Source organism: Vitis riparia, chromosome 17, assembly GCF_004353265.1.
Source record: "Vitis riparia cultivar Riparia Gloire de Montpellier isolate 1030 chromosome 17, EGFV_Vit.rip_1.0, whole genome shotgun sequence".
Lineage (NCBI taxonomy): Eukaryota > Viridiplantae > Streptophyta > Magnoliopsida > Vitales > Vitaceae > Vitis > Vitis riparia.
In genome coordinates this window covers 8,385,426-8,457,514 of record NC_048447.1, presented here as the reverse complement: position 1 = coordinate 8,457,514, position 72,089 = coordinate 8,385,426, and the positions used below count along the sequence as shown (strand labels likewise).

Sequence of the window (72,089 nt, the reverse complement as noted above, 5' to 3'; positions counted from 1 at the left end):
GGAAGGGACTACCAGAGAGTAAGGCTAGCTGGGAGCTAGTAGATGTACTATGGCAATTCTAGGAGCAAATTGAGCAGTTTCGGGCAAAAGGTATGACAAGGACGTTTGCGGCTTAGGTGGGGAAGAGTGTCACAAGATGCTTCAAATGAGCCTCCCCATGGGCTTATATAGAGCATAGGAAGCTTCTGGAGACTCCTACACTTAGCCATTAGTGGGAGGAGTGTGGAAAGTTCTAGAGATGCCTAGAGAAGTCCACACATCTCTACATTATGGTGGAAGGCATGAGAGGAGTCTAGGGCTTTTAGAGAATTCTAGAGATCTCTTGTACATAGAGTTGTGTAGGGTATTCTAGAATCTTCTTGATTTGTAAAGAACCCTCCAAGGTTCCAGAGAGTTTTATTGGTGCCTATAAATAGGTGAGAGCCTCATTTGGCCAAGGCACCAAGCAAATAAGTTCCCAAAGCACTTGTAAAGGCTTCCTTGAGTAATAAATGCTTCCATTCTTTAAGAGTTGCCTACTACGCCCTCTACACCTTTTGAGTCGTGAGCATCTTAGCCTAGCGAACTAAACATTGTGGAGTCAGGATGACTTAGCAAGATCAAATGTCTTGACTTGTCTAAGTGCCACACGAGCTTAGGAAAATACTAAGTCCGTGACATTAAGCCCCTTAATGGAGAGAATGAGTAGGCTAGTTTATGCGTGCGTACCTGTGTTCATGCTTTTGGAGGGTTTTTATAGTGCTAAAGAGAATGCTACTGTAGTGCTGATTAAGCACTTTGACTTTCTTTGCAATGATGATTGTCTTGCAGGCGATAGGACAATCATCACAGTTTTGGGTAGCTGGCAGGTGCTATCGGCTGACGTGCCATGATCCTTGACCATGTAGCCGCCTGTCTCTTCAACCTATTAATGGTCTAGGGTTATGTGAGACAATTAATTGACATGGACTTGAGGGCTAGAAGAGGTCTCATCAACCATTCCCATGTTAGGCGTGAATGATTATGCATGTCAGTGGGTCTTGAAGGCTTGATTGAACAGTTCTATCTATTCGAGAAGTTCGGTCTCACTTGGTCGTCTGGCCTTGTAGGGAAAATGGGCCTCTTTCTGCCCGGTGCTAGATGGAGTTGGTCATGGTCCGGATGGGATGCCCTAGACAGATTGCATGCCTGTGTTGGCCGGTTAAGGTGTCCGGATTGGAAAAGGGACACGTGGAGGGGAGCCCCCACAATAAATGCTATTTGAAATCAATATTAAGGCCATATATAGTTTGTGGGAATAGGGAATGAGAAATAATATTTTATTTTCATTCATATTTATGAAAAAATATGAAGGAATTTGGTAATTTCAAATTTTATGCATGCTTAAATGTTCTTATGAATATAAAGTTGAATCATTTTTTGCTTGCATTTTAATGTTTGATAACAATAAAAGAAATAAATTAACAACGATACCATGAGACAAAATTTAAAATAATTTTTTATTTTCATTTAAATAAACATCTTTCAAGAGTTTTTTTTCTATAAATAATAAGACTAAGACAAATAATATTTACTCCATAAATAGAAAGTAATCATGAATAGTCATGTAAACAAAATGAAAATAATAATTTTAACATATTTTATATCATTCTCTACCCTAAGGGGTTAAAATATCTCGTGTTGAAGATCAATTGAACTCCTATTGATGAAAAAGATTTCATTTTTATTAGAATATTTTTTTCTATTCTCATTATCATTTAAATTCTTCAAATATAAGAACTGATGAGAAAAAGAATAAGATGTTCATCCTCATGTACCAAATATGACAAATCCAAATACACAACAATTGACCATGTGGTCTATTAGTTCTAAAGGCCATTAGGTTGTCCAATATTTAGAGGGCATAGAGATCCTAGTTGACTTGTTTTATTGGAACCCCAAAATTCTCCTTTAAATGTTCATACTATGTTTGAATTTAAGAAAATTTGAGAGAAAATATAAGAAAAAAAAGTAGGGATCCAGAAAAGGTGGAAAGAAAGCAAAAGTAAACAAAAAAAGATTTAAAGTCAATAAATTATTTTATATATTACTTTAAACACATTTAACTAATTTTAATTATTTGATATAAAGATTAAATAATTTGAAAAAGTATAAATTTTTAATTAATTTTAATTATATTCATTTTCTTTTATATTTTATTGGAACAAATAACATGAAAAATCATTTTTCTTAATTTTTTTCTTTTATTAATGCTTTTCAAGAACCAAACATAATCTTAGATTTTGTTTCAAGTACCTCAAGTTCTTCACGTATAATTAGGGACTAAGCTTAATTTGGCTAACAAAAGGAGCTTTAGAATCATATTTCTTTTAAAATGTCTTTATTTTTCATTAGGAATTATATGGTTAAAAATAGATATTCTTGATCTTTGTAAAAATTGTCTTAGAGAAAGTATATAATCATGCATTAATATTTGTAACAGGGTCTGATTTTTTACGAGGGAGCTGCGTACAATAATGATCCTTGACCTAATAACTTGTGAGGCCCGAAATTCTTCTCGTTTGTCCTTGGCTCCACTCTCCATGCAGCATAGTCCTTTAAAAGCTCATTTTTTTTTTAATGTTTTTTAAGCTTCTACCAAAACTATGTATAAAAAACTAACCTAAGAGGGTATACATATGAACCAATATTTTGGTGAAGGGGCCTCAACTCAAACCATGTTATGTATAAATTACAAAAATAAATAAATTTAAGCATTTAGGGTTTTAACACAATAATTATTTAAATTTACTTGTAAGTTTGTTTAATAGCATGTTTCACGTTGATAAGTTATGTCTTTTGACCCACATTTGATGTTAAATTATCTTTAAGTTATCAAAAAAAAATTCATAAATTCATCATTTATAAATAATTTTGTAAAATAACTTTTCTTTCAAACATTCTATATAAAGGTGGAATTAGAGATTAGTTGTGGCATGAAAAGAGATAAGTTTCTTTTAAGTTAAAAATTAAGTGTATAATAATTTTAGGAAATGTTTATAACTTTTATAATATTTTAAAAAAGTTATCAATTGAAAATTAAAAATATTAAAAATGTTTCTTATAATTATTGTCAAACACACTATCAATAAAAAAAACTTATATTAACTTCAGAATTAAAATTTTAGTTGGAAAGTTATGATTTAAGACAAATTGAGTAAATTGAGCATATTTTTATAAGTGTTTAATCAAAGTACTTGATCTTAGAAACAAAATTTTGTTTCTACCCCCTCTAAGCCCTTGAGTGGAGAGAACAAAAGGCACAAAAAATAACAAATTAATTAGAAAAATAAGTAAAAAAGCATATGAGTAATAGATTTATGTAGTTATTGCCCATCATGTATCCACCAACCTTACCCGGAATGTGGACCCCCACAAATAAAATCCGTAGCTAGACAGAGAGCCAGCTAAGAGAGCACAATAGGGCTGAGTGATATAAAGTGCCTGGCAGGACAGAGAGTGCTTGGTCCCTTCCCCTCCCCTCCCCTCCCCTCCCCTCCCCCTACTCTTTCCCTCTTCTACCCTTCTCTCTTGCTCAGTCTTTGAGGAGAGAGAGAGAGAGAGATGGGAACCATGAATTCAGTGTCCAGTATCTACTGTCCTTCCTCATTGCATATTTCATTTTAGAAACAAAAGTGTAGGGGTTGTGCAGAAAGATCCCGGAAGCGAGAGAGACCCCATATAGCTTAGCTGGGAATGCTGATCAAGCAATGCAACTGATCCCCAAAAAGCTAGTGAGGGTTTGCTTTATTATATTGGCTGACATAGTGATAGCAGAGTGAAAATCGACCAAGATTCGGAAAGTTCAAAAAAGGGGTTTGTGTAAATTTGACAAGGAGGAGAAAAATTGGTTGAAAGAGAGAGGTTGTTAAAAGTTATGCGTGTGGGTACTTGATCATTCCCAAACAACTCATTAAATACCAATGTTTAATATTGAGTTTTATTGCCATAGAAGTGAGGCCTTAAGAAATCTCTCAGCTAGTTGACCAATTTATTTTTATTGCATAATATATCCAAAATTTTTTCAAGTAAATTCAGATTTAATCAATCTCAAACAATTTTTTTTTTTTTGACAAAAACCAATTATGGACATGCAAGTTTTTGCATGCCTCTCACTCCATTGTGTGACTCAATTTTATTATTTGGTGGAAAAATATTTTTTTTAAAATTGATTGTTATTTGTTTTTGGAATTCTTTATTTTATTTTTTAAAAGAAAAAGTACAATAAAAAAGAAAACCTTATATATGTGACTCTATAAAGGCTATAAAGGGAAAGAAATGATTCTTTGAACTATGGCATATTTCGATAACAAATCAAAATGAATTTAGTTGACTAACTTAGAAACATGACAAAATTAACAAAAAAAAATTTACAACCCCCAAATATTCTAATTTATAGGAAAAATAACAATTTGATTTAATCACACAAGGATAATTTTTAAAACAAGTCAAATAGCCCTTGGCTACAAAATGGGGTTAGTATAGTAGGTGTAAAAAAAAAAGATTTTTTTCTTCTTAGTAATTAGTTTTCAACGAATCAGGATCCTAAAATTAAATTTAAGAAGTTTTGATTAAGGAAAAAAAAATTTAAAGTGGTCAACAAATAGTTTAATTTTACAAAATGAATTTAGGTGTCCAAAATAGAGTAAAAATGAAACTATTAAAAGATTGACTTCATTAGAAAATGGTTTTGGACTCAAATAGAATTCTATCAACATATTTAGGAAGCCTATAACATCAAACAATTATAAGAAAAATTTTAGAAAGACTAAAATAACTCGAATCAAATTTTTTTATTACAAGGTTCAATACTTTTAACAAAATGACATCAAAGTGAATAATCTTAATCAAATAAATAAGACCAAAGGAAATAAAAATCAAATAAATGATCTCTTAGCTACCTATCATATATTATCAAATGCCTCAATCAAGTGAGAATAATTCCAATGAAAATAACCTTAATCACAATTCTAATATACATCAATCAACATGAGATCCATCAATCATTCATCAACTTTTCTTGTTTAATAATAATCCTTTATTGTAATGATGAATTATATTTACATCAGGGAGATGAGTGAAAATAATAGATAAGAATGGTGAGGAAGGTGTTTAATGAAATTTTAAAATAATGGTGACTAAATATAATTAATACTAACTTGAGAGAGGTGAATGAGATTTATCCTTTTATAATTTCACATTTACCCAAAGTGAATGAAAGTGATATTGTGCTTAATATTGTTTTTTCTAATAAAAAATAATTAGTCACCAACTTATGCCAAAATTCTTTTACAATGAACTATAATTTTTTAGTCATCACTTCAATTTGGGCGAATCTCATATTTGTTGAAGTTTATGATTTGTTTATTTTCATACTTATATAACAGACCTAGATAATGAAAATAGCAAACAAACGGAGGACATGCACGTGCGTACACTAAACGAGGCAGGACCCGAACTTCATGGCGTGAAGATGGATCGGCTGTCCTCAAGGCTGACAAATTTGGAAGTCTTCCAGGAAAATATGGTATAATCTAATATGCCAGTTCATCTTATACCCATTGACACAGAGAGTTCAGAGACGTAAGACAGAAACACACCAGAACACAGCACGACTTTTTCTGGCTGCAATTTGCCTATCAATTATTGGAATATGAGGACACTGTCAAATTATGCACCACACGGAACTAAAATTTGAACTTCAAGCCTTGTCCATTTTTGTATTCAGTTTAGTTCACACCAGAGATGGGTGGGTAGATAATTTACGCTAAAGCATTTTCATTGATGTTTATCGTTTTGAGTGAATTTGTGACTTTGGTAAAAGGTTTTGCACAAGCTGATCAACTTTAGTGGGATTTGCCACGTGTGGGCATGGATACGTGTTTCAGTAGCTATCTGCTGCATATAAACCAAGGAATCCCAGAACTTGCGATAGAACGCAGGCATTGAGGTACACACAAGAAGAAAATGGGAAGCTTTCTAGGTCTTCTGTACAAGGAAAACGACTCGTTCTTTCTGCTTCTTCTTCCCCTTTTCATCTTCATACACTTCCTCATTAAATGGCTATATCCTACTACTCCTGCAGTCACCACAAAAAAGTTACTTCCTTCCCCACCAAAGCTCCCAATCGTTGGAAACCTCCACCAACTAGGCTCGCTTCCTCACCGTTCTCTCTGGGCCTTGGCTCAGCGCCATGGCCCCCTTATGCTGCTCCACTTTGGCAGGGTTCCAGTGGTCATCGTCTCAGCTGTAGACGCTGCAAGAGAGATCATGAAGACCAATGATGCCATCTTCTCAAATAGGCCTAAATCAAACATCTCGGCAAGGCTTCTCTATGATTACAAGGACGTTTCCACGGCCCCCTATGGAGAGTACTGGAGACAGATGAGGAGTATCTGTGTACTCCACCTTCTCAGCACCAGAAGGGTTCAGTCCTTCCGAGGTGTCCGAGAAGAAGAGACAGCCCTTCTGATGGAGAAGATCTCTTCCTCTTCTTCCTCCTCCATCCCAATTGATTTGAGCCAAATGTTTCTGTCCCTAACAAATGATCTCATATGCAGAGTTGCCCTAGGAAGAAAATACAGTGGAGATGAAAATGGAAGAAAAGATAGAGAACTGCTGAAGGAGTTTGGGGCGTTGCTGGGTTGCTTCAATGTTGGCGACTACATCCCATGGCTGTCGTGGGTGAACTTCATCAATGGTTTGGATGCAAAAGTGGAGAAAGTGGCCAAAGAGTTTGATAGATTTCTTGATGAAGTGGTGAAAGAGCACGTGGAGAGAAGGAAAAGAGGTGTAGATGAGGAAGTGAAGGATTTTGTGGACGTTTTGCTTGGCATTCAGGAAGATAATGTCACAGGCGTTGCCATAACTGGAGTTTGCATCAAAGCTCTTACTCTGGTGAGTATGACTAATTAACCATCGTGGACAAGCAACATTTGTGCATGTGTTGCTTTTATTATTATTATTATTATTATTATTATTATTTCTGTATATGTGTTGGTATTTGTAGGAAAAATTTTAAAATATTTTCCTATTTTTCTTCGGTTGCAAAAACATTCATCTACTTTTGATAACACCCATTTGCCAAGATGATGCACCATTATAATAGTACAATGTGACAAGGAATTTGTACAGGTGGTAAATACACCAAAATTTAAGATCAACAAAAATTTTCCAGAATTATCAAATTGACTTGATATTCATTATTCACCCATTTCAGAATTCATAATACCTATCAGGGTACTTTCGTCGAAAAACTGCAGCTACTTAATGCATTCTCCTTTCTTGTAGGACATGTTTGCTGCTGGAAGTGATACTACATACACGGTCCTAGAGTGGGCAATGACACAGCTCTTGAGGCACCCACAAGTCATGAGGCAACTTCAGAATGAGGTCCGAGGAATTGCTCAAGGCAAACTCCTCATAACTGAAGATGACTTAGACAAAATGGAATATTTGAAGGCAGTGATCAAAGAGACTCTCAGACTACACCCTCCAATCCCACTACTAGTTCCCAGAGAATCCACCCGGGACGCCAAAATAATGGGCTACGACATTGCAGCACGGACACAAGTCATTACCAATGTATGGGCAATTGGGAGAGATCCACTGCTGTGGGATGAGGCGGAGAAGTTTCGGCCAGAAAGGTTCTTGAACTCTTCTATAGATTTCAGGGGGCAAGACTTTGAGTTGATCCCATTTGGAGCTGGCCGGAGAGGTTGCCCGGGAACTCTGTTTGCGGCAATGGCAATTGAGGTTGTGTTAGCAAATCTTGTTCATCGGTTTGATTGGGAAGTGGGTGGTGGAAGTCGAAGGGAGGATTTAGATATGACTGAATGCACTGGTCTGACCATTCATAGAAAAGTTCCACTACTTGCGGTTGCAACTCCATGGCCTCGCTGAGTGTGTGGATACCTTTCATTTTGCTGTATTATCGTCCTATTTGAGATAAATAATAATAATAATAATAGAGAATGAAGGTCCATCACTCACCCATGAATTAATTCATCACAGTTTTCTCTTTATATTATCCTAGGTGGTTAATGGTATAGAGCTACGAGGCCTTATCCATTGGAATATCTGGTGTAGAAAAACACTGAAAACAAGAGAAAACTCCAATTCTAATCAATCTTTTGGTACAGGAGGGATGTATATAGTAGATTATGACATGGAACTGCAACCAAAAGTATCTAGCTCTGGCAAGAAAGACTAAAGATTTAGAGACTAAAGATAAAAAGATCTATGAAGTAAGTGAATCGATGGGACTTTATGCCATTTGCGAATCACAAAGGTATGTTATAGAAGAATGTCCTACTGTATGTACTGTCAAGGAAATATTCAATGAGTAGGTAGTTGTTTTTGGCATGATTATAGGATTTAATCAAGGAATGTTCCGTCCTCAGCAAAGATACTTCCCATTTTCAAATATGTATGACCCTAGTTGGTGGGATCATCCTAACTTGTCATCGAACTAACCTACCAATGATTATAACAATATGTTAGAATATTAGCCGAAGGAGAATTACCATAGACAAAATATGCAACCCCAACACTCACAAAATATTCTTCAATTACCATTGGAAGTAATGATGTAGTCATTTATTGGAGAATAAATGAAAACAAAAATGATGGGTTCAAAAGATCTATCAATAATCAAAGGAAGTGAAATGATGAGCAGGGAAAATTTAATGTTTCTACATCTTATTGCATCACTAATATTTAGAAAATGTTGAACAAGGTTAACATACAATCTAATGGTGACAAAGAGAAGTTTTCAGCACAACCATACTAAAATCTTAAATCCCTATGTGAAGCTACCAATTCTACAACCTCCACTAGTGAGCATCAAGAATTAAAATTCTAATTGCTTTGAGAAGTAGTAAACTACTAGCTTGAGACATCAAATAAATCCAAAAGTAGAGGAGATAAAATCCAAAAAACAGAAAAAACCAAAAATACCAAGAAGGAAGAAAAGATATGGATATAAGAAAAAAATGACTGAAGTTTTGGAAAAGCCTAAACTAGCCAAAACAATAGCTCTATTTCCTCAAGCACTAAGAAGAAAGGAATATGGTCAATATGTAGAAGTATTTGACATACTCCGTTAAGTTAAAGTTAACATTCCCCTTCTAGATTTGGTTCACCAAGTACTCATCTACGCAAAATTCTTGAAGAATTTGTGTACAACAAGAAGAAAAATGATTGTTGACAGGAAAACATTCGTAGCAGAGCAAATCAATGTACTTATTCAATGCAAAACCCTAATTAAGTACAAGGATTTTGGTTGTCCCACTATAATGACTTCAGGTGGACAAGTTCTACTACCTTGTTGATTTTATAATGTTAGACATCAAACAACTAAAGAGGAATGCAAATCTAGTTCCAATCATCCTAGGCAAACAGTTTTTAGCAATTGCTAATGCTCTAACAAATTAAAAAAATGGAATAATGAAGCTAACTTTTAGAGACATTACTCTAGAGACTAATGTATTCTAGCTACTAAAAATTCACGTGCTACAAGCATAGGAAGATGAACCAAATGAGATATGTTTGATGGAGACATTGATTTAAAAGCATAAGGAGAGTTTGATAGAACATTAGTCAATCAAGAATTATAAAGGGTTGGGAGACATGTATTCTACCTACCAAACAAAAAATAAAGTGCTAAAATTGTGGAAGGAAAAGGGAGACATTTGCATAGACAAAAAAGTTGAGAAAGAAAAAGCAAAGAAAAGGAAAAAGTTGCTTCCTTAAGGACAATATGTTTATCTAGGGGAAGGAGAGGATTATACAATCATTATAGCTACATCTTTTGATCCAATTCAAGATTAGGAACTTATTCAAGTACTAAAACACTATAGAAAATCAATCGACTGGTCCATTGAAGATTTGACAAGAATTCATATTTCCCAATTAATTGGGTTACTATTGATGGAGGTTGGTGGTAACAAGTATTCTCAATAAAGATACCATGATATCTCATGAGATTGAAATAGTATATCATCTTAGGTGTTCCAAGGGACACGTGATCATGAAATTTATAGCCTCAATAATTCCTTTAGTGGAATTTGACTTATGTTCCTTGGAGTTAAAGTATGTCAATTAATCATATAATAAGTGGATTTGTAACTCAAGGATTGAAAAGGTAATCATGATGGGTTGATAGCATTATCTTGTTATATTATGGACACTAATTCATGAGGAGTTTACATGCAATAAATAATAGATTATGAACCCAAGCTTTGCTCGTTGTAATTTCATAGGATACTGTAATGTAGTTGACTTTCTTTAGTAGAGTGTTGAGCCAGCTTTAAAATTGGATTCTAAGAGACCTAGTATTTTCCTATGGTTCCTAGTAGTCCTCACTTGAACTCTTAGTTCATTGTGGCACACGTTTTAAGGGTATTTTGGATTTATAATTCATAAATGTGCATAAAGGCATTTTGGTAAAAGTGCAAGGGTGCATTAGATCTTATGAATTGACTTTCTAGAATGAGTTAATTAATTAATTAGAGCCCATTAGGACTAATTAATTAATTAGAGCCCATTAGGACTAATTAATTAATTAGGACCTAAGTGGGTTGGATTAGGTGTCCTAAGCCCAATTTGGGCACAAGTCACTTAAGCCTACAATAAAGCCTATATAAAACTCCTTAGAAGTCAGGGCTTTAATCTTGCAATTTAGTTTTTTGAAATTCTAAAAAGAATAACCCCTTTAGAGAGAGAAAGAGAAGTTCACCCTTCTTTTGTGCCAAGATACATGGAGGAAGAGATTGGTGGAAGATCATTAGGTAGACGAGTTCCATGACAACTATCGTAGTTTCAAAGTCTTCATTGGATGGAAATCGATCTAAGAACATTTAGATCATAATTATGAACTTTAATCTTTAGATCTAATATGTTTTATGGTTTTTAAACCTTTATTTTTTGTTAGGTTAGATTTAGAGAAACCTAAGATAGTTTGCATGCACCCTACATAATTTTAGGGCTAGGATCGAAGTAATCTGGAGTTTGTAGTAGGCATAATAGCAATCAAGAATGAAAGAAGAGAAGCACCCACCAAACTTACCATCGGATAAAGGATACATATTGATTATCGTAAACTAAATGCAATAACCAAAACAAATCATTTTTCATTGCCATTTCTTAACCAATTGCAAGATGTCCTTATTTTTATTTCTTGGATGGTTATTTAGAATATTTTTAGAGACCACTTGCACTAGAAGACAAGAAAAAGACAACTTTTGCCTATCCATTTGGTACATTTGCATGTAAAATGTTATTTAGATTATGTAATACGCCTGCCACATTCCAGTGATGCATGATGAGCATATTCTAAGCGTTTTTGGAAAAAGAAATTGCGGTGTTTATGGATGACATAATTGTGTTTAGATCTTCATTTGAAGCATGTTTGGAGAATTTAAAGAAAATATTGAATAAATATATTAAGAAAGGACTAGTGTTAAATTAGGAAAAAGTTTATTTCATGGTAAAAAATGGGATTTTTTTAGGCCATGTGATAAAAAAAAAATGGTATTGAAGTTTATAAAGCTAAAGTTGAGCTAATATTTAAACTGCCAAGACCAACTACAATTAAAGAAGTACACTAATTTATGGCCTATGTTGGGTTTTATAAAATATTTATCAAAGACTTCTCAAGAACTGCTTAGTCCCTTTGCAATCTATGATTAAAGGATGTCGAGTTCATATCGATAGAAAAATGCAAACTAGTGTTTGAAAAGCTAGAAAAGCAAACTTACCTCTACATTAATAGTAATATCCCCAAATTGGAATCTACCATTTGAACTACCATGCGATACTAATGATTATGCAATTTGAGTTGTCCTTGGTTAAAGATAAGAGAGTAAATCGTATGGGATCCACTTTGCTAGCAAGATGCTTAATGATACACAAAGGAACTATTAACCACTAAAAAGGAGTTGGTAACAATAGTGTGTGCACTCGATAAGTTCTGATCTTACCTTATTGGAAGCAAAATAGTGATATTCAAATACCATTCTATGTTGAAGTATCTTTTGGGGAAGAAGAAAGCCAAAACTAAGCTTAATAGTTGGATATTACTCTTATAAGGGTTCCAATTGAAATCAAAGAAAAAAAAAGGAGTAGAAAATGTAGTAGCTAGCCACATATCCGGGATTGTGATTGAAAATAAAGAAAAGATAGATGATGATTTTCTTGATAAAGCTCTGGCCATGACAAGGAAACTATCATGGTATGTAGACATAGTGAATTACCTTAGCTAGTTTTTAGTGGATTGGATTGTTCAAGACAAGAGATTCTTCCTATCTAAAGTAAAGAACTACATGTGGAAGGAACCTTTCTTATTCAAATATTACCCTAATCAAATTATCAGAAGATGTATCCAAAAAGAAAAGACAAAAAATATGTTGAACATGAGCTATGGTGATGCATGTGGAGGACACTTTACCTGTAAGAAAACTACTAAAAAGGTTCTGCATTAAGGTCTCTAATGGAACACTCTTATGAAAGAAGCTTGGGAGTACACTAAGAGATGTGAAAAATGCCAACATTCAAGAACAATTAACAAGAGATAGTCAATGCCATTGCATAACATCTTGGTTATGAAGATATTTAACTGTTGGAGTGTAGATCTTATGGGTCCATTTCCACGTTCATTTAACTTTCATTACATTCTAGTGGGGGTTGATTATGTATTGAAATGATAGAGCCTATTCCAAGAAAAACAAATGACCATAAAGAAGTGTTCAAATTACTAAGGCATAGTATAATCTCTCATTTTGGTGTTCCTAGGTTTTTGATAAGTAATGGGGGGAAATACTTTTCTAATGGGGCCATTGTATCAAAATATGGACTTAGACAAGTAATGAAACCTTTATCGTATTTTTACCTAGATGATGTGAGGAATTTCTATGCTATGTTAACTAGAGATAAGAAGATCAGTAATCATTTAAACTTCACAGTTTTAGGCAAATCACATAATCATTAATGAGGCTTCCTTATCTATTACATTTGGACTTTTTGTTAGCATGCCTACTGTGAAACCAAGGTTTGGTTAATCTTGATTTTGATGATAACAAAACAAGGTTTAGAACTAATGATCATATTTCAAGTGTGATTAGGCAAGACAACTTCCAAAGTGGCAATTCAAAGACAAATCAAGCCAATGAGAAATCATGAAGAAGAAGACCACCTCAAAGAGAAGAGTTTTTCAAGACCAAAGCTTCTTAAGATCTCTTTGTAAGGTTGTTGGTGCACTAGGACTTTCATGCATTTCATTCTTTATTTATGCACCAAAATCATCTAAGAGTAATATTGTTTTAAATATATTAAGAATTGGATGATTTCATGTTTTCAACTAAAACCTTGTGTTAAATGATTTTCAAACTTGTGTTAAAAGGTTTTAAATTGAAAAAGGTTGAGTGTTGAGCCAAAAAAATGGCTCAACCGGTCGAGGACCGGTTGAGGGAGGCCAAAAAGTTTCTCTCTCTCCTAGTGGCCTTCTCTTCCCGGTCAAGGTTGAACCTCAACCGGTTGAGGTCCGGTCGAGGTCCGGTTGAGGTCCGGTTGAGGCCCAAAGGTCACTTTCCCTAACGGCTAGTCAACCGGTCGACCCCTAGCTCAACTGATCGAACCCCCAACGGCTAGTTTGACTTTTTTCTTCTATAAAAAATCTCCAATCTTCATTGTTTCATGAGCTTAACCTTTCCAAATCTTTCTTGATTATATTTGAGCCTTGGAAGAGTATTTTTGAGTGCACCATTATTTCAAAACTTGCATATCTTTAGTGCACCATTCAATCCTAGTTTTTCTTGTATCATTTGAGCTTAAAGTTCTTGTGCTAGGATTTTTGAGAGATCATTCATTTGTAAATCTTTGAGAGGAAGTTTCTCAAGTGTCGGGTATCACTTGAGAGATTGTTCAAGAGTGAGATAACTCTTGAGAAGTGTAAAGGGTGCTTGGAGCCAAAAGTCTAAGAGGATGAATTGGAACCATAATCCAATTGAAAAGAGATTGGAAGCTTGGTTGAAGCTTCAAGATAGTGGAACCCTCACTCGGTTAAGAGGTTGAGGAGAGTGGACGTAGGCAAAGAAGTGCCGAACCACTATAAACTCTCGTGTTTGCACTCTCTCTTCCCTAACTCTTTTAAATTATATGCAATTGTCTTTAGTTTGTTTATTATATACTTGCATATAATTGTCTCTTATTTTTGCATAGTTTAAATTTGTGAAAAAGAGACCATCACCCTATTTACCCCCCCTATAGGGTGATTATCATAGTTTGGATTAGCCTCAAATTTCTAACACCTACTAATAGAGTTTTTTATTTTTTTTTTTATTTTTTAAGTCAACTAATTTTACAACTATGGCAGCTACACCATGTACTGCGGGTATTAGTTCACATATGGTAGTTTGTAGGTTAGAGATTCATCTAGATTGTTGGTTCATTGATTAGGTTTTCAAGACTCAGTTATCTTCTTACTGGCATGTTACATAATGCTAAGATTTACCATTATAGGCTATCTATTATGTGTTCACTGGGCGATTATGGTCACTAGTTCACTTGATTATGGACACCCTGCTATGCTTTATTTATAAAGTAAAGGAAAAGAAAACTAAATCCAACTAGTGATACCCATTGGTACTTCGTAATTTTTTGCAACTTATTTGAAAAAAAGGGGATTCAAATTTTTAGCTAGAGATGAAAAGTTAGGGGATGATTTTCTTATGAACTGGTTGAGTATTGACAAATATCAATATACAAGGAGTCCAGCATGGGGCAGAGTAAAAAGAAACACACTTGATCTATGTTACAACTAGATAGTAAGGGTCGATTTGTGACGACTCTACCACTAGCTAGTGGTCCAATTTCATCTATACCAGATGTTTTAGCTTCTTCTATTCGCGTTGACACACAACCAACATCCCTTACATCTCTTCTAGTACAGTTGTTACCTTTAATCACAACACTAAATTTCACCATAGTCTCATCAACAACCACTTTCTCCTTTGACACTTTGATGCAAACTTCATTATATATGATTCCTTACCAATATGTTATTATGTGGAAGTTAGACTTACCTGTTCTGGCCATGGATCACATTTTTTCTTTAGTACCTCCTACGGATGCTAGACCTTTTAGGGAAACACATTCTAATATTCCTATGACTTTGGTGGCAAGCTTTACTCTGACTGTTTTAGCTTTAACATATTCCATTTTGATAGACTTAGATCCCACCGAGTGTATTCATGTTGCTCTTTTTGTTGAGTCAAACAATACTATACTGGTAGTCATAGTAGTTAGGTGATTGACATAGCTCCTATGGATGTTTCTATGATAGCAGGTGATGTTGATATTGTTGGAATATATATATATATATATATATAATATATATATATATATATATATATATATATAGGTGAATAGAAATTAGAACATATTTATTTTTCTTTTGGAAGACATTTTGTTTATTAATAAACATAATTTGTTTCAAATGATGTGTCTAGTTTTTTAAAGATACAACCTTTTCCAAAGGACATGTCTGGTGTTTTAAGACGCATCTCTTCTAATAGTCACCAACAAAATCAATAAATAAGGGTCCCCCTTATATTTTCAAATTCATTATCTTATTCATCTATTCTTTCAACTTTTTTTCCTTTCTAGTCTCTTAAACTTTCAAGTCCTTCTTAGTTTCAAGTTTAGTCTTTTTTTTTTCTTCTAAGTATTTTTTTGGTATTCAAGAGAGTATAAATCACCTAGTGATTCGTTGTTTCTTATAATTTACAGTGCTACTATCATAAGAAAGTGATCATTATATCCTGGGAGACAATCACCTATGCTATAAGCACCTAAGTAGGGGGGAATTTGTCTTAAAGGATATAGAGTCAAACTCTAGCCTTGATCAACTCCAAAAGACATCTAGTTAATAATTGGGACAATAAACTTGAGAAAAATTTTCTTTAGTAGCTAACTGTATTACAATTGATTTTTAGTGAAGATGACTTTTACATCTTTTATACTTCCTACTATTGCACATAGTGAGAAACTTGAGAAGTTCACTAGGATGAACTTCAAGAGGTGACAAAAAAAAATGTTGTTCTACCTTGTAGCTTTGAATCTTGCTTGAGTCCTATATTAGGATGCCTCTACGTTAAGCGATGTGAAACGGATAAACAAGTGTAGGCAATTGTAGAAGCTTGGAATCATTTTGACTTTTTATGTAACAACTACATCCTCAATAGTTTGGCAACTATACAATGTGTATAATATAATAAGAACTAATAAGGAACTATGGGAGTTCTTGGAGAAAAAATACAAGATAGTGGATGTTGGCTTGAAAACATTTGTTGTCAACAAATTTCTAGAATTCAAAATGATAGACTCTAAGGTAGTTATGAGTTAAGTCTAAGAACTAAAAATCATTCTCCATGAGATACATGCAGAAAAGATGGTGTTGAGCGAGTCTTTCCAAGTTGCAGCTATAATTGAAAACTTACCACCATCTTGAAAAGATTTTAAAAATTACTTGAAGTATAAGCACAAGGAAATGAGACTTAAAGACTTGATTGTGAGATTGAGGATTGAAGAAGACAATTGAGTTTTTGACAATAAGTCAACAAAAGCTTCCTATATAGTCTAATGAAAACTTGGTAGAGCAAAAATCTAGCAAGAAAAGGAAGTACGATAGTGAAAGTCCTAATAAAAAGAATGATAAGTTCAAAAAAATCAATGAAAAATGCTACGTAGTCAACAAACAAGGCCATTGAGCTAAGGATTATCGCTCCAAAGGACATGATAAAAAAAATCAAGTACATATGACCAAAGAAGAGAAATTGGCAACTAATGTGCTAGATCTTATGCTTTTGTTATTGTGTTTGAAGCCAATATGGTGGATAACCAAGGAATGGTGGATAGACATAGGAGCTGCTCCATTTATGTTCAGATAGAAAGATGTTATTTTCTTATGTATAAATAAATGAAAGGGAGCTAGCTATACATAGGTAATTTAGTTGCTTCCAAAATTGAAGGCATAGAAAAGATGATACTAAAGCCAATATCTACAAAAAAAATTAGTGTTTAGCTCATTATTGAGTAAGAATTGGTTTAAAATGGTTTTTGAATCCAATAAGTTTGTACGTGCCAAAAATAGGGTGTATGTGGGCAAAATGTAACTTGAAAATCGACTTTTAAAATGAATGTAATGACTATCGTGCTAGATTTCAAGAATAATAAAACTAGTTCTTTTGTTTATTTGATTGAGTATTTTAATTTGTGGCATGACAAATTAGGACATGTGAATTTTAATTCTTTGTGCAAATTGAGAAATTTAAATTTCTTGTCTAACTTTCACATTGATCCTAATTATAAGTGTGGGACATGTGTAGAGGCTAAGCTAGTTAAAACACATTTTCATTTTATTGAAAGGAACACTAAGCCTTTGGAATTAATTCACAGCAATATATGTGATTTAAAGTTTGTGTAAACTAGAGGAGAGAAAATATTTCATCACTTTCATTGATGATTACACATACAGTTATGTATATTTGCTAAGAAGCAAAGATGAAGCCCTGGGAGTGTTTTAACACTATAAGAATGAGGTTGAAAATCAACTTAGCAAGAAGATAAAGATAATAAGAAGCAATAGAAGTGGAGAATATGAATCACTTTTTGATGAGCTCTATTTAGAACATGGTATTATTCATCAAACCATTGGTCCTTGTTCACCTCAATCAAATGGTATTGTTGAACACAAAAACCAAACATTAAAGGAAATGATGAATGCTATGTTGATAAATTTTGGTTTACCCTAAAATTTTTGGGGAGAAACAATTCTCTTTGCAAACCAAATTCTGAAGAAAATACCGCACAAGAAAAATGATGCAACTCCATATGAATTATGGAAATAACGAAAAACATCCTATAAATATTTGAAAGTGTGGGAGTGTTTAGCTAAAGTATTTGTTTTAACCCTAATATGGTTAAGATAAGGCCTAAAACAATTGACTGTGCTTTTATTGGTTATGTTAGGATATTAAGTTTTGTTTATATGTTGGCAATTTTGTTCCAATTTATGTTTGGCCATATAAGTCTTTTGAGATAGTGACTTGCTTTCCATTGAAGATCAAGGGTTGTTGTTTGTCTAACCGAGAAGTTATAGGTACATTTAAAAAGGTTTGACTTGTGGTATATAAGGCTTATTTGAGGTATAAAAAGTTCGGTATCATTTTTTGGACTTAAAAAATTTTTAAAATGATTTTTCAAAAAGTAGGGGCCGCTCAAGTAGTTAATCCCATTTGAGTAGTTAACCCGCACAAGCTACATGGAATGCTTAAGCAGAGCGCTCAAGCAATCAAGTTCGCTCAAGTAGTCCTGATAGTCTTGCCAAGTTTAGAAATGTTTTTTTTTTTTTAATGAATTTTACTCAAGCTCTACTTTAGAAACTTAAGATACTAAAACTCTTATGGGTTTTTTTTCCTATAAATATCTCTCTTGTAACCTCTTGAGGGTTAGAGATTCGGGCTAAGATATTAGAGATCATAGATATCTAAGAGTTTAAAGACCTCTTATTCTTTAGAGGGACTCATTGAGAGAAAGCCTTTTTGCCACACCATTCCCGATCTCTCATTCAAGGATTTGATTATTTGAATTGTGGTTCAAAGGGACTGAAGGATCTATTAGGGAGCAAGATTTGTTGCGTCGCAGATGTGGATCAAATTGTAAGTACTAAAGAGTAAGTCTTAAGGATAAAATGACCAGGTAAATCTGCAAAACTTGATTTCATCGAATTGTGGATTTAGATTGGTAGGTCTTAGACCTCGTGGCTTTTTATCTCCACAAGTTTGTCGAGGTTTCCACATAACATTTTTGTGTTTCATTGTCTATATATTTTATATTTGATATTCTGTTTGAATTGCCTAACATAGGTCAAATTGATTAATCCTAATATATTGTAGGGCTTTCTTAAAAATACCTATTTATTCTTGCTTATATTCTGGTCGATGACATTGATAATCTTGAATTGATTATTAAGATTGTTGGATGGGTTGTGGTGGTTATACCTATAACCAATTATTGATTAATTTGTTGGGATTATTGTTGAGTTTGTTAGGTTAGTTATTTTGGTGGTTATTATTATTATTATTATCCCTAACATATCTCAACATATATCGTTAATATTTGGATATCAATTAACCATAAAAGTTAGTTTTTTTATTTGGGGCAAAATCTTGAGATAAAGTTTAGACATATTTTACAAATATTGTTTTAAAATTTAAAATCACCCATTCATCCCCTCTCTGGGTGTTCCCTATTAGACTTTCAACTATTATTGAAGTGGTATTTAGAGCAATACCCATTTTTCAGGTTATGCCAATAATAGTAGTGCATATTGGTTCCTTGTATATAAATCAGACATTCCTGATATTCATGAAAATACAATCATTGAGTCAAGAAATGCCTCATTTTTTTAGAACACCTTTCTTGTAAAAGTATACTTAAGAAAAATTCTCATAAATCACTACAAAAAGTTAAGTATAATCGACACTCTTAGATATACTTTTACGATGGATTTAAACTATCGTAAATTTCTAACAAACCTACTCTGTCGCAAATTGAATTGTCCGTTACTTATATGTAACTATTTATTGACAGTAATTGCAACAATAAATACCCATTGAAAAAAATATTATGTGATGGATTTAAGCCATTGCAAATGTTTAGTTAATATACTTTGTCACAAAAGCAATTTATTTGTTAAAAAAAAATGAATTTTCATAAATAAAATTTCAATAAAAATTACTAATCAATTAAATGGTTTTATTATAGTGAATAATAATATCTCACATAATTTGTTCTAAAAGTAATTGTTCTATTATGAATATGAAATATTTTCACCATAGTTATATCATAAATATGATCTAACTAGTGACAAAACAATTTTATGATTATTTTATTAGTTTCATACAATATTTATAGAGAACATATTTTTTTTAATCATGATAGTTTTAACATCTTAATATTTTTTTTACTACTTTTTTCTTGTCCATTTTAGAAAGAAATTAATGAAATATTGTTAACATATATATGATATAAAAAGTAATAATAGAAAATTTGATGTTGTTTTATTAAAGAAATTGATATATGTATGATATAATTTGTGACATCCAATAATAATATTTAAAATTTAAAATGACATTTTATAGAGATTTATCTAATTTTAATGTATTCAACAACATGAAAGAAATGATGATACATGTATAAGTATTTTTTATTTTAAAATGTTGATAATTTTATTTATAAATTATGTTTATTTCTTATTTAATTATTATACAAAATACTCAAGAATTAAAATTAATTAATTTATAATATCTATATATATGTGTGTGTGTGTATTTAAGATTATCTTATATCCGTATAATACTTTGATTATGGATGTTTAATAAACAAATTTATTACTTAAATTAATGAAAATTAATATTAGTTAAAATTAATGACAATAAACATTAATTACAACTGATGAGGGTAGATATGACAGTTTGATAACTTAAAATAAATTTTAATTTAATTTTATCAAACACCTTAATACTTAAAGTAAAAAATAAATAAAATATTTTAAATTAAAAATTTAACTTAAAGTCAATTTAAGTTATTAAGTAATAAGTATTAAATTTTACTAAACATCCTCTTAGTGTCATATTTGATTTTGAAAATTTAGGTTCACATCATCATCATCATCATCATCGTCGTGTTTAAGTAAAAAAATTTAAATTAACAATTTAACTTAAAGTCAGTTTAAGTTATTAAGTAATAAGTATTAAATTTTACTAAACATCCTCTTAGTATCATATTTGATTTTGAAAATTTAGGTTCATCATCATCATCATCATCTATTAAAAACATTTTGGTTATAATAACATACTTGACAACAATTATATACTAACTTTTAGGTGTTTGGTTAAATTATGCAATTTTGTTTTGGGTCCATTATATGGAATTGGATGCCTACATAATTATCCCAAAAATAAATCTAAAAGTTTTCAACCCTTTTCTCTACAATGGGCCAAAAGTAAAGGTCTAGGTTAAAGTCCAATCTCTTTTGGGATTAGGATTGGGGCTGGGTTTTAGGCCAACTTTGGGCTAGTAATTACTATTAATTACTTTGACAAGTAAATAGTCAAGTCAATGAAAAAAATATGTTGCGCATCCATAAGCATTGAAGGGAGGTTGTCAAGTAGATCGTAAAAAAATAAAAAAATAAAAAAATCCTCCTCTACCCTCTCAAGTAAATGGTAATATTTTCATCCTAATAATTTGACATCTATGACATCCTCGTTTTATTGCATTATACAAAATAAAAATAGGATTAATAACATAAAAAATGTAAAACTACAAATTTAAAATAAAAATAAATTATAACATTTAATTTCACTATTTATTTTCGTGTTTTCTTTTTTCCATTTTCAAGTTTATTCTTGTATGTTCTTTTATATTTGATTTATAACATTTTTAGTTAAGAAAATAGATATTGATGGACTTGCAATTAATAGTTCTGTATCCCTTATGATAACTTAGTTATTTTCATTTTTTTTTTCTCTTATTGTAATTTTAGAATAAAAAAAAAAAAATTTCCATTTTTCCTTATGTTGTTTATTTATAGGAGTGGCAATGGGGGGGTTCAAGACGGTTCACCCCCATCCCAACCCCGCCCTGTTTATTCAAAATAATTCTCATCCCCGTTCCATTAAAAAAATTAAATGGAGCAAGGCGGGTATGAGAAATTCTCATACTTGCCTTGTTTAAACTTTTTTTTAAAATTTAAATTCTTTAATTACATTAAAATAAATATATTTTATTACAATTAAATAATTATATTTTTATAACTTATTTTATTGAAAAAAATTATTATTATTATTATTATCTATGTATTAAAAATAGGAAAATAAAAATGAAATTAAATTAATTTTTAAAATTAATTTATATGTAATCTGAGGTGGGGTGGAACGAGACAAAACAATACTCGAATCTGCCTTGAACCCGTCATGGGTTTTAAAAAAAAATCCTAAACCTATCCCATTTATTTAAATTTCAAACTTGTCCGATTAGGTGCGAGTACCTGAAAAAACCCACCTTCTTGTCATTGCTGCCTAAGTTCTAATATTTTAGTTAACTAGCAAAAGTACCTTGTACATACACTTATATATATATATATATATATATATATATATATATATTTAATGTAAAATTTTGGTTTGACCTATATACCTTAAAGATTTTTAGTTTATGCTAAGAATTAAGTAGAAGGCATTCATTAAACCCACCATTAATATTTCAAATAATAATAATAATAATAATAATAATAATAATAATCATAATCATAAAATATATGGAAATTAAAAAATATTTATTAAAAAATTTAAATTATTAATAATGTCTTAATTTATAATTTATTTAATTAGTGAAAAAATTTAGAAAATATAGTTGTATGTATAGAAAAAATAGTAAAGTTATGATTTATAATATATCAGTTTTGATCTATTTTTTTTTAGTGATTAAATCTATTTTTTGAGTTTCAAATGATTTTTAAAAATTAATAATTTCAATATAAAGTGTCACTTAATTAGAAGTTTATTTTTATAGTTAGAAAATTTATAAAAATATAATTATGTGCAAAAAAGAAATAACATAGTGTGGACCCCACATTTCGGCTCATATGTTTCCCACTCGATGGCAAGCTTGATTTTTATTTTGAAAAATGATTTATTGTTTGAAAAAAAAGACTTGGAGTCGCCACTTATTTTTGTTTTATTTTTAAAGGGTAAACAAAATAAGAAAGAAAAACCCTAAGTGTGACTCCTTATTTTAAAAAAGGTGGTCTGTGAAAAACCGGATCGGGTTCAAGGGTCAGGTTACTTATCGGAAAGGTACGGTAAAGACCGCAGCACCCCTCTAAGTCCCTAAAGTCGGGTCTCTACTAATAAAATGAAGCTGACATGACAATCAATGAGAAAATCAATGAATACTCGAATCGATCATGCACATATGAGTATCAGAATATGCATAGAGAATAACCAAAGTGGAAGCGGATGCGTACCTGGGCGATGAGCCACAATGCACTATCAAGAAATATGGTTAGTGCATAGTAATGAACATGAAATATGTCATTCATTTCACCAAACAAGATGAGGAACCAACAATATCACGTATGACACTTCATTCAAAATTCATTCTTATTTTAAAGAAAATTTTATTTGATGTTGGGCCCCACCAAAGCCCAATCTATTTTTGAGTGAATCAATTTCGTAAATTCTATCACCAAGAATTACGAAAAATAAATTCACACTTATTTTTAAAACATTTTGAAAATCAAAGAAAATTCGAAAGTGACTCGCCAAAAGGAAAATCGCGACCAAATGCTATTAAAAATGAGATGTTGGTATCTAAAAACCCTAAGATGGAAAATTTGATAACTTGAAATCATTTAAAAAAAAAAAAAAAAACCAGAAGTTGGAAAATCATTTCAAAACGGGGTTGGAAATTATTACTTTGAAATCAAAGGGAAAGAGTTTGTGGGGGGTGGCACATGGCTCAATAAGTGGCCATGCTAGAGGTGGCCATGCATACCTGCCTCAGAGGTTTGATTGGACGCAGACATCCCACTGCAGTTACTGCATCCTGAAGACACGACAAGTGTCTAAAATCGAGAGGCTCTGCTCCTTTGCTTCCTAACAGGAGCCACATCAGATTGCCTATAGACAACTCCAGGGACCGTATCATAGTCCGCATGATGAAGGAAAGCCAACCCTTCTGCTACTCCAGTAGCAATATTGAGTCTTGTAGGCCAGTCGGGTTCATATTCTGATATCTTTGTTGAATCATGAAGAAGCTGGGCTAAAGTCCCATTGGGTAACATCTAGGGGCATAGTGTTCAGAAGGATTTTAACTGGGCTGTGATTATCTCTGCCTTGGAGAACTTCAACTCCATTAACGAACTGTCATTGATCATCACCAATTATTAGGATCTTAAGAGGTGCACCTCCCATACAGCCACAGCCAATAGCACGTCTGATGCAACACTATAGCTGCTATGTCTTAGATTCGCATCGACAACATCAGTTTTGTTGTCTTTTATTAGGTCTTAGAACAGGTTTGAAGAGACGCTCGCTGAAGCAAAGCCTTCTCCATCTCGGGGTTTAACATTGGGGGGCGTGGAGGTGGATTGCTAGAGCCAAACCCAGGAACTAATGGTGGAGGTCCTGGGATCTGTGTTCCCATTGTACTCTCATGACGGGGAGGCATCCAAGCAAAAGATCCCCTGTCCACTTGCATGGAGCTTCCAGCAGGATTACTGAACTCTGTCCTTAAATGTGAGACTCCAATCCGATTAAAAGATTGCGATGGCAGCTGACTTGGAAGTGGTGGCTGTGCCTGTGTAAAGGAAGGCTCAATGCTAGCATTAGGTTGGGTACCTGAATGAAACACAGGCTGAGAATGATGCAGCTGATTGCCAGATTATTGGAATCCCATACTAGAGCCCATTTGTGACGAATGCTGGTGTTGGAAAGCTGGCATTGATGGAAGTCTAGGATGCGGAGGCAAATGGTGGTTGCAGCGGCATATGTGGAAGGAATCGGCAGCTTGGATTTTATCAAGTTCATAAGGAGTATGAGCAACTTGGAGCTGAATATAAGCTGACTTTAAGGAAGAGATGTTCATAAAAATCTTGGATACCAGGGCTTCTAGTGCTTCTGGAGTCTGATTAGTGGCCTCTTCCATGGGTTGGGGGTGAACCTTCTGGACAATGACATAGTCTCCCTCATTCAGGCTCAGTTCCTTCTCTGATGCTGCACTGAGAGCGTGCATTGCTTCAGCCAAGAAGTACATCGTCTTCTCTGAGTGGCCCTTTGATGGAATGGCAGGAGGAGCAGATTCTTTCCTTTGTTTTTCCGAGACCATCTCAGATTCAGCTTCACCAAGAATAATAGCTATTCTCTAATGATAAGACCTTTCTCCCTCAACCATTATAATAAGCCTCTGGAAACTAAGCCTTTGCTGTTGTGCTTCAACAGCATCCAACGCAGCTGCTGCTTCTTTACCTAAAACTGCCATATTTGCTTTCAATTCCTTCATTTTAACTTATACTGTATTTAGCCTTGCAGCATTTTCTGGATTTGGAGCTTCCCTTAGTCGAGCTTGTCTTCTAGGAACCTCAGCTACCTATGTCTCAGCTTCATGTCTCATTCTGCTATAATGTTGAGCTAGATGACGAGCATCTTCCAATATCTCCACGGCCCAACTTCTTCAAAAATCTGAAATGATTTAAACCCAAAGCCTCATCTTTTGCGCGGACAACATGGATGGCTTCTTGCCTTGAATCATTAGCTTTATGAGGTTTGTTGATACTGCCACTTAAGCTGCTACAAGTACCTTCATCGCTCACGTCACTACTTGTGGTACCTCCACACATGCCACCCCATCCTCCTCTGCCTTGTGAGTTAACATGGAACCTGGAATTACATCATCAATAGCTCAGACACCAGCTGAGACAGGAACAAAATCAGCTTCAAGTGTGCTCTGCTCACCACTAGCTACTGGTTCAAGTGTCAACTTAACAAGGTCTCCAGATGTGTCAACATTTGCTACCTTTGTTCTGAGCATGAACTTCATCTTTTGTTTCTCGATAACACGCTGAAATTGCTTGGTAGGCCTTCATTATGCTGAATTGGTGGGTATGAAAGGTAGAAACAGATGGATATGAAATATAAGAGTTATGAGTGATGGAGGCTAGGGAGATAAATGGATTAGGTTAGTAAGAAAAATAGAGAGATGAGTATGGAAGTGGGTACGACAAAGTGTTGAGTTTGCATGAGATAGATTGTGGGTGATGAGAATGAAAGATGTAGAGAGATAAGGATGGCCATGCACGTAGGGGAATGGGTTTGAAGGGTACTTGGGAAAGAATGGATAAGTGGTGTGGTGTACAAAGAGAAATGGGTCCATTAGTAATGGATACATGTGTGGGGGGCATGAGATATAGGTATGAAAGTGAGAGGAAGATGCCGGCATGAAACGGGTATGGAAAGGGTTAAATGGGTTGAGAAAGAAGTGGTGGCATGCATGGGCATGGAAATGGGTATATGCATGGGTATGATAGCAATGGGTGGGGGAGTGTTGATGAACAGCAAGGGTGCTGTGGTGAAGGTGCCATGATGACCAGGTTCGGTTTTCTGTCTCTCTAAATCATCAATATATCTCTCACTTCTCACCCAATCCCTGTATTTCAAGCTTCAAGGATGAGATTTTCACATCATAGCTCTTCATTTTTAACTCAGCAGCCTTTAACTCTAGATTCAGAGTTGTCATACATTGCTCACATATTCAATCTTTGCTGCCCTCTCGTTTATTTGTTTTTCCTCATTAACCAAACTGTCAGAGAATTCTACCCTCAAAGCATCTTCTCTCAACTGTTAACAAGAAAATTCAAGCCTTCAAGCTGATAATCACGAAGTTGTCCTCCCTTTAACCACCCGGGCTGCTCATCAAGCTTCTTTAAATTTGCTTTACTCTTCTTACGTTGCATGTCCACCATTTTTCCTTGGATAGCAGCTGCAGCTTCATGAGCCTTGTACTCATCAATAGCATCTTGAGCAAATGCAATATCTACATCCTTCTCCCATGTTGCTTCAGGGTATACACCCCAACCAAGTCCAAATCTTAGAGCAGGACCTCTTCTTCCAAATATCTCAATAGACTGCGCATACTACCCCTCGGAAGCAACTAGCTTCATGAAAGTAATTAGCCCAGTTTACAATTCAATTAGTGACCATTTGAGTACCCCATCTTCAAGTACTTTCCCCTCTTCTGCAAAACTGTATCCTTGGAAAGATGGACTTTGTATCTCAGTCTTAGCCAGCTGAATCAAATCATCAAGGGAAATAACCTGGCGACTAGTCCATGAAGGCAACAAGTAGAAGCTAAGGATATTGCATAATCACCATAATGTCTCAAATGACACAGCTCCTTAATGAAAGAGTAACCTGCTGAATGATCAATTCCATATTCTTTGTCATTCACACCATGGGAAGCCCAGAAACGAATTGTTAATTACTTCTAGTCCAAATTGGGAGACAAATTCTGGCAGCCCTAGCAGGAGCCCACCACTTTCAGGCAGGCTGATGGTATCTTTTGGGGTCACTCTATCAGCACGTGGAACCTTCTTAGTCAAGGATGCTACTGCTACTGCCAACTAAGCTTCGCTTCTTGGCTGTGGCTCTGGACTTTTGGCTGAACTTCAAAATGTCACTGACAAGACTGAAACTGCCGAATCACTTAGATGTTCTTGTGATCAGTTCTCCTCTTAGATGACAACCAAACTTTGAGAATATGTATCCCTTGTAAGGATTCACAACCAGCCTTGATTTCTCTCTCTCTCACAGCCAATGTATTGAACGAGATCCAAAAGCAAAAGGCAATCACCACAGAGAAAGAAACAATAGAAACAGAGCATAAAAAAACAAAGTAAAAACATCCTCAAATGAGGCTTCGCTTCATGAGTCATCAGCAAGCCCTCTGATTAAGTGAGAAAAACCACATCAAATATGACTATTGGCATGATTCCTAGGTATTTCGCAATAGAGGCAAGGTGCATTAAGATCAACAATGGCAAACATGAGTTGAAGATTATATATCAACAAGCAACAAGTGGCCTTCATCATCCACCTCAAGCAAACCAACAAATATCTAGATATCAACAAGAAATGCAGAGGGATAGCAAGGATCTGAAATCACTTGTTGCATTTATACCTGAGAGTGCCCTTCTCCAGTAAGGTTTTGTTCAGCTTCAAACGCCTCAAAATCTCTGTCAAAAAGCCATGAAAAACCTCCCTCTGCAGCTCGCTCTCTCAGCCAAAAGATTTCTCCTCCAAAGTCTCTCTGAAAAACCCGCAAAAACCACCCCTCCTCTCTCTAGTTATCCTCTTCTAAGCAAATCCCCCTACCCGAAGCTGCCTCAAAATATCTTTCTGCCTCCTCTGAAAAAGCACCACCCTCACTCTCTGCCTATAACAGATTCTGAACATCCCTTTTCCTCAATCAGGTGTCGCCTCTTGATAGCTCCTATCAAAGCACTAGTGTGATTCTTTAGTAGCTAATCAGGAGGCAACACATGGCCCTGAAATAGTCCTCCACTTGGCAAGAAGTGTGACCTACAGAAAATAAAAAAACGAGCCCCATATGGGGGTCTACAAATATGCCCCTCTTCGGTAGAGCTCACGAGTGTAAGAAATATGAACACTAGAGTGAAAAGCAAGTGTGAATAGTGAGTGGAATGAATTGAACTCTACCGAAGAACAAAGAAGACCCCCATAGGGACACTAGTGAAACGCAAACTCACTCAGGCTAGCAGACGAACACAGAGGCTCTAATCCTAAAAGAGAAAAGCATATCTCAAAGCGCCTCTGAAACTACACTAAAGATCTAGGCTCCCTCTAAGATGTCTCCAAAAGTGACTCGAAAAACCAATGCTGAAGGTGAGTAATGGTCAAACCACCCTGGAGTATGGACAAGAATGCGTCCAAAGGCGACTGCCCTATGTGGACTATGAGATGAATATGTGATAAACACAGGGTAACGAAGCGAGGAAGACCAATGACGAATGCAAAACCATGAAGGTAAGATGTGCAATGCCAATGAATATGAACGTCAGGAGCTGTGACTTTGAATGACAAGACTGACTCTAAACACAAAATCGAGAAAAATAATGGCTCTGGAAGCTAAACCAAAAAAGCTAACTCTAAACACTAAACTTGAAGGCCCATAGGTGAAGACCTACGATGGTGATACAATAAAAATGCCCACAGATCCCAATCTATGGTGGTGAAACTCTCAAAGGTCCACAGATAAAAATCTATGGTGGTGATAATCTCGAAAGCCCATAGATAGACGATCTATGGTGATGAATCTAAAATGCCCATAGATGAAAATCTATGGTGATAAAACTGATCAAAGCCCATTGATTACTACTCAAAAAGTGTTATTTGATAGCTTGTAATAAACTCTGTTAAACACTTTTGAGTAGTAGTTATCACATTTTAACCCAATTAACATATTAAGGACCCTTGCAATCAATTCTAATCAAAATTGTGTTAAGTTTTGGTGTTTTGATAGCTTTTTGATCACCAAAGCAATCTGAGATTGAGGAGAGTTCTTTGGAATCCATGGCAAAGATGTTAGGACAGGGCGTCTGGACACACCATCGGAGGGCGACGAAACGTGGGCTGTAGTAAGGCTCCCTCACTCACTTTAGTCAATGTTTTCCATTCGGACAACATATCCGGATAGTATATGTTATCGTCCGGATAGAGCTGAGCTAGATAGCATTGCGCTGCCTTTCCTCTTAGGGAGTCCGGATAGCATTGCGGCAATGTCCTCTTTGGGAATCCTGATGGAGTTGATCCGGATAGCCTTGCGCACTCCGTGTCATCCGGGAGAGGAGTCCCTACACCTTGCACACGCAGACGGTCCCCCTTGAGCAGCATAGCTCAGTCCACCCGGGGAGGAATTCCGTGCACCGACATTTTACATCCGGATATCTCACATCCGGATGGGAGAGGAGGATGTTTCAACTTCTCCGGTCAGACATATCCGGATCCACTGGTAGCGCCTACCCGGTCAGACATGCACAACTGTAGTGTTCTCCTGAAGCTTCCTGATATTTTCGACCGACGTTTTGAGATATTTTGGGATATTTTGCTTTAGATATTTGTTGTCTAAATCCCCAAAGTCTCCTTGTAATCCACCTATCATAGGATTCCTTAGTCTTTAAGTAATACAAAGGGTGAATAACCTCATATATATAGTTTGTAATTTTCGTTACAAAGCTATTATCGATTATGTGATCTATTATGTAATCAGTAGAAGGAAGAAATATATTGTACAGAGCACTTGCTCTGTTTTCCTTTGATATATTTGTTTTCTCGTTAGTTTTCTTTCTAGCCAAACAAGCTCTGAGGAAGTTTCCTCAGAGAATGAGTGGCTAGACTTTTAGTTCCTTGGAGTTAAGGTAGCCGGGAAAGGTTCCAAGTGCATGAATTAGTATCTTTGTGGTTTCAGTCATTAATGAAGAGAAAGTGTGATCCTTTGATGATTTCTATGTTTTTAGTTAACTTAAAACACTTTCAAGTCACTTGAGCCAACACTTGGTAAGGCAGTGATCTCTGTCCATGGAGATGCACTTGTTTATCTCTTGCGAGCTTTTGGGAAGTGACTTGGAGGTAGGATTTTCTAGAATTGCCAACACTTGGTAAGCTTATGGACTCCAAGGAGACATCCATTAGTTATCTCTTGCGAGCTTGAGAAGGGAAGTCCAAAGTTAAAGATCACTTTGAATGGCAAATGCTAGGTGAGAGGCACGAGCCATTGCAAGTTGCATCAGTGAGAGGGATTTAGTGTTTGAACCCATTAAAGGGATACATCTGTACAACGCCGGTTAGAGAATTGACTATATGTTAATTCTCTAATGCGAGGAAATGAACCAAATGACCGGAGCTCTATTTTTGCATAAGGAACCTCCCTGTGAACCTAAACCTCCAAGGAATGTTTTTCTTCATAAGTAATTTCCATTACTTTCTTTTTAGTTAGCTTTAAACAAAACCTCATTTAAACAAGTTTGTGTTTTATTTCTTAAGCTAACCTTGAAAAGGAAAAAGCACCAATTTACTTTGAATTGGTATCAGTTGAGAGTTGAAAACCCTTCCCAGTGAACGATCCTAGAGCCACTATGCTATATTAGCTAAGCTATCCTAATGCATGGTGATATAGGTTATAAATTTTGTTGATTACTCTCTCAATCAAAGAGCACCAGCTGGACATGAATCAGCTGAGACACCAATTGGGAGTGAATAAAATGGCGCCATTGCCGGGGAAGGTGCCAACTTCAGATTGATATTATTTCAGGGTACTTGTGGTTTTCATCATAGGTTTGGTCAGTTTTCTCTCATTTTACTAACTCTTTTAGTTTTTTCTTTTACTCGTTATTATTTTAGCATAGTTTTTAATTTAGTTTTAGTTAATCGAACTTTTTTTGGTAGTTTTGTTTTTTGTTTTCCTTTGTTTTGTTTTTGTTTTTCTTTCTTTGTTATAGTTGATACTAGTTGTGTATGCCAAAGTGGATACGAGATTGTGGAGGAAGGCTTGTTAAACTTGAAACACCTCATAACAAGGAGTTGGAAGTAATCTTGAACATCATGGAAACTACACCTAAAGATCAGCATAGTCACCATGATCATCAGGACAATCCCAATGAATTCAGATCAATGAGGAACCGTATGCATCCACCTCGTATGAGTGCACCATCATGTATAGTGCCCCCTACAGAGCAGCTAGTGATTAGACCCCATATCGTGCCACTTTTGCCAACTTTCCATGGAATGGAAAGTGAGAATCCCTATGCCCATATCAAGGAATTTGAAGATGTTTGTAATACATTCCGAGAGGGAGGAGCTTCTATCGACCTGATGAGGCTTAAACTATTTCCTTTTACTTTAAAGGATAAGGCCAAGATTTGGCTTAATTCTTTAAGGCCAAGGAGTATCCGTTCTTGGACTGATTTACAAGCTGAATTCCTCAAGAAGTTTTTTCCTACTCACAGAACAAATAGCTTGAAAAGGCAAATTTCAAACTTCTCAGCTAAAGAGAATGAGAAATTCTATGAGTGTTGGGAAAGATACATGGAAGCCATTAATGCTTGTCCTTACCATGGCTTTGATACATGGCTGTTGGTGAGTTATTTTTATGATGGGATGTCTTCCTCAATGAAGCAACTCCTCGAAACAATGTGTGGAGGGGATTTCATGAGTAAGAATCCTGAGGAAGCTATGGATTTCTTGAGTTATGTAGCTGAAGTCTCAAGGGGATGGGATGAACCGCACAAAAGGAGAAGTGGGAAAGATGAAGTCTCAACCAAATGCTCTTCATGCTAAGGCTGGGATGTACACCTTGAATGAAGATGTTGAAATGAAAGCAAAATTTGCAGTTATGACAAGAAGAGTGGAAGAGCTAGAACTGAAAAAGATGAATGAAGTGCAAGTTGTTGCTGAAACACCAGTGCAAGTAAAGCCATGTTCTATTTGTCAATCTTATGAACACTTGGTGGAGGAGTGCCCTACAATTCCAGTTGCTAGAGAAATGTTTGGAGAACAAGCAAATTTCATTGGACAATTCAAGCCCAATAGCAATGCTTCATATGGAAATACTTACAACTTAAGTTGGAGGAATCATCCAAATTTTTCATGGAAGCCAAGAGCACCTCAGTACCAACAGTCGGCTCAACCATCTCAACCATCTCAACAAGCTTCAAGTCTTGAACAAGCAATAGTGAATCTCAGCAAGGTTGTGGGAGATTTTGTTGGAGAACAAAAATCCATCAATTCTCAACTCAGTCAAAGAATTGACAGTGTAGAGAATACTTTGAATAAAAGGATGGATGGGATGCAAAATGACTTATCTTAGAAGATAGATAATCTCCAATACTCAATCTCAAGGCTCACTAATTTGAACACAGTGCAAGAGAAGGGTAGATTTCCTTCTCAACCTCACCAAAACCCCAAGGGTATCCACGAAGTGGAAACTCATGAAGGACAATCTTCACAGGTGAGAGATGTTAAAGCCTTGATCACTCTAAGGGGTGGTAAAAAGGTTGAGTCACCAACACCCAAGCCATATGCGGAAGAGAAGGAAGAAGAAGAGACAAAGAAGAGGGAGGAAATGAAAGGAAAGAAGAAAGATATCAGTGAAGGGAAGAAGGACCGTGATTCCACAGTGAATGAAAATCCGGAGAAAGAGCTTATTAAGGAAGACATGATGAAGAAACGCACATCTCCACCTTTTCCTCAAGCTTTACATGGGAAAAAGGGGATAAAAAATGCATCAGAAATCCTTGAAGTATTGAGCCAAGTGAAGGTCAACATTCCATTGCTGGACATGATTAAGCAAGTTCCATCATATGCAAAGTTCCTAAAGGACCTGTGTACTATCAAAAGAGGGTTGAATGTGAATAAGAAAGCCTTCTTGACTGAACAAGTAAGTGCCATCATACAATGCAAATCTCCTTTGAAGTACAAAGATCCGGGATGTCCTACCATTTCAGTCATCATTGGAAGAAAGGTAGTGGAAAAAGCTTTGCTAGATTTGGGAGCAAGTGTGAATTTGTTACCATACTCTGTTGACAAGCAATTGGGACTTGGTGAATTAAAGCCAACATCAATCACCCTATCTTTAGTTGATAGGTCAGTGAAAATTCCAAGGGGGATAATTGAGGATGTTTTAGTTCAAGTTGATAATTTCTACTATCCAGTAGATTTTGTTGTTCTTGATACTGATCCTTTGGTTAAGGAAGCTAATTATGTTCCTATCATCCTTGAAAGGCCATTTCTTGCTACTTCAAATGCAATCATAAATTGTAGGAATGGACTTATGCAACTCACTTTTGGCAACATGACACTTGAGCTTAATATCTTTCATATGTCAAAGAAGTTGATTACTCCGGAAGAAGAAGAAGGTCCAGAAGAGGTATGCATTATTGACACTCTAGTGGAGGAGCATTGTAATCAGAATATGCAAGACGAGCTGAATGAAAGTCTTGAGGATCTTGAAGAAGGGTTATCTGAACCCGCTGATGTGCTTGCTACTCTACAAGGTTGGAGGAGGAAAGAAGAGATCCTACCTTTATTCAATAAGGAGGAGGGACAAGATGATGTAATAGAAGAATTCCCGAAGCTCAATTTGAAACCTATGCCCATGGAGTTAAAATATACATACCTGGAAGAAAATAACCAATGTCCTGTTGTTATATCTTCATCTCTTACCAGTCATCAGGAGATTTCTCTACTTGAAGTTCTAAAGAGGTGCAAGAAAGCAATAGGATGACAAATATCTGACTTGAAAGGAATCAGTCCTTTGGTTTGTACACATCACATATATATGGAGGAAGAAGCTAAACCAATTCGTCAACCTCAAAGAAGATTGAATCCTCATTTACAAGAAGTGGTGCGAACTAAGGTACTGAAGCTATTCCAAGCGGGTATTATTTATCCCATATCTGACAGCCCTTGGGTGAGTCCTACTCAAGTGGTACCAAAGAAGTCCGGGATTACTGTGGTTCAGAATGAAAAGGGAGAAGAAATTGCTACACGTCTCACTTCAGGCTGGAGGGTGTGTATTGACTACAGGAAATTGAATGCTGTGACAAAGAAAGATCATTTTCCACTCCCATTTATTGATCAGGTGCTGGAGAGAGTCTCTGGCCATCTTTCTATTGTTTATTGGACGGGTACTCAGGGTATTTCCAAATTGAAATTGATGTTGAAGATCAAGAGAAGACCACTTTCACATGTCCGTTTGGAACATACGCCTATAGAAGAATGCCTTTTGGTTTATGCAATGCACCTGCAACATTGCAAAGATGTATGCTTAGTATCCTCAGTGATATGGTGGAGCGAATTATGGAGGTTTTCATGGATGATATCACCGTATATGGAGGTACATTTGAAGAATGCTTAGTAAATTTGGAAGCGGTTCTTAAAAGATGCATTGAAAAAGACTTGGTGCTCAATTGGGAGAAATGTCATTTTATGGTACGTCAAGGAATTGTCCTTGGCCATATCATCTCCGAGAAAGGCATTGAAGTTGATAAAGCAAAAGTGAAACTTATTGCCAAATTGCCATTCCCAACCACTGTAAAAGGAGTAAGGCAATTCCTTGGCCATGCAGGGTTCTACAGGAGGTTTATACAAGATTTTTCTAAGCTGTCAAGGCCTATTTGTGAACTTTTGGCTAAGGATGCTAAGTTTGTTTGGGATGAGAGATGTCAAAAGAGTTTTGATCAATTGAAGCAATTTTTGACAACCGCTCCAATAGTAAGGGCTCCTAACTGGCAATTACCCTTTGAAGTAATGTGTGATGCCAGTGACTTTGCTATAGGAGCTATACTTGGCCAAAGAGAAGATGGGAAGCCCTATGTGATCTACTATGCAAGCAAAACATTGAACGAGGCTCAAAGAAACTACACAACTACAGAGAAAGAATTGTTAGCTGTGGTGTTTGCCTTAGACAAGTTTCGTGCTTATTTGGTAGGGTCTTTCATCATTGTTTTCACTGACCATTCAGCCTTGAAGTATTTATTGACAAAGCAAGATGCCAAAGCAAGGTTGATCAGATGGATTCTTTTGTTACAAGAGTTTGATCTCCAAATCAGAGACAAGAAAGGGGTGGAGAATGTGGTAGCTGACCACCTTTCAAGGTTGGCTATAACACATAATTCCCATGCAGTACCTATTAATGATGACTTTCCCGAGGAATCACTTATGTTGCTAGAAAAAGCTCCTTGGTATGCTCATATTGCTAACTATTTGGTTACTGGTGAAGTTCCAAGTGAGTGGAAAGCGCAAGACAGGAGGCACTTCTTTGCAAAGATTCATGCTTATTATTGGGAAGAGCCGTTCATTTTCAAGTATTGTGCAGATCAGATTATAAGGAAGTGTGTCCCTGAAGAAGAGCAACAAGGGATCCTCAGCCACTGCCATGAGAATGCATGTGGAGGCCACTTTGCCTCTTAGAAAACAACCATGAAGGTCCTGCAATCAGGGTTTACTTGGCCATCGCTTTTCAAAGATTCCCACATCATGTGTAGGAGTTGTGATAGATGCCAAAGACTCGGGAAGCTTACAAAAAGAAACCAAATGCCCATGAACCCCATCCTTATAGTTGATTTTTTTGATGTTTGGGGTATTGACTTCATGGGACCTTTCCCAATGTCTTTTGGTAACTCTTATATATTGGTGGGGGTGGACTATGTTTCCAAATGGGTGGAGGCAATCCCCTGTAAGCATAATGATCATAAGGTGGTTCTCAAATTTCTTAAGGAGAACATCTTCTCAAGATTTGGGGTGCCCAAGGCCGTAATCAGTGATGGAGGTACTCATTTTTACAATAAACCTTTTGAAGCCTTATTAGCCAAGTATGGAGTGAAGCATAAGGTAGCTACACCTTATCATCCTCAAACTTCCAGGCAAATAGAGCTAGCAAACAGGGAAATAAAGAACATACTAATGAAAGTGGTGATTACAAGCATAAAAGATTGGTCTATTAAGCTGCATGATTCATTATGGGCATATAGAACAACTTATAAGACTATTCTTGGCATGTCTCCCTATCGTCTCGTCTATGGCAAAGCATGCCACCTCCCTATGGAAGTTGAATATAAGGCTTGGTGGGCAATCAAGAGGTTGAACATGGACTTGATCAGAGCTGGAGCAAAGAGATGCTTAGACCTGAATGAGATGGAGGAATTAAGAAATGATGCTTACATCAATTCCAAAGTTGCAAAACAGAGGATGAAGAAGTGGCATGATCAACTAATCTCCAACAAAGAATTGAGGAGAGGACAAAGAGTCCTACTCTATGACTCAAGGCTCCATATTTTTCCAAGGAAGCTCAAGTCAAGGTGGATAGGTCCTTTCATTATTCACCAAGTACATCTCAATGGAGTGGTGGAATTACTAAATTCCAATGGCATAGACACCTTCAGAGTCAATGGTCATCGCCTCAAGCCATTCATTGAATTGTTCAAGCCAGAAAAGGAGGAAATCAACCTCCTTGAGCCACAAAAATCCTGATCAGAGAAGGGTTAGATGGACTTGGTTTCACCAAAGTCCATAATTTTGTTAAATATGTTAATTTTTAAGTTTTGTAAATTATTTGATTGTAATTTTGGTCTTAAATTATGTTAATTGTAACTAACTTTTTGAATGATTAAAATCAGGAGGAATTGCAAGAAAATCGAAAGAAGTTGCTACGAGCTGAAGCCATTCCCAGCTCATCAGAGCCATCACATGCTCCTCCTTTTGTTGATCAGCCTTTGCCTCATCAGGAGCCTCCTACAGGAGAGACAGCTGAGCCATTATTTCCACAGCATCACTCCACGTCACTCAGGAGGTACCACTTCCTCCCTATTTTTCAATCGCTTTTGTCACATTGAGGACAATGTTCAGCTTGGTTGGAGGGAGAGTTGAGAAAGGAAGTATTGTTAATAATGCTAAGTTATTTTGGTAATTTAGTTGCTTTTTGCTTAATTTTAAAATTTTTAAAGTTTTTATTCTACTCTCCATGGTTATTAAGGAAAAATTCTCAAAAATGAAAAGGGAGAAATTGAATTTTTGTCTTTTTACTTGACTTAGATTTTGTATTATGCTTACTAAAGTTGATGAATTGTTGAAACTTCTATTGAATTCAATCTTAGTTCTTCCACTTTAAGCTATTCACACACTGTGCAAAATAGGTTCCGATTATAAGATGAAAAACTATTTCCCTCTTGACTTAGGAAGATTTTAGACTTAGTACATTTGACCTCATTTAATAGTGTTAGGACACCTTATAAAAGGCCAATGAGCCTTTGAAAAAAAAATGTTTGCTTGCCTTGAAACCCGAGCAAGGTCTGAGGGGTATATGGTGAAAATCTTTAAAACCTGGTGCCCTAAGCCTTCATTGGTTGGGAGTCACCGACCTCAATGCTCGTTACAAGGGTGGATAGGTGGAGTTTAACATACTATAGGTGCTTGGGTATTAAAATTCATTCTCAAAAGTCCGAGGTAAAATCCGAGGAGTTAGTGGTTGAAAGATCCTTAAAGCTTGATGACCTAAACCTTAATTGGTTGGGAGTCATCGATGGACCCCCGTTACATGGACAATTTAAAAAATAATACCTTTAGCCTTATACTCCTACAATAAAAAAAAAAAAAATTGTGAAAAAAGAGGTGCGTTCTTAACCTATTGGAGGTTGATTAGTTTGCTAAGCTGTGAAAAAGAACTAGGTTGGGGGGAAAGATTAGTTCAACATACTATATTCGGAAGCTAATAAATAACACTTAGATTTTTGTGGAAGAGTAAGGTTTGACCCTTTGGGAGTGAAAACTCTTTTAAAACTTAAATTTGCATAATGCTTTCTCTTTAAGAATTGTGATTAGACAAGTTATTTGATAACTCTTGTTGAAGTTTGAGTTTTATTTCTTTAATGTTCCATGTGAGAGTTAGATCATCATGCCACTTGAAAATTGTTTTTTGATTAGCATGATGTTGTAAATTATAGTACCGTTTATTTTTCTTTTTCTCTCTTTCATTGCTAAGGGACTAGCAATATGTCGGTTGGGGGAGTGATTACTACTCAAAAAGTGCTATTTCATAACTTGTAATAAACTCTTTTAAACACTTTTGAGTAGTAGTTATCACCTTTTAACCAATTAACATATTAAGGACCCTTGCAATCAATTTTAATCAAATTGTGTTAAGTTTTGGTGTTTTCATAGCTTTTTGATCACCAAAGCAATTCGTGATTAAGGAGAGTTCTTTGGAATCCATGGCAAAGCAATGGAAAGCTCAGAAACATGAAGAACCGAAGCTTTGAAGTCCTTTGCCATAAGCAGATCCGGAACGCAAGGAGTAAAAGATGTCCGGACAGGATGGCGGCGGAAGTCAATGATCCGGACAACATATCCGGATAGGATATGCTATCGTTCGGATGTGATGTTCACGAGTGCCGTGTGCTTCTCCCTGAAGGAGTCTAGATAAGAGAGCGCACCACATGTCCTCTTAGGGAATCCAGATGGAATTGATCTGGATAGCCTTGCGCGCTCCGTGTCATCCGGAAGAGGGGTCCCTACACCTTGCACACGCAGACGGTCCCCCTTGCGCAGCATAGCTCATTCCACCCGGGGAAGAATTCTATCCAGCCGACTTTCCACCTTCTCCGGATATTTCATATCCGAAATTCCGTGTGCCGACATTTCATATCCGGAATTTTGTGCGCCGACATTTCATATCCGGAATTCCTTGCGCTGACATTTTACATCCGGATATCTCACAGCCGGATGAGAGAGGAGGACGTTTCAACTTCTTCGGTCAGACATATCCGGATCCTTTGATAGCGCTTACCCGGAGAGTTTTTCTCTCAGTATACAATGCTGCGGTGTTCTCTTGAAGCTTCCTAATATTTTCGACCGACATCTTGAGATATTTTCGACCGACATCTTGAGATATTTTGCTTTAGATATTTGTTGTCTAAATCCCCAAAGTCTCCTTGTAACCCACCTATCATAGGATTCCTTAGTCTTGAAGTAAGAACAAAGGGGTGAATAACCTCTGATATAAATAGATCTCGGGAGCTTGTTCTTGGAGATCCATCCTTTAGACGGATCCTTTGTACAGTTTTGGAAGGAAGTAAAATACAGAGCACTTGCTCTGCTTTTCATATATATTTTTGTTTTCTCGTTCTTTTTATTTCTAGCCAATCAAACTCTGAGGATTTTTCCTCAGAGGATGAGAGGCTAGGCTCTTCGTCTCTTGGAGTGAAGAAAGCCGGGTAAGTTCCTCATGTATAAATTGGAAGTTTTGTTGTTTTAGTTTTTAATGAAGAGAAAGGGTGACCCGTTAATGGTTTTTATCTTTTTAGTTAACTTAAAATGCCTTTAAATCACCTGGGCCAATACTTGGTAAGGCAAGCGATCTCCATCCATTGAGATGCACTTGTTTATCTCTTGCGAGCCTTTGGGAGGTGGTTTGAAGGTAGGATTTTCTAGAATAGCCAACACTTGGGTAAGCTTTTGGACTCTAAGGAGACATCCATTAGTTATCTTTTGCGAGTTTGTGAAGGGAAATCCAAGGTTAAAGATCACCTTGAATGACAAATGCTAGGTCAGAGGCACGAGCCATTGCAAGTTGCATCAGTGAGAGGGATTTAGTGTTTGAACCCATTAAAAGGAAGCATCTGTACCACACCGGTTAGAGAATTAACTATATGTTAATTCTCTAATGCGAGGAAAAGAAACAAGTGACCGGAACTCTCCTTTTTGTATAAGGAATCTGAGCCTAGTGATCTAAACTCCAAGAAACACTTTTCTTTGTAAGTAAAATCAGTTACTATTTTTGGTTAGTTTAAAACCAAACTTTTTTCATTTAAACATCTTTATGTTTTCTTTGAAATCTAACCTTGAAATGAAAAGGCACTAATTCAATTTTGAATTAATATCAATTGTGAAGTGAAAACTCATCCCAGTGAACGACCCTAGAGCCACTATACTATGCTAGCTAAGGCTATCCTAGTACATGGTGTAATAGGTTATAAATTTTGTTGATTACTCCTTGAGGACCACAATCAAGGGACACCAGCTAGACATGAATCAAATGGCACCACTGTTAGGGACCATTGAGAGGACACGAATCAACTGAGACACCAATTGGGAACGAATCAACTGATAGTAGGGGGATGCCCTAAACAAACTGATGGTAGGGGGATGCCCTAAACAAACTGATGGTAGGGGGATGCCCTAAACAAGATGACAGAAGGAGGATGCCTTAAACAAGACAGTAGGGGGATGCCCTAAACAAGATGACAATAGAGGGATGCCCTAAACAAGCTGATGGTAGGGGGATGCCCTAAACAAGATGACAATAGGGGGATTGCCTAAGTGATAACTTGTAAAGATCGACAAATGGGTTTGACAACCATGAAATCAACACGAGACACGGTAAACCCAAAGAGAGGGGTGCATGACCCAGCAAGAAAAGCGCTAAAGGGGGGTATGCCCCGGTATGATGACTCACAAAGATTAAGAAATAAATCGAGTGATGAGAAAGTACGCGAAAGATCTGATAAACTCCAAGATGGGGGTATGCCCTAGTGTAGGATAGTAACTAACAAAAGACACAGAATCTCACCATACAAGACACTCTGGGATATGCTCAACGACGATGTAATGAAAAACATATACAGAGCCTCAATGAGCGAATGCTTAAACGAGACCAAGCATCATCGAAGCTATGCTGACAAAGCAAAACTAAAATAGTGGATCGAACAAATGCTGACCAAGACTCTAAGCCTGAAATGTAAGCAAATCAAGACACGACATGTCAACTATCAATATGAGTACATCATCACAAATATATCAACAATCTAACAGGCCCTACCATCACGAAAGATGTTGAACCTAATGTCCAAAGGCATGTGAAAACTCAACTAGCAAGCTCAAGACTAGTCTATATCTTTCTCTGATCAAGAGAGTGGGATAAAGTCATGTAAGACGATGAAATATGTGGGCTTAAAAGATGTAAGGCTCTGATAAGATGGGTGCGGGTATAACGGTGTCCAATGTAGGATGTATGGGTGTGTATCAAAGGAAAATGGGTACCCAAGTCAGACCAAGTATGTTGAGAAGACTGAACCCAGGGTGTCAATGACTCTATGATCCATCGAAAGCAGCAATCATAAACAGGAGGTGGAGTCTCAATGTCAAAATCAACAAGATGGCTATGCCCTAGTATGAATACATCATCTCAAAATGGGTAAGCCCTCAGCGCAAGATAAACTCTGGGAAGTATGTGTATGGCATAAACTGTCATCTCACAAAATCATCATCGATGAGTGGGCTATGCCCCAGTGTAAGCATCTCCAAATCAAACGTCGATGAGGGGAGTACAACCAATCATACATCACCTGATCAAAATGAACCTTTGCTCCTCAAAGTCATCATGGTAATGTGAAGAGAGTATCTGACCTCCTCTAAAGAGCGAGCATGTCCCAATGTGAACCAATATCTCTAAGATCAACCGTCAATGAAAGGGTTATGCCCCAGTATAGGGCAAATCCTGAAATGACTAAACTCCGTTGCATGCTCTCATAAGTGTCCATGTCCTGATCCAATCATCTCAAAAATCTGTCAACAATGATGAGAAGGCTATGCTCCTATGATCACATAAAAGAAATCACCCAATCATATCCCGTACTCCAATGTGAAATGAATCTAATCGCCTCCAAGGAACAACTATGCCTAAAAAACCATCATCGATCGAAAGGGGTATGCCCCTGTGTAAAGTACACCAGATGAAATGCGCCAATCATGTCTCATGCTCCAATGTGAAAAAGGACATATGATATCCTCCGAGGAATGGACATGGTTCAAAAATCCGTCATCGACTGAGAAGAGTATGCCTCGGCATAATGGTCATTCGATAAAAAAACTCTCTAAAATGGCTATGCCCCAGAGTAGGGTCATACCATAACTCCTGGTCCATCACAATCAAAATGCTCTCGAATCAATCCCGAGTATCGCTCACATAAGAGCTATCAAACACAATGTGTGATGTCATGGCCTTAGGGTGGTCTTAAGACTCAGGACGTAACGAAGGCTAGGGTGATAGGGTGATAGAAATGAAGGGAAACTAGACCCAAATACCCAATGATAAAAACCCATGCCCTCATGTATAAAATGCAACATGTATAGAAAATATCGTGAGCCATGGACCTGAAGATGCCTACTGTGAACATGGTAACAATGACGATGCAATGAAGAAAAACCGAACTAATGACGAGATGTATAATGATGATGCGAAGAGAGTATCAAACTCGAAAAATGAGGTCACTGTAAGAACGGAATAAGAGGTGAAACCATAAAAAAATGATGAATCAGAAGTGAAAACGAGGATGATGATGAAGCATAGAATACGAGAATGAGTGATGATCCACTCAAATCAAATATGAAAGGAGGTCACGTCAATAACGAACACAATGATGGAATGGACAATGACCTAGAGCTCCTAAGAGAAGGTCACTCATCTCGCTGTCAAAATGTACGACAAAGTGAATACAAAGAATAGAAGGCATCGGAAAGCTCACATACGAACTCCCATCATCAAACATACTCAATCAAGCGACCCTCAAACGTCAATATACACATACTCAATGATAGAGAATAATACACACATGCGTTTTTTTTAATTTTTCTTTTCATTTTCATTTTTTTTTACATATATACAAATATACATGCTCTGAACGCAAACCAAGAAGCCACAAAGATGATGTCAAAAATCAATAAACATACTCTCAAATGCTAATGTAGCATAAACTCTCTCTGACGAAGTGACTCTCTCAAGCTAAGGATCCCTGGATAAACGTTCGTAAGATAGATAGTGGAAAATGACATGACTACCCTCCATGTAATGAACTGAGGATGATCACCACTCGGGGGTGGGAGAAAGTGATGCAAAACGAGCAACAGATAGGATAAAGGGCACAATCGATGAAGTGTGATGAAATGCAATGATGCAATGATAGGAAAAGATAATGAGAAAGATGTGCCCCTAGGTCCAAGGCTCATGAAACTCTTAAACAATGCATGCATACACTGAAGGGCCCCTATCCCGGTGTAGAAGGTGAGCAAGGCTATAAGAAAGAAAAGGTTATGATGCTCATGTGAGGCTCAAAGGGCTAGCAACGATCTAGATGTCAATAAAGGTAATAAGGTGTGAGCTAACTGAAATGAAGGCCACCTATCCTGCGACCATGGTCTCAGACATCATGCTATCAAGCCCTCAAATGATCAATACTAGAGTTCAATGTCTATCTGATATGACCACGTCAACCCCCTAGAATCCTACACCAACCGTACTTCAAATGCTCTATAATAATCTCAAAGATGATCCCCTCAAGGCAAAGTAAACGGTGATCTCATCAGGCGCGACTGCCCATCACAAGCCAACTCTCATCATACAATATCAATCTCTATACTCACGGCAAAATAAGTGATAGTCCCATCAAGCAATCAACCAATCCTCATATCGTAAACCACCTAAAGATCATAAGCCAACCCTCGCCATGCGAGATCAATCTTGGGCTCAAACTCCTCATACTCTACCCGATTGAATCAGAGAGGAGATGTGCAAAGCTAGAAAATCTGAGGATGGAAAGGTCATGTAATGGTCTCAAGGTTGATGCTGTGCAAAGCTCCCAATGGTGGATGTAGGTCAAAGCAAAGTCAAGGTGTGGGAAGTGAGCAAGGTACTGTTCTGATCATAGGAAGATGTGATCACAATCTCAAACTCCCTAGGTCAAATCTCTGATCCTAGGGTAATAGGCTTAACATCCTCCATGATAGGTCAAGCCTCAAGACCACAATGTGCAAGTGAAGAGATGCCCCAAGTCAAAAGTACAAATCATACCACAAAACGCAAGCATATGTCCATAAAGGAAAAGACATCCAATGGGATAACCGATGAGTACATCATGCAAAAGAAGGATAACAAAGACAATACTCAAGAATCGAGTTATAGTCACTAAAAGTCAAAAGTAAAACAAGACTAAACAAACAAAAACAAAAACAGTGACTGGTCCTGTCATTACATCTCTGGCCACAGAGGGAACAAAATCTGAGCGCCACTGTACCAAGGTAAGCCAAAAATGAGTCAATCGCCCAAGTCATAAGATCAGGGACTGCTGGTGAAAGGGTCTCTGCATGCATGGCTTGAGCTGAGGTAGGTATAGAAAACATATCGGACTGAGGATGCTCAAATGTCCTAGAATCAACAATGTCCTGTATGGCATGTCGTAGAGCAGTGCAACGATCAGTGTGATGCCCTACTAACTGATAGTACGTACAATATAGATCAAGTCGAAACTGTGAAGGCACAGGATCTGGAAGTGCCTTAGGAGCCAAAGGGACCAAAAATCCCATGGCCTGGAACGTCTCAAAAACTCTGCTCAGGGGTATGCTCAAATCTGAAAAGTGTCTCCGACATCGTCGACGAGGGTCAAGTCGCTCATGAGGAACTTTAATGACCGTAGGGCTCCGAAGTCGGGATGGAGGTCGTGTCGACATAGCCAATGAAATGGATGAGGAATGCTGCTGGAGCACTGAATGTGGGCGAGGTTGTGGATGCGAGGCACCCAAAGTAACAGATGTCGGTGAGGTCAAATGTGGTAATGAAGACATCGCTACTCCTGGAGCTCCTCTCGATGACGATGGATACTCTGACAAAATAAGCTCAATCCTCTCAACCCTCCGTGTCAAATCCACCATCATCTCATAAAGAGTAGTAAGAGTAATGGGTGTGATCTCGTCCGACATGGTGAACCTCAATCGAAGAAGTTTAATCTCAATGTATTCTAAAAATATCATACCCATCATGCTATCAATCTCTTCTCGGGGACCAATCATGACACTAAAACTATACAAGACTCCAAAACAAACACATGCAAGAGACTAAAACAAAGAAACACAATATGCTACCCAAGATAACAACACATAAAACGCATGATATGAACCAATGATAATAATAAAAAGAAGACAGAAACACAAACCCAAGAAAGCAACAATATCACTAAGTGAAATGAGAGTACATCGTGCAAAATAATGAGACAATAAGGCCTACTCTCGAAACATAGGGTACGAACTCGAATCACTAACTATAAAACAAGACCCAAATATAAAGTAAAAAAGAACAAAAACTCAAACAACTAACTAACAAAGTAGTCCCAAAATACACCAACAAAGTATGCGATATCAAAGTGTCCTGTGAATATCAGTGCCCTGGGTGTCTAAAACATGATGGTATAAGCCTGAGGGAGGAGGAACTGCATGCGTGGAATAGGTTGGAAAGGAATCCGAAGTCATATCTAGACCAAGATCAGTATATGTGGTCAATACGGGAAAGCTAACCGCACCACTGTCAATAAGATCCTATATGGTATGACGTAGAGAAGCATAATAATTAGTATGGTGGCCTGCCATCTGGTGATATGCACAGAACTCATGAGCACGAAAACGCGGAGGCAAGGTACTCGGGGGTGGCCTAGGGGCCAATGGTACTAAGAACCCAGTAGTTTTGGGCAAATTTCATCCCCTTTCTACCTTATGTGAAAATCCAGATGTTATAGAATATAAATTATAGGTTTTGATTTTTTTTTGAATTATTGGCTTATGTCCACTCCATTCACTCTTTGCCTTATGTGAAAAATAAGATGTCATAAAGGACAAGTATTAAATAGGTGATGCTTAAAACATGAAACAAAAAATATACCATGGGCAAGAAAATGAGCTTCAAAGAAAGTACCCTCATCAATTAAACCAAAATGGAAATGTGGAATCCTAGGTTTAGAAAAAAATTTAGAAATTATTTTGTCAAAACAAACAAAACCTAAAATTTTTTTCCATCATCTAATTGAAAACTTTCTAATATCAAGTCCAAAAAAGGAAAAAAGAAATAAAAAAAAAACCCATCTTATTGACCCATTAAACAATACATGTAAGCAACAAACAAAAATCACAATAGTTAAACAATCAAGTAAATTAGAAATCATAAAAAACACGAACGAAATAAGTCCACTAATTTGATAGGGAAATATTGAGAATATATGAGATTATCTTGAAAAAACCTAAGTGAGAAATTGGAAAAGAAATCTACTTGAAAAAGTTAAAAGTACAGTAATGGCATGCAATATGAGAAAAAAAAGGTCTTCAGATCTTCATATCATAACGATGAGGGTTGAGGGTGAATGTGAGATGTTCAAATTGTGTTATGGTGCTTTCCAAATATTACTTTTAGTATTAAAAAAAATCCAAATATTTTAACTTTTTCTATTGAGTCAATTTTTTTTTTTTAAATAAGTGATAAGTTAAGAAAAAGTAAAAAAAAAATAGCATGTAAGACTTGAACCTATAATAAATTTCATTCACTTGGTGATGTTTAGGAATTTGATTTAAAAAGGTAAAAATCAGGTTTTAGATGAATATTTGAGTTATGGAACTTAGGTTGATTGTGAATGACCATGAATCCTAAAATCTCTAAGATCACACTACTTAAAAAACCCTTGTTTTTTCTAACTTCTATTTTCACAGTTGGATAGTGGAAACCTCTAAACTCAAATCATTTGAATTAATATTGTCAATTTAATTTTCTTTATTTAGTTATATTTAATAAAAATCAATTCATATACCATTTTCATTTTTGGATTTAAATTAAAACAACTTATTTAACCTAGTATTGGTGAGTTTCTATGGGTTAATTCCCAAAGATGATACCCAAAATGTTATAAAAGTAGTAATAACTCTTTTTCTAGTTTTTCTTGGTCAAAGTTGGTATGTAATTAGACTTAAGTATTTTGGTACAACAAAGAAACACAATTAGGTAGCACAAAAAAGAGTCGAGTAATTGGGAAAACAAGTACAAGATCAAACCCAAAAATTAGAGAAGCAAGCTTAATGGTTGGAAGAGAAAGCTCAACCATTAGAAGAGCAATCTCGGTGACAAGATGCAATTACCTAAAACCAACATATCATAATTTCATCATTGCAATCATCACTATCTAATGTTGATGAGATGAAATTCCAATTCATGTTAGCACAAATCTCCTTTTAAGATTTATTTATTTATTTTTTGTTTTTTTGTTTGTTTGTTTGTTTTTTTTTTTTTTTTGAATGATTTCATAAAATTTGGTTGTACTATGTTACTAAGGGTTTTTTCTTTGACATAATTTTTGTTCAGCATTCACTCTATGACTATACACAAGTTACATTGTTGGTTTTGAAATCAAATATATATATGCTTAAAGGTAATATTTTGTTATGAATTTTCTATGCTTAAAAGTAATCTTTTGTCATTTTATTTTTATTTTTGGATTTTGAAGGATATATTTTTACCATGATACTTTTTCACGAGTCAAAAAATATTTTCCCATGATTTTTTTTGGGGTTTAAAGGTAATATTTTGTTAGAAAATTTTATGATAGGTAAAAGTAATCTTTTTTTTTCATGTTTTTTGCGCTTAAAAGTTAATATTGTGTTATAAAAAAATTTTATGCACGCCTAAAAATAATCTTTTACTATGATTTTTTTTTTTGTACCTAAAGATAATATTTTGTCATGAAATTTTTTCATGTTTAATAATAATCTTTTGTCATAAGGGTTAATTATATTTACCTCAGAGAGATAAGTGAAAATAACAAATAAGAATGATGAGGAAGGTATTTGATGAAAATTTAAAATAATGGTGACTCAATGTATTTAATATGAACTTAAGAGAGGTGAATGAATTTATCCTTTGTTATAAATGATTTTTTAAGATTGGAAGTGATATTGTGGCTTAACATTGGTTTTTATAGTAAATTAAAACAATTAGTCACCAACTCATGCCAAGGAAGCTCCCACAAAAATTGTTTTGCACTAAAAATTATTTTATAGTGAACTATTATTTTTTAGTCATCACTTCACTTACTTTGGGGCGAATCTCATATTTGTTGAAGTTTATGAATCCAAAACTTTCTATTTGTTTATTTTCAAATTTATATAACAAACTTAGATAATGAAAATAGCATAACAAATGGAGGACATGCATGTGTTTTCACTAAAAAAAAGGGTTTTCTACAAAAGTACATCATTTTTTTTTAATATTTATTAAAATACTATTGTACCAAACTATTTATAAAACTATGACAATTTGCCCTAAGTGAGATTCCACGTAGACTTCATTTGTTGAAAAGACAAGTTCAATATAAAATAAGAACTCGTTTTATCAAAAAATGAGTTTAGTGTAAAATTTAGAACTCGTTAGTTGAAAAGATGAGTTTAGTGTAAAATTCAAAACTCGTCCATCGAAAAACAAGTTCAGTGTAAATATTGTTAAGTGAGTTTGTTTTTGAAATTTATACAATTAAATTTGTTTCCGAATCTTAGTTGAAGTCCAATTCAAATCGAGTTTGACTTAAAAATACTTATTAATTCAAATTCAATCCAATTATTAAAATTGATTCATCCAAACCCGTTTAACAACAAAAACGTATAGATTGAAATGAAATGTAAAAGATAAGTAAACATGAGCTCTAATAAAATAAGATCAATTTAGTATTGGATTTGAACTATCCTATGCCATAGGAATGCTTATGGTTATTGTCAAATATAATTTTTCACTTAAATTGATTCTTTTGACTTATGGGTTAAAAGGACTTGGATTGAAATGAAACAAAAAGGAAAGGAATGAATGTGTTCCAAAATTATCATAATGGGTTTCAACTCAAATAAAATCAATTTTAAATAAAATTGTAGGTAGGTTGTTTAAAGATTGTTCATGATCTTAATCTAGATAGGCCGACACTAGGCTTTTTACACGGATATTAATAAAAAAGAAGGATTAACCTCACAATTTCAAAATATAACTAGGACTTAAAGGGAGTAAGAACATGTTTTTGCTACTCTAGACCTTGGGACTTTATACAGTGCAATAGATAAGAAATGAAAAAAATTCAAGATTTTGAATTGCATTACAGGCAAAGACATTTAAATTTTCAACACTTTCTACATCTTAAAAGCATTGCATCATAGATTTGACATTTTCTTCAACATTAATAAAACCGTCTAAAATCAAATTTTGTTGCATAACTTATTTAAGTGAACAGTAAAAGACAACATGCATAAACTACTAATCACACAAAAGGAAACACATCCATTATAGGGTCAGCCTTATATTTTCCACAAAACCATGTATAATAAAAGAAACTACATATATAGCAAGAAACATCGTAAAAGAATGGAGTCCTAGAATATGCTCATGCTGTCATCTATTAGATTAGCTGAAACCACATTGTTGATCACCTGTTTACAGTATTTAAATAAAACCATTCTTTCATAGCATATACAAAAATTATACATAATAGACACTTAAATAGAAAATTTAACATTAAAGAATCCATATTCCTGGCTATGAAACCCCATGGCTGATCACCAATTTACATTATTTGAATAAAACCATTCTTTCATACCATATACATAGATATCATTTTCTTGAACAAAAATTATACATAATAAACACTTAAACATAAAAGTTAAGCATTAAAGAATCCATATTCCTAGCTAGCTTCCATAACTTTTTGAATTGTTTCAACTTGATCAGAGCTCTCTATTTTCCTAAGATCAATGACAACAATATTTCTTTGCAAAAAGGAACAATGAGCTTCCCAAGTCTTTGCACTAGTGGAAAAATAGAATTTTTAGGCAAGGATTAAGCATTATCAACTAAATTTATATAGATTAGTTTGAAAAATAGTTTATTATTATCAACTAACCACAAGCTCCATAATTTTTGTAACACTTGAAGAAAAATAATGTATATTCATTTTCACAACTTTATGCTTCACTATTTTTTTTTATACTAAAGAGAAAAATGAAATTATATTCCCTTTCCAAACCTTCTATCCTCAAGCTAGATATTAATAGAAGAAAAATAAAGTATATATTCCCTTTCAAAACCTTTAACTTATACTAAGTCCTTCAACTAAATGTTATCATAAAAAACAACCATAGAATTTGAGTTTGTGTTAACTAACATTGGGAATCAGTCATGACCTGGAAATGCTAGAAATGAAAAAATATTTAGAATAATACACAAAGTTAAGGACTAAGATGTAACTTCAAAGAATTGGGCACAAAATGTGTTTAAGTCATCTACATACATATTTCTAACCCAATCATAATATTTCCACTAGAGAATGTAACTAGCAAACATAAGTTATTATTTAAAATCCTTGTAACTATCCCCATTCTAATCGGAGCTTCGGTTCCAAAAAATGGGTTATGGCTTAGTGGTCTAATTTCAATTAAGGGGTCATTACTATGTTGACATGTTCTCATTCCCAATGATGTTCATATTTTGTATAACAAAATGGATAAGTAGATGTGGGCTTTGGACCACAAAACGCTTCAGATAATGGTAGCTTTCTACATTGTAGTTGTAGTGTTTTGGCAGTTTTGAGGTCCACTTAAATTTTCTATGCCTTTCTACTTAGGTAGAAAATAACAATGCCCTGCATAATAGTTCCAATTCCAATTGCACAAGAATAAAAAAAAGTGTCATGCCTTTACATTAAGCAAACCATATCACATTATGTTGCTTGAGTACTTTACTGCTCACTGTTCCATTCAATTGCTTGACTTAATAAAGCTTTGTACTAACTACTTGAAATATACCAATTTATCTAGGCATAAAATAAAACTATACCACAGTGGCTAATCCATTATGTTGCTTGACCAACATTAGAGATGGGAGTACTCACAAATTGGAAAGGTTAAGTTACAAAGTAAATAAGAAGAAAGAAACTCACAACATAAGCATGCTTTTAAATGTCATAGTTCCAGCAAGATTGCTAGTAATAAGTGATCCAATGAAAACAAAAAACACAACCTGTTCAAATTTGATAGAGCTTAGAATTCTAACACAATGTCAATACCAATTATTAGAAGATGGGGTTTAGAACCATCTTAGAACAATGTTGAGAGAACACAACACAAGAATTCCATGTTGGCTACAACATGATTTAATCTCAATTAGAATCTACACATATGAAAATGAATGAGATTAATTTTCATGTGTAAAGTTTTTGTAGTCTCATTGGTTCAAGTTAATTCTTTATATTTAGTATCTATAAACTGGTATTGGTCAATTCCAAGCCCCTTATTTCACCATGTAGGTTAATGAAACGTAAGGGAAGAAAAATAAAATACCTAAGAACTTGAAAATATAGTCTTCAATGAGATATAATCACCAAAGCAGGAACTGAACTGTTATACCAGTAGTTATAGAATTTGACACTCCACCAAATAGTCTCCACAAAGGGATGCCCATGCTATTAGCAACTACATCAAAATCAATATACTAAAAACATTAAAATTTTATTGATAAAAGGATATGAAGATGCCCTAATAAGAAAAATCAATACACTAAACACGAAATAAATACATAAGTTATATCAACTTCCATGTTTGTGTTTATATTTCTTTGTTACTACTAAGGAGAATGATATATTTATTGAATATATAGTTGTAAACACAAAACAAACAAATATTTATTTCTACGAACCAAAAATGTTCAACAACAATAATGAGTAGGATTTTAAAGGCAAAATAAATAAAAACAGGGATAATAAAATAAAAAAAGCCATGAAAGATATACTCATAGCAAGTATAAACTGTTGTCTAACCCAAAAAAACAGTAGCAAAACCAAACTTTACTATACCCTTTACATTATCTATAGGGTTTGCTATGACATCATTAAGAGGAAAATCAATAACATGAGAGGAACTAATCCATCATGTTGTATATGTGTACTCCCTTGTCCTTGACATCGTACTCGACCTTGGCCTTTATGAGGTACTACTGGAGCTAGAATAGATGAAGATGACATCATGAATGATGTCGATTGTTGATGATATGATGTTGGGGTGCTATAAGGTTGAATAAGTGTCTGCCATGATATGGATGGTCAATCATCTATAGGAATCTGCTCTTGGATAATAGGTGCTACATGAGTCTAAGAGTGTTGATGTTACTTTATAACATGTCCTCTACACCTTTCTCTTCCATTCTCTCCTATCTCATCATGAAAATAAATGTGAGACTGTGTGATAAGATGACTAATATGTAATCGACTTATCTTATCAATTGCTTGCAAGGTCTTATAAGACAATGAATTTATATCTTTCTTTGTTGTTGGTGGAGTATTTGGCCTTGACAAATCATTCCTACATGTCCAAAGTAGAATATGTTAGTTATAATGGAAGGGAAACCAATAGAGAATGAATGAAACTGTAATATTCTTGAAATTACCATAAGCCCATGGAAAGATCCCTACTTAATGATAAATTGATGTGTGATCGAATGATACCACTGTATAGAAGGGTCATAATATGAAATATCTCCAAATACCAACTCACTACTAACTACATGATCACGACGGTGACTTTATCTTTCTATATACTCTTGATTCTCAACCCTCTAATAAAGATCACGTCAACCTCATAAGTCACTGCTATGTAGTTTATTGCTAGTATCACATGACTCCGGTATATGTTGACTCATACCAAATTGGCGTAGAACCCGGTCTGGCCTATGCTAATCAATAATATGGAAAAAAAAAAGTGGTGACATAATACGCGAAATGTCATCACCAACAATATAGTAGTTTAGCAATGTAAATATGATATCAGATATGTAAGACTGCCATATAATGTGACTTAGCCTCTGTATATGAAAGGTAAATCTATATTGGCCAAGGACATACATGGATACCTCTATGATAGAGAAAACATCTTTCCACCTAAGACAAAGTAATAACATGTTAGTTGAGATCAAATATAACTAAAGTTATTTATGAATTTTATACAAGAAAATATCAACTTTTGTATATACCGTGTACTTGATAGAGATGGTGGGAATGGAAGGCCATCATCACCAATGATATCATGTGGAAATACCTCAAATCTCAGAGAGACAATACATGGAAATCTCTCTCATGCCCATAGTTGTAATAATATAAGTGGGCCAACTATATCATGTGCCTAAACATGGGATGCTCGACACATCTTCCTATAGAGCTAAGATAAGTAAGCATTACCCCAACAATACCTACTAACAACCTTAAAATCTTATAAAAATTGAAAAAACATGAGATGCACAAAGCAACTAGACTTGTTTACAAATAAACATCTTCTAATAAGATGCAAGATATATGCTTTGGCATAATGTTGAATAGCAACATCATTAGCATTAAGGGGTAGAGTGGGAAATTTCATTGATAACCATGTCATATTAAGTCATGATCCATCCAAGTCATCCTTCTTAGGCATGTGTCCTAACAAAGACTCACATAGCTCAAGCCACTATTGTGACATCAAAGCAGTAAGATGAAGTCCATCAACTAGTAGTCTAAGTATAATGGTGACATCTTATAGAGTAATCATCATCTCTCTATGTGGCATGTGGAATGTATGCATCTCAAGGCTCCATCTCCCAACCAAGGCAGTGACCAAGTGCCAGTCTAATGTATCAAACCCAAGTCATGCTATGCCATAGAATCCCCCTTACTGCAAATATGGAATAATCCTTCAATCTAGTGACATTGTACGATGAAATATGGCCTTAAGTCGTCTACAATGAAGAATTTGTGTCTGAGATACCTCTATATCCCATAAAATATGAGATTGATGTACATGCTGTGAAGACAACACTAATGAATCATAAGATTGGGGATCCATGAGACCTATAAAACAAGGTTTCTTATTGTATATTTTTCAATATTTTAAAAGTTCATACATTACCAAAAATTCATACATCACCACAGTTCATACATCGATTAAAGTCAATATATCATGAAAAGTTCATACATCATTAAAAGTTACAGTGGTAAGAGTTCATGCATTACCAAAAGTTCATGCATCATCAAAAGTTCATATATCACCAAAAGTTCATACATCATTACATATTTCAAAATTCATTCAGAAGGGATGTTAAAGGATTGTCTTTGATCTTTGCTAGGACTGTTGTGTTGATTATGACTCTCTTACTTGTATGCTCCACACCTAACCTTTACACTAGGTTCTCTCCAATTCATCCCATTTCGTAGTTGTGATGATCTAAGTCGATCTTATTCTCGTAACATTGTTGGATCAAGATGAAAAATTAGGAAATTTGGTTGAGGCTAATAGTCTTCATGTAGTATTGGACTAAATTCTAGGGCATAACAAGCTACATATTTTTCCATTATCTAATAGGAATCTATGAATTTCCAATTGTCTAACCTTGCATAAGCACCAACAGCTAGGCCATAGGAACAAGGCAACCCAAATGATTGTCATTTGTTACAAGTACAATCACTTTCCTTAAGTTTCACAATTTGCTTATTTTTGCCCTTATCCATACAAAACCCATGAACAATAGTGGTTATCTCAAAGACCTCATTCGTTCGATGAAATATTGTAACACTATGTCCACTTGCCTAAGCCTTCCAATTACTAATCTTATTCTTGGCATAAGAAATGTAAATTTCACATTTTTTGCTTTTGGTTGTGTTTCTACTCTACGCCTTTCAAAGTAGGCAACACACTTATAAAGTGAGTTGCACTAATGCAATGATAGGCAATATATGAGCTCCCTTAAGCACCCCATTAATACTCTCTACAATATTTGTTGTCATACATCCATACCGAAACCCCTTATCATATGCTTGTGTCCATTTCTCTTTCTCTACTTTTTCAAAGAAATGCACACACTTCTCATTCAACTTTTGTAGTTTCTCCATGCACAGTTGAAACTTGCGAGGTTGATGTTGAGATTCAACCTTGTACACTAAGTCTTTCAAGAATTTGTTTTATACTTCTTATTGAAATTGCTTGCCACATGTCTTAGACAATATCTATGATGAGCATAGGGTGGAGTCCATCCAACTTTGAAATTTTGTAATTGATTCCTACATGACGATTATAAATTAAGCATATTCCATCTCTTTAAGTAACATTACACCTCATTGCAGAAAAGAACTAAGACCAACTATCTATTGTTTCCTCCTCAACAAGTGCAAGGGGAAAAGGGAAGATTTGTCCATTGGAAACAATTGAAGTTACAATCAATAGATTGCCTGTATACTTTCCATATAGGAAAGTACCAGTAATTTGGCCTATAATGCTTGAATTCTTTTATAGTAGCTCCAAATGTCCAAAACATTCTTGTAAATCTTACATTGTCATTAAAATTTCCTAAGGGAGTTGTTTTCTAAACAAATTTTGTACCAAGATTAGTTGCTTGAAGAACATTCATCCACTTGGGTAGAAAATAGTAAAATGCATCCCAATCACTAAACACTACCATAATTACTTTTCTCTTTGCTTCCTAACTATTCTATGATGAACTTCATGGCCAATTTATCTTTTATTATTTGATGCAATGTTGGTGCTAACATAGATAGATCATTTCTTACTACATTTTGTATCTCCCTAACAATCAAGGTGGACCCCAATTGAGAGTGGTCTTGTGAGAGTTTAAGATATACACAAGTGTGAGAACTTATGTATTATGTTATCTCAAACAAGTTGTGAGTTTTACAACAACAAGCATGAAGTCTCCACTTACAACCTTCATCCCATCTCTTGCATCTTACTGACCATAAATGAGGCTCTAATTCAACTACAACAAAATCATGATTGTTGTATATGCAATATCTTTTAACAACATACTGTAAGTCTTTCTTATTCTCAATCTGTATGCCCCTATACAATACATCATGGTCATTCCATATTCCACTACGTGGCCCTAAGTTCTCCTTATCACATCCCAATTCAACTCACTTAACATCGGGAAAGGGATGACATATTCATGATAAAGGTGTGTAGACTCATTTCCCAAATGCTCTAGTCTATCAACATCATTATCTTCAAATCATGGTTTTCAGGGGCCTCATAAACATATCCTTCACTCATGACCATGTCATGCACCACATTGGAATCTATATTCATTACAGGCTTATCATAATCTTCACTTATTTCAAGTGTATCATCAAGATCCACCATTTTTTGAGACGGGATAGGCGGTACATCAATTGACAATTCAATGGTGCAGTCAACATTCTCTATCTACACTGATAGGAACTCTACATACAACTCAACAATATGAGGTGGAGTGAACTTTGTTGCTACATTGAACATTAAACTCACGTCATCATCGTCATTTATGAGTAGTGTTACAAAGTTGAAATTACCATCTCCAAGATTAATTGCATAACGATAAACCAACTTCAACTTTACTTGAGATGAGCCTTTGCACAATGCTTGACTTAAACATGCAACTGAGTCATTGAATGTTGTGTTGCTTCTAACTAACACAACCTTTGATGGAGAAGAATTGAAGCAAATCCCATTAGGTGCATTGATCATAATACCATTAATGTAACATAACATTGTAATTGAACTTTCCCCCATTGTTGATCTTAAAGTTTAGAAAAAATACAAGACTTTAGTAACCTTAAATGAATAAAGGGAAATTCTAAATATGACAAAAGAGAGTAATTCTAGCCCTTCTACACATACTTGTTGAACTTAAAAAAACATCTTCTCAAGTACTCTACATTGCACCAACAAATTATAAACACACATGGTTTTCAGAAAAAAAGGATTTTTGGAAAAGGGGAATAAGATTTTTAGAATTTGATGGTGCTTTATGTGGTGTCCAAGTGGCACCTATGTGGCAAAATCTAAGATATTTTTATCAATATTTTTTTAAGTGCATTTGTGAAAAAACTGTTTTTTTTTAAATATTATATTTTTATCAAAAATCCCTAAAAGAGGCAGGACTCGAACTTCTTGGCATGAAGATGGATCATCTGTCTTCAAGACTGACAAATCAAATATTAATTGAAGGACCTGATTTTAATTTATTAAGTTACCAATCTGATTTTAAATTTAATTATATAAATTTGGAAGTCTTCAAGGAAAGCTAGTTTATCTAAGGGGAAATTGTGTTTTGGACCCAACTAGGCCCAAAAATTAAGATTTGGCCCATAAAAGTTACATAAGTGAGGGGAATGATATAAAATATGAAGAGACCAATATACCATTCAAAACTATTTTGAGCATTTTCTACCATAATGTTTGACAAACTTTTTTATCTTAATTTTTTTAAAATAATTATTCTGAAAATTTATTATTTTTAGAAAACTAATTTAAAAAAATATATATTCTAAAAATATATCATTTAAAAAAAAATTGACATATTTTTAGTTATTTTTATATACACAATTTTAAAAATATATATTTTCCAATATGTTTGATTTTTAAATAATAATAATAATAATAATAATTTATTTTTATTTTTTTTGGAAAAGGGTGTATTTTTTTTTCAAATCACTAAATTAAATTAAATTTTATTGAGATTTGCAAAAAGAATAAAATTTAAATTAATGTTTTTCTACTCTCTTTTTTTTCATAGTCAATAAAGGTCATTTTTTGAAAGATAAAAAATTCATATCATTCTTCTCAATTTTCACACTTCTTCTAGGTATTAGGCTTAAATGGTGAATTTATATGGATCAAAACTTAACTTTTAGGTCCACCTAAGTTCAAAATACAATTGTCCCTTTATCTAATACCTCTTTGCCAGATTAGAGAGTTCGAGACGTAAAACAGAAACACACCATTGAAATCAAGTGCAGTCTTGGCCACGTACTGCTTATCAAATAATAGGGAACACAGCAGTTCAACCGGGCCACGTTTCTCCATTTGTAAGATCCTAGAAATGACCAATACGACTTTTTCTAGCCGCAAATTGCTTACCAATTGGAATTGAACACTATCAAATTATGCACTACCTAAAAATTTGGGCTTCAAGCGATGTCCATTTTTATATTTATTTTAGTTCACATCAGAGATGAGTGGGTAGATATTTTACTCTGAAGGAGTCTCTTTGATACCAGTTATTCATGGTAATAGTTTTGAGTGACTTTGTTTTAGATCTTTCGACTTTTGGTAAAAGGTTTTGAACAAGCTGATCAACTTTAGTGGACATGGATACGTGTTTCGGTAGCTTCCCGCTGCATATAAACCAAGGAAGATCCCAGAACTTGCGATAGAACGCACGCATTTAGATACACAAAAAGAAAATGGGAAGCTTTCTAGATCTTCCGTACAAGGAAAACGCGTCGTTCTTTCTGCTACTTCTCCCCCTTTTTCGTCTTCATATACTTCCTCATCAAATGGCTCTATCCTACTACTCCTACAGTCACCACAAAGAGGCTACCTCCTTCCCCACCAAAGCTCCCAATCATTGGAAACCTCCACCAGCTAGGCTTGCTCCCTCACCGCTCCCTCTGGGCCTTGGCTCAGCGCCATGGCCCCATTATGCTGCTCCATTTTGGCAAAGTTCCGGTGGTCATAGAATTATATGATTAAAACTACTCTAAACAAAAGATTAAGTAGCTAGTGAAGTAGAGAATAGAATTCAAAGCTTTTTGTTAAGAAGATGATTAGTGGTTTTATTATAATTATGATAAGGAGATAGTGTGATGGTTGGTTTTAAAAAAAAAAAAAATCATGGTGTTTTGATTAATTGCTAGCATGGATAGAAGTAACCCTTAAGGTCAAACTTTTGACCTGGGTGTAAAAAGTTTGGATTGCCTGAAATTTGGGTTGTGACAAGGGAACACAACACGACTTTTTTTTGCTGCAATTTGCCTATCAATAATTGGAATATGAGGACACTGTCAAATTATGCACCACACGGAACTAAAATTTGAACTTAAAGCCTTGTCCATTTTTGTATTCATTTTAGTTCACACCAGAGATGGGTGGGTAGATAATTTACGCTAAAACATTTTCATTGATGTCACTCTTTGATGTTTATCGTTTTGACTGAATTGTTGACTTTGGTAAAAGGTTTTGCACAACCTGATCAACTTTAGTGGGATTTGCCACGTGTGGACATGGATACGTGTTTCAGTAGCTTTCTGCTGCATATAAACCAAGGAATCCCAGAACTTGCGATAGAACGCACGCATTTAGGTACACAAAAAGAAAATGGGAAGCTTTCTAGATCTTCTGTACAAGGAAAACGCGTCGTTCTTTCTGCTACTTCTCCCCTTTTTCGTCTTCATATACTTCCTCATCAAATGGCTCTATCCTACTACTCCTGCAGTCACCACAAAGAGGCTACCTCCTTCCCCACCAAAGCTCCCAATCATAGGAAACCTCCACCAACTAGGCTTGCTCCCTCACCGCTCCCTCTGGGCCTTGGCTCAGCGCCATGGCCCCATTATGCTGCTCCATTTTGGCAAAGTTCCAGTGGTCATCGTCTCAGCTGCAGACGCTGCAAGAGAGATCATGAAGACCAATGATGTCATCTTTTTAAACAGACCTAAATCAAGCATCTTTGCGAAACTTCTCTATGATTACAAGGACGTTTCCATGGCCCCCTATGGAGAGTACTGGAGACAGATGAGGAGTATCTGTGTACTCCACCTTCTCAGCAACAGAAGGGTTCAGTCCTTCCGAGGAGTCCGAGAAGAAGAGACAGCCCTTCTGATGGAGAAGATCTCTTCCTCTTCTTCCTCCTCCACCCCAATTGATTTGAGCAAAATGTTTCTGTCCCTAACAAATGATCTCATATGCAGAGTTGCCCTAGGAAGAAAATACAGTGGAGATGAAACTGGAAGAAAATATAGAGAACTGCTGAAGGATTTTGTGGGGTTGCTGGGTGGCTTCGATGTTGGCGACTACATTCCATGGCTGTCATGGGTGAACTTCATCAATGGTTTGGATGCAAAAGTGGAGAAAGTTGCTAAAGAGTTCGATAGATTTCTTGATGAGGTGGTGAAAGAGCACGTGGAGAGAAGGAATAGAGATGGTGTAGATAAGGAAGTGAAGGATTTTGTGGACATTTTGCTTGGCATTCAGGAGGATAATGTCACAGGCGTTGCCATAACTGGAGTTTGCATCAAAGCTCTTACTCTGGTAAGGATGATTAATTAACCATCATGGACGAGCAAAGTTTGTTTGGCAATCAAGAAAAAAAAAAAAAAAAACAAAGTCTTTCTTTCTTTCTATATATAAAAAGGAGCATCATGAATTTAACATTATAACTGGTATTGTTGGACTTTGTGGAGTTGCTTTTTATTATTATTATTATTATTATCATTATTTGTGTATATGTATTGGTATTTATAAGAATTTCCTATTTTCTTCGGTTGCAAGAAGATTCATCTACTTAATTATGCTAACAACCATTTGCCAAGATGATATATCATTATAATAGTACAGTGTGATTTATACAAATTTAAGATCAATAATAATTTTTCCCAAATTATCAAATTAACTTGATATTCATTGTTCATCCATTTCAGAATTCGAAATACCTGTCAGTGTTCTTTCCTGTCAAAAAGCTGCTACTTAATGCATTCTCCCTTCTTGTAGGACATGTTTGCTGCTGGAAGTGACACTACATACACAGTCTTGGAGTGGGCAATGACAGAGCTCTTGAGGCACCCACAAGTCATGAGGCAACTTCAGAATGAGGTCAGAGGAATTGCTCAAGGCAAACTCCTCATAACTGAGGATGACTTAGACAAAATGCAATATTTGAAGGCAGTGATCAAAGAGACTCTCAGACTACACCCTCCAGTCCCACTACTACTTCCCAGAGAATCCACCCGGGGCGCCAAAATAATGGGCTACGACATTGAAGCAGGGACACAAGTCATTACCAATGCATGGGCAATTGGGAGAGACCCACTGTTGTGGGATGAGGCTGAGGAGTTTCGGCCAGAAAGGTTCTTGAATTCTTCTATAGATTTCACAGGGAAAGACTTTGAGTTGATCCCATTTGGAGCTGGCCGGAGAGGTTGCCCGGGAACTCTGTTCGCGGCAATGGCAATTGAGGTTGCGTTAGCAAATCTTGTTCATCGGTTTGATTGGGAAGTGGGTGGTGGAGTTAGAAGGGAGGATTTGGATATGACTGAATGCACTGGTCTGACCATTCATAGAAAAGTTCCACTTCTTGCAGTTGCAACTCCATGGCCTCGCTGAGTGTGTGGATACCTTTCATTTTGTTGTATTATCGTCCTATTTGAGATAAATAATAATAATAATAATAATAATAAATATTCTTTTAATTTGTGCCCTTAATTTTATATTCTAAAATTATATTCAAAATGCTCTAATCCCTGCATTCATGATTGCAAAAATGTAGGACCTACTTTATGTAGTATGTCATTACATGAGGGAGGAGAAAAAAAAAAAAGGAAAAATCGTTTATAAAGATTCTTTTTCCATCGGGCCAATCGCAATTGGGATTGCGTGCATCACAAGAGACTTTTTGAATTGATTCTAATTTCTAAAATCAATTCTATTTTATGGTGACTTCAAGCTTATCTTAGAAAAGGGTCATAGAATCCATGATTAAACTTACTCTAAACAAAAGTTCAAGTAGCCAGTGAAATAGAGAATGAAGGTCCATCACTCACCCATGAATTAATTTTAGTTCATGAATTAATTTTAGTTTTGTGTAATTCAATACATTTTTGTCTTTATATGATCCTAGGTGGTTAATGGTATAGAGTCATGGAAATGGTTATTGAGTTTGTTTTAAGTTTTATGCATCCTAGGAGTAATAATTTGTCGTAAGGATATCTAGAGGAACTTGTTTTAGTAGAAGGAGCTGGTGTTGAAGGGTAAGATGTCTGGTGATTATTCAATTAGGTTTGTAAATCCATGAATAGGCTCAATACTAATGCTTGAAATGAGTTGAATATTTATATATATACATCTCTAGGAGATCCACAAATCCCTAAAAAAAATATAGTAAACAAAAAAAGAAGTAAATTTTCCTAAGATTCAAAATGACTTAGAAAATTGGAAATTAGTCAAGTTTTCTTGTCAAGAAATTTATATATAAAAAAAATATGATCTTTTAAGTTTTTCTTTGATTACAATTAATATGGTTGAATAGACCATAAGTTTGGAATAAGATGACTAAATTACAAGACTTCTAGATATATAGAAAATCTATAGAAAGACATAAGAAAGATTATAACTTTATATTTTTAAGAATAATCCAAATAGTTGTTAAGCCTTTGGTCATAATTGGTCTAAACACTTCCATTGTTATGTGCTTAAGATATAATAGATATCTCGATTATAAAGATTTTACTATATGAGTGGTCAAGACAAGATTAAATGATATACCAATTTATTTTAAGTGTTTTCTATGTCTTGGTCAAACTGGTTTAAACACTTCTATTGTTATGTGCCTAAGATATAATATTTGATTGTAAAGATTTTATTATGTGAGTAGTTAAGTCAAAATTAAATGATTGACCAAATTATTTAAGTGTTTTTCTAACTTCATAGTAATATTAAAAGATAATGATATCTTAGATCCAGTAGACCTTCACGTGATACATGGATTTAAGTTTAAGGAAGAAAATAGTCCAGTTTCCATAATTATTAAATTTTCTTACAAAAGTATGACTACCATTGTAGGATCAATAGCTTTATGCACTGGTCCTAAGTGTGAGAGAATGAAGTTAATTTTTTGGAGTCATGATATTTTCCCAATGTTATTCCACCTATAAAACAATGAATAGAGAATATTGAACAAATAATTAAATAGAGAAAATTGGACACATAATTTAATATCCTTGTAGAGAAGGAGATATAATCTTTTCCAATTCATAATATGAACCCTTGAGTATCATGCTCATCTATTTCTATCAAGCCCACTAAGTCAAAGGAAGAATCTACATCCTCAAAACTTAAGAATGTTAAGTTATCAAGGGTTAGAAGTCACACAAATTAATATAGCACAACTCAACTATTAAAAGATAGGGAGTCTATGTAAGAATTACCTGATATGTCACTCACATATTCCCAAATTATTAATGTAATAGATAAAAAATTTATGATTAATAAGAAATTAAGATAAGATTTATTCTCTAAGGAAAACAAAGAAAAAATTTATGATATTTTAGCAATGTTCACAAGTGTTTAGAACTATATCTTAGGAAAAATTTTATAGTTACCTAAGAAAACACCAACTCATGTCAAGTTTTTGGAAGTGGTTCAAAGCCTTTGGGTTGTGTTTGGTTCTTGAAAAATGTAAGGGAAACTATAAGGGAAAGAAAATAAAGAGGAAAAGTAAATGGAAAGAAAAAGTGAAGGAAAATAAAAAATAAATTTAAAGCTAATAAATTGCTTTTATATATTGATTACTACTCAAAAAGTGCTATTTGATAGCCAGTAATAAACTCTTTTAAACACTTTTGAGTAGTAGTTATCACCTTTTAACCCAATTAACATATTAAGGACCCTTGCAATCAATTCTAATCAAATTGTGTTAAGTTTTGGTGTTTTGATAGCTTTTTGATCACCAAAGCAATCCGAGCTTAAGGAGAGTTCTTTGGAATCCATGGCAAAGATGTCCGGACAGGGCGTCCGGACACACCATCAGAGGACGGCGGAACGTGGGCTGTAGCAAGGCTCGCTCACTCACTTTAGTCAATGTTTTCCATCCGGAAAACATATCTGGATAGTATATGCTATCATCCGGATGGAGCTGCGCCAGATAGCATTGTGCCGCCTTTCCTCTTAGGGAGTCCGGATAGCATTGCGTCGCATGTCCTCTTGGGAAATCCGGATGGAGTTGATCTGAATAGCCTTGCGCACTCCGTGTCATCCGGGAGAAGGGTCCCTACACCTTGCACATGCAAACGATCCCTCTTGCGCAGCATAGCTCAGTCTACCCGGGGAGGAATTCTGTGTGCCAACATTTCATATCCGGAATTCCGTGCGCCGACATTTTACATCCAGATATCTCACATCCGGATGGGAGAGGAGGATGCTTCAACTTCTCCGTTCAGACATATCCGAACCTTCTGATAATGCTTACTCGCAGAGTTTTTCTCTCAGTCTACAGTGCAGCGGTGTTCTCCTGAAGCTTCCTGATATTTCCGACCGACATTTTGAGATATTTTATGATATTTTGCTTTAGATATTTGTTGTCTAAATCCCCAAAAGTCCTTGTAATCCACCTATCATAGGATTCCTTAGTCTTTAAGCAAGGAAAAGGGTAAATAACCTCATATATATAGTTTGTAATTTTCTTTACAAAGATATCTCTTATGTGATCTATTATGTAATCAGTGGAAGGAAGAAATATATTTCACAGAGCGCTTGCTCTGTTTTTCCTTCATATAATTGTTTTCTCGTTAGTTTTCTTACTAGCCAAACAAGCTCTGAGGAAGTTTCCTCAGAGAATGAGTGGCTAGACTTTTAGTTCCTTGGAGTTAAGGTTGCCGGGAAAGGTTCCAAGTGCATGAATTAGTAGTTTTGTGGTTTCAATCATGAATGAAAAGAAAGTGTGATCCTTTAATGATTTCTATATTTTTAGTTAACTTAAAACACCTTCAAGTCATTTGAGCCAACACTTGGTAAGGCCAGTGATCTCCGTCCATGGAGATGCACTTGTTTTCCTCTTGCGAGCTTTTGGAAAGTGACTTGAAGGTAGGATTTTCTAGAATTGCCAACACTTGGTAAGTTTTTGGACTCCAAGGAGACATCCATTAGTTATCTCTTGCGAGCTTGAGAAGGGAAGTCCAAAGTTAAAGATCACCTTGAATGGCAAATGCTAGGTGAGAAGCACGAGCCATTGCAAGTTGCATTAGTGAGAGAGAATTAGAGTTGAAATCCATTAAAGGTTACATCTGTACAGCACCGGTTAGAGAATTGACTATATGTTAATTCTCTAATGCGAGGAAATGAACCAAATGACCGGAGCTCTGTTTTTGCATAAGGAACCTCCCCTGTGAACCTAAACCTCCAAGGAATGTTTTTCTTCATAAGTAATTTCCATTACTTTCTTTTTGGTTAGTTTAAGACCAAACCCTTTTCACTCAAACATCTTTATGTTTTCTTTTAAAGCTAACCTTGAAATGAAAAAGCACCAATTTACTTTGAATTGGTATCAGTTGAGAGTTGAAAACCCTTCCCAGTGAACGATCCTAGAGCCACTATGCTATATTAGCTAAGCTATCCTAATGCATGGTGATATAGGTTATAAATTTTGTTGATTACTCTCTCAATCAAAGAGCACCAGCTGGACATGAATCAGCTGAGACACCAATTGGGAACGAATCATATACTACTTCAAACTCATTTAACTCATCTATATAAATATTAAATAATTTAAAACTGCATAAGTTTCTAATTAATTTGAATTATATTTGATTTTCTTTGGTATTTTTTGTAGTACAACCAAACATAAGAAAATCATTTTTCTTAATTTTTTTTTATTGCCATAATACTATCTAGAAACCAAATATAACCTTTAAGAAAATGAATTTCTTAGTTATCCAATCAAGGATATCAACAATAACATAATAATAGTAAACAATGGAAGAGTAGGGATAATATCATTATATGTAATCCACCCTATAGGAGCTAAGATTTATAAGAATGTTAATGAAACAATAGTAAAAACATAACCTTTTAAGTCTAAGATGGATGATAAAGAAACTGCTACCACAACAAATATTAAGAAAATTATGGAACAAAATAATTATATTAATATGTATTAAGACAACTTTTATTGAAAAAGATGATCACTTTTATTTAATATGTTTTTTAAGGCTTTAGAAAATCAACTCAATAAAGTGGAAGAAGTTATCCAAAATCAAAGACATATTAAGACAACCTTTAATGAAAAAGATGATAGGCTTTTATTTAAGCCATTTGAGTTATCTAAGAAATTTCAAGGAAACCCTATACTTGTCTAAAATCTAATAAAAAGAATAATTTTAATGCATTAAATGAGAATTTAATTATTTCGGATACTCCACAATCTTCCTATATAAGGATAATTAATGTATTCATGAAGACATCAGCTTAGATGTTGAAATTGATAAACTAATTAAAATTTCTAAAGAAACTTAAAACTAGGAAATTTCTAGGATTAAGAATTTTTAGAATCGGGAAATTACTAGGACTAAGAATTTTTACCTTAAACCAACCTTCCTCAATATGCAATATGAGAAAAGGAATCTAAACATAGAATCTTCATATACCGGTAGAACTATTTACGAATGAAGCATAATTGGTATGACAAAATATAACATATTAACCAAACTTCAGGAAGTAACTATGGTTAGCATAACCTATAAACTAAACAATATATTGTTAGATCATATTGTTACCTAGAGACTAATTGTTATGTTTACAGGCCAACTAAAAAGTTGGTGAGATCATTTCTCATTTAAGAAGATAAGAGTTTTATCTTAAGTGCTAATAGAACTAATTCAAAAAATGAAATAGTTGAGGATGAGGAAGATATAGAGGATGTCATTGCTACTCTAATTTTCTCTATCTCTAAACATTTCATAGGAGATCTGTCGAAGATAATTGACAAAACAATAGATTTATTAATCAAACTTAAATATCTTAAACATCAAGATTTTAGGTGGTATAAAGACATTTTTTAACCAAGGTTATGTAAAGATCAAATTGTAATCAATCATTTTGGAAAGAAAAATTTATTTAAGGATTACCCATGCTTTTCTCTTAAAAGATCAAGATTAAGATTAGAGAATCCTTATGATAAGTTGACATATGGAAAGATTATAAGCATTACTATTACCAAAGGTAATAACTTATGTAATGATTTAAAACTTAAGTAATGATTTGTGTGTGTATTGTGTAGGTTTAAAAGGTTTAATGGATGATATTCTAAGTATATTCGATTACTTAGACCTATTTCTATACTAAAGATATATTTTGGAATTAATGTTGGGAGTTTATAAGAAATTGTGCAAAATTGAAGCACTTTTTAATGTCCACATTAATTAAGAAGAAGCAAGATTGGATTTTGATAGTAGGCAATTGGAGCTGAAGTATCTAGAATAAGTCAACATTTCAATATCACTAAGGTATCGATTTTGGTATTTTGATACCATGATAGAGCTCACATTTCTGGTAGGTATAATGGGTTTATCAAATTCACATCTTGATAGTCCACGATAAAGCAAATTGATGCCGTATTGGATGTCGTTTTGACAAAGTAACAAACTCATTGTAAATTGAGGGACTAAGAATCAATATACAAATTCTAATTTTGATATGCAAAATATGTATTAGTTGCTATCACTTTATATCGATTCTTAACCAAGAAGCTACAGAAAGATTGGAGATTACAATTGATATGCGAAATATATTTTGATACCATGATTGTCTATTCTTATGTATAAAGATGTATTAAATTGTCATTGTTGTATCGAAACAACTTGTGAACAACATACAAGGTCAAAGTTGAAGATTCATGATTTGTTTTTTCTCAAGATATGTGGTAGGTTGTGATTGGATTGTAAGTTGATCAAATGCCTATTAATAACTTGCCTTGGTGATATAGGGATGAGGGAGATCGAGTGATAGAGAGAATTTAGTCTTAGTTATAGAGAGAGAGTTTTTTTTTTTCCATTGTGGTTTCTTGTTATTTTCTTGGCTGCCAAACAGGAGTGAGGATCATGAATCTTGCCCTAGATTGTGAGTCTTTATCAATTTTTGGAAGAAGATTGTATGAATCAATATTAAAGAAAGAAATGATGCATTTCTCTGTTAGGATTTTAACTTGTCTTTTTTAGATTTTTGGTTTTTCTTAACTAAGCTTGAATTCTTTTGATGTCTGATCATGAAACTAGTTCATTTCAAGCTAAAGAATTTGGATTTATTAGAGAGGTTTTAGGAATTGGAATAGAATGGATATGATCATAATGTGAGATTCTCAAATTTCTAAAAGGATAATATACAAACTAAGCTTTAAAGTAGGAATTATTATCCTAACTGCTGATATAAAATGCATATTTGGTTCATTACAAGACATTTTCTAAAGATCAACATATGAGATACAACTGTAGATTACTATTAGATAATTTCCTTTCAAATATCATATGATAAATCATACTAATTCCTTATTCTTTTGTATGATAAACCTTCTTTTTAAAGGTCATGTGATTATTATTGATAATTTGATTTAGATCCTTGTAGAGATGACCTAATCAACTATGATAGTTTTTGTTCTTTTGAATTTCAAGAGAAATTATTTTGGTTTGAGAATACAAGATTTCAATGACAAATATGGTATTTTTGTATTGACTAATTATAAACCTTTTTCTAATTTAATCATGTATAAAAATTAGTTAATAAAAAAATGACACCATTGTTGAGATCTACCAACAAATTATATGAACATATAAGTTTAAAAATATTTGTGTTATTAGTTTTCTATAATTTATTGAATCTGGTTTAGGTAGAAAATTCTTTGTTTTGGTTTAACAATGATGTAGCAAAGCTATGAGGTTTTATATCGCTCTTGAGGAACAATAGAAATGGATTAGAGAAGAGATAAAAAAACATCCATAGTATCAATAATGAAAGATCAAATCAATCAGAATCTACCTAATCAAGATTAGATCTAAATATTTCATTCTATGCGAGATCACTTGAACCTTCTAAGAGTAGCTTCTCCATCATGCTTTATTCCTCAAACTGAGCATATAACTATTTGATTACAATTAGTACCACTATTACCGATATTTAGAGAATGCAAAGGAGAGAATCCATATATGCACATTAAAGAAAATGAAGAGATGTACTCTATGTTTCAGGATTAGAATATATCCATGGATAGAATAAAAATGAGGCTATTTTCGTCAACTATGAAAGACAAGGCTAAGGTCTAGTTCAATGCCTTACGACCTAGAAGCATATCAATTGGAATGAATTGCAATCTAGTTTTCTTCAAAAGTTCCTTTCTCCACATCACATTAGTATATTGAACTAGGAAATGTCTAGTTTCATTGTAAAAAAAAAAAAAAAAAAAGTGAAAATTTCTATGTATTAGGAGTGATTTAAGGAGACAATAACAACTTGTTCACATAATGGTTTCAACATTTGGCTGATAGTATCATACTTCTATGAAGGAATGCTTTTTGAGATGAAGCAATAGGTTGAAAAGATTTTTTGAGGAGATTTTATGAGTAAAAGTCCATATGAAGCCATTCAGTTTCTATAATGTCCCTGATGTCTTAAGAGGATTGGAATATTTGGTGTAGAAAAACATTGAAAACAAGAGAAATTCCAATTCTAATCAATCTTTTGGTAGATGAGGGATGTATATAGTAGATTATGACATGGAACTGCAATCAAAAGTATCTAGCTCTAGCAAGAAAGACTAAAGATTTAGAGACTAAAGATAAAAAGACCTATGAAGAAAAGTAAATTGATGGGACTTTATGCCATTTGCGAATCACAAAGGCATGTTCTAGAAGAATGTCCTACTGTATGTACTGTCAAGGAAATATTCAATGAGTAGGTAGTTGTTTTTGGCATGATTATAGGATTTAATCAAGGAATATTCCGTCCTCAGCAAAAGTACTTCCCATTTTCAAATATGTTGACTCGAGTTGGTGGGATCATCCTAACTTGCCATGGAACTAACCTACCAATGCTTATAACAATATGTTAGAATATTAGCTAAAGGAGAATAACCATAGACAAAATATGCAACCCCAACACTCACAAAATATTCTTCAATCACCATTGGAAGTAATGATGTAGTCATTTATTAGAGAATAAATGAAAACAAAAATGATGGGTTCAAAAGATCTATCAATAATCAAAGGAAGTGAAATGATGAGTAGAGAAAATTTAATGTTTCTACATCTTATTGCATCACTAATATTTAGAAAATGTTGAACAATGTTAACATACAATCTAATGGTGACAAAGAGAAGTTTTCAGCACAACCATACTAAAATCCTAAATCCCTATGTGAAACTACCAATTCTACAACCTCCACCAGTGAGCATTAAGAATTAAAATTCTAATTGCTTTGAGAAGTAGTAAACTACTAACTTGAGACATCAAATAAATCCAAAAGTAGAGGATATTAAATCCAAAAAACAGAAAAAACCAAAAATACAAAGAAGGAAGAACAGATATGGATATAAGAAAAAAATGACTGAACTTTTGGAAAAGCCTAAACTAGCCAAAACAATAGCTCTATTTCCTCAAGCACTAAGAAGAAAGGAAGATGGTCAGTATGTAGAAGTATTTGACATACTCCGTTAAGTTAAAGTCAACATTCTCCTTCTAGATTTGGTTCACCAAGTACCCATCTAAGCAAAATTCTTGAAGAATTTGTTTACAACAAGAAGAAAATTGATTGTTGACATGAAAACATTTGTAGTAGAGCAAATCAATGTACTTATTCAATGCAAAACCCCAATTAAGTACAAGGATTTTGGTTTTCCCACTATAATGACTTCAGGTGGATAAGTTCTACTACCTTGTTGATTTTATAATGTTAGACATCAAACAACTAAAGAGGAATGCAAATCTAGTTCCAATCATTTTGGGCAAACAATTTTTAGCAATTGCTAATGCTCTAACAAATTAAAAAAAAAAATGGAATAATGAAGCTAACTTGTAGAGACATTACTCTAGAGACTAATGTATTCTAGCTACTAAAAATTCATGTGCTATAATCATAGGAAGATGAACCAAATGAGATATGTTTGATGGAAACATTGATTCAAAAGCATAAGAAGAGTTTGATAGAACATTAGTCAATCAAGAATTATAAAGGGTTGGGAGACATGTATTCTACCTACCAAACAGAAAATAAAGTGCTAAAATTGTGGAAGAAAAAATGGAGACATTTGCATAGACAAAAGAGTTGAGAAAGAAAAAACAAAGAAAAGGAAAAAGTTGTTTCCTTAAGGACAACATGTTTATCTAGGGGAATGAGAGGATTATACAATCATTATAGCCACATCTTTTGATCCAATTCAAGATCAAGAACTTATTCAAGTACTAAAACACTATAGAAAAGCAAACGACTGGTCCATTGAAGATTTGACAAGAATTCATATATCCCAATTAATTGAGTCACTATTGATGGAGGTTGGTGGTAATAGTTATTCTCAATAAAGACACCATGATATCTCATGAGATTGACATAGTGTATCATCTTAGGTGTTCCAAAGGACATGTGATCATGAGATTTATATCCTTGGTAATTCCTTTAGTGGAATTTAACTGATGTTCCTTGGAGTTAGAGTATGTTAATCATATAATAAGTGGATTTGTAACTCAGGATTGGAAATGTAATCTTGATGGGTTGATAACATTATCTTGTTATATTATGGACACTAATTCATGAGGAGTTTACATGCAATAAATAATAGATTATGAACCCAAGCTTTGCTCATTGTAATTTCATAGGATACTGTAAGGTAGTTGACTTTCTTTAGTAGAGTGTTGAGTCAACTTTAAAATTGGATTCTAAGAGAGCTACTACTTTCCTATGGTTCCTAGTAGTCCTCACTTGAACTCTTAGTTCATTGTGACACGTTTTAAAGGTATTTTGGATTTATAATTCATAAATGTGCATAAAGGCATTTTTGTAAAAGTGCAAAGGTGCACTAGATCTTATGAATTGACTTTCTAAAATGAGTTAATTAATTAATTAGAGTCCATTAGGACTAATTAATTAATTAGGACCTAAGTGGATTGGATTAGGTGACCTAAGCCCAATTTGGGCACAAGTCACTTAAGCTTACAATAAAGCCTATATAAAACTCCTTAGAAATTAAGGCTTCAATTTTACAATTTAGTTTTCTGAAATTTTAGAAAGAAGAACCCCTTTGGAGAGAGAAAGAGAAGCTCACCCTTCTTTTGTGCCAAGATCCATGGAGGAAGAGATGGGTGGAAGATCATTAGATAGACGAGTTCCATGACAACTACCGTAGTTTCAAAGCCTTCATTGGATGGAAATCGATCTAAGAACATTTAGATCATAGTTGTGAACTTTAATCTTTAGATCTAATATGTTTTATGGTTTTTAAACCT

General features: G+C 34.7%; 2 protein-coding genes across 3 annotated transcripts; both read left to right on the top strand.

The window, feature by feature from the left end:
* Positions 1-5,967: 5,967 nt before the first annotated feature.
* LOC117904291 (cytochrome P450 71A2-like) lies at positions 5,968-7,996 on the top strand. Its single transcript, XM_034816817.1, has 2 exons — positions 5,968-6,915; positions 7,309-7,996. The coding sequence occupies exons 1-2, from the start codon at positions 5,986-5,988 to the stop codon at positions 7,918-7,920; spliced, it is 1,542 nt and encodes a 513-aa protein (XP_034672708.1). The 5' UTR covers positions 5,968-5,985; the 3' UTR covers positions 7,921-7,996.
* A 50,339-nt stretch (positions 7,997-58,335) lies between these two features.
* LOC117904252 (cytochrome P450 71A4-like) lies at positions 58,336-61,316 on the top strand. Of its 2 annotated transcripts, XM_034816771.1 has the most exons (3): positions 58,336-58,560; positions 59,473-60,146; positions 60,606-61,316. In XM_034816771.1, exons 1-3 carry the CDS (start codon positions 58,539-58,541, stop codon positions 61,215-61,217), a joined length of 1,308 nt encoding a protein of 435 aa, XP_034672662.1. In that variant the 5' UTR covers positions 58,336-58,538; the 3' UTR covers positions 61,218-61,316. The 2 variants fall into 2 exon arrangements, with proteins under 2 accessions (XP_034672662.1, XP_034672661.1); XM_034816770.1 differs by lacking the exon at positions 58,336-58,560 and having other exon boundaries at positions 59,185-60,146.
* The last annotated feature ends 10,773 nt before the right edge of the window (positions 61,317-72,089 follow it).

What these genes read in the sequence shown, in the direction of transcription:
- LOC117904252 (XM_034816770.1), top strand. Translation starts at nt 59,214, where the DNA reads ATGGGAAGCTTTCTAGATCTTCTGTACAAGGAAAACGCGTCGTTCTTT. An exon ending in GCATCAAAGCTCTTACTCTG is followed by an intron (nt 60,147 to 60,605) that starts GTAAGGATGATT and finishes CCCTTCTTGTAG; the next exon opens with GACATGTTTGCTGCTGGAAG.
- LOC117904291 (XM_034816817.1), top strand. Translation starts at nt 5,986, where the DNA reads ATGGGAAGCTTTCTAGGTCTTCTGTACAAGGAAAACGACTCGTTCTTT. An exon ending in GCATCAAAGCTCTTACTCTG is followed by an intron (nt 6,916 to 7,308) that starts GTGAGTATGACT and finishes CCTTTCTTGTAG; the next exon opens with GACATGTTTGCTGCTGGAAG.